Below are 69685 nucleotides of genomic sequence, written 5' to 3' on the forward strand. Positions count from 1 at the left end.
CTAAAATAAATGGTATCATGACTTTTTGGTTACCCTGTACATATAGCTTCTATGCTTATACTAATAAAGGTGAAATGTCTGTTTGTCTGTCTGCCAATCGATGTAGAGACATGATTTATATCTCATCAGGAAGGTCTTGCATGGGGGAAATGAGGGAATGTCATGGGCATATTTTTTTGGAGGGGGATCTCCTATCGTTGAGGAGCTATAGAGTCTGTATGTCTGTCTAACCAATTGACATAGAGACATAATTTATACCTCATCGGACAGGTCTTTTAATCTTTAGTCTTTTAATCTCTCCAGTTTTATTTTAGGACTAACTTTGTGATGGGGGGTATCACTGAACTAACTGTAAAAATAATAAGAATAATAACGCTTGCATTTGATATCGGGCCCTATCACATCATTGAGCGTCTCAAAGCACCTCAACGAATACACTGCAAAGTGGAGTGACTGTATATTTTGTGGCTGAACCTGGTTTTTAATCGATTGGCTGATCGCTTTCGCTTTCTGGGGGTAATAATCCCTCCAAAATAAACAAATTGGTCACTCAATCCATGACTATTTGTGGACACAATTTGCCGTGTCAAAATGGCTGCCATGTTTTGCCCACAAAATACACAGTCAATTGACTTTACAGTATATTCTGTGAAGCGCTTTGAGACGTCTTGAACACGTGATAGGGCGCTATGACAAATGCAAGGATTATTATGATTATTATTATTATTCAGGGATACGGGGTAATTGGACTTGAGGTACAGATCAGCCATGATCTTAGAGAATGGCGAAACATGCTCAAGGGGCTGAATGGCCCCCTCCTACTCCTATTCCTATGTTCCTTATGTCTCAATGCCAATTCTCTCCTTGTTACCAGTTTGGGTTAGCCCGACGGAGACCAAACTGAGCTTCCTCTTATCGAACGAAGGCAATGAGGGGTCTTTAACGGTAGTCCAGCAGGCGGAGCTGTGGGTCCACTTCAAATCCTTCCCCCCCGAACCGTACCCCGGCCCCAGCCCAGGGAGGGACCAGCAGACGATCTCCCTGAAGATCTTCCTGAAACGACAAGGCGGTGTGAGCCGCACGCTCATCTGTGACAGACGCTTCGAGGTGAACGCCAACGCCTGGCACGCCTTTCCCGTGACGGACGTGGTGCAGGATTTCCTGGAGAAGCGGGAATACCTTCTGGACTTCGAGCTGGAATGCCGGGTGCGGGGTAACAACGGGAGCGTCGGTCCATTCGGCCTCGACGTGGACGACCAAGCCAAGCAGCCCTTCCTGGCGTCCCGTCTCCGCGTCTCCCAGCGCATCTCCCGTCTGCGGAAGAGGGGCATTGAGTGCGCGGAGAAGCTGAACCTGTGTTGCCGGAGGGAGTTCTACGTGGATTTCCGCGCCATCGGCTGGGACGATTGGATCGTGGTGCCCAAGGGCTACCACGCCAACCACTGCCTGGGCACCTGCCTGCCACACATGGCCGGTGCCCCCAGCGTGGCCTCTTCATACCACGCCACCGTCACCAACCTGTACAAGATCAACAACCTTCATCCCGTCCTGACACTGAACTCGTGCTGCGTTCCCACCAGGAGGAGCGGTCTTCCCATGCTCTACTTTGACGAGCAGCGACGTATCATCCGGAGGGACATTCCCGATATGGTCATCGATGAATGTGGCTGCGCTTGACCCGTCTGATCCCCCCCACCCCCAATCAGCGGTCGGGCTTTCAGCTTCTCTGCCCCCACCCTTTGGAACTCCATCCCACAATCCCTTCGCCTCGCTCCCTCTCTTGCCTCCTTCAAGGCACGACTCAAGACCCTTCTTTTCGACTGTGCCTTCAGCCGCCCTCCTACACCCTCTACCCTCCCTCGTTCCAATCCTGCCCGCCCCACACCCCCCCACGCTCGGGTCCTGATCCCTGACTGTTCAGCGCCTTGTGACATCCTCCCGACGTGAAAGGCGCATTCCAGATGTAATTTTGTTGTTGTTGTTATCATGTCTTCGAGACGTCTCGAAGGGCTTCACAGAATATACTGTCAAGTGTAGTGACTGTGCATTTTGTGCGCGAACTAGTTATGGCCTCTGATCATGGGACTGGAAGGGAAGAAAGTTAGCTGGGGAAGGAGGGAGTGGAGGAGAGGACCATAGGGGCTTGGGTGTGGATGGATTTATGGTATGCAAACACCATTTAGGTGAGCGAATAGCGAACCTGTGGAATAGGCTTCCGAGGGAGACGGCTGAACAGGAAATGTTGATTCCTTCAAACACAGATTCTTTCAGGAAATAACATGATGAGACTGTGGGACAGAGGGCGTTCGGGACATGTGTGCCAACGGCCGCCAGGAAGGTGGAAGGTGAACTGGACGGGCCTTGGGTTATTTTTCGTCCACCATTTCCTAGGCTGTTATGCGTGAGGAGGAGGAGCTCGATGTTGATCTGCTGGGAGCCAGTGGATCCAAGCGAGGACCGTGGTGATATGGGTGCAGAGCTCGATGCTGCCAAAGATATGGACTGACCAGACACCCAGTTCTTGTCCAGTTAACCCTCTGTCTGTTCAAAAGTTAAAGGGCAAAAAATGGAACTGACCAATCGAGCAAATTATTTTACTTTCGATGTGTGTGTGTCTACTGTATCCTCTGCACGTTATTTCTGTGTTGAGTTACTAAATAAAAAACGATCCCCACGTCTGAGTTAGTGCCTCACTGTTTCGATATATTAATAAAACGTTATTATTTTATGTTTGCTTACAAAAAAACGCCAGCCTGACTCAATCAGAGGTTCAAGCCCCCCATGTCAGGACTCAAATAATAATAATATTAATGGCAATTTGATAGAGCGCCACATCACGCCTTCGAGACGTCTCAAAGGGCTTCGCGGGATGTATTGCAAAGTAGATTGACAGTATGTTTTATGGGCGAAAGCGGCAGCCGATTGCGCACAGCGACGTCCCACGAGCGGTGACCAAATTATTATTATTATTATTATTTTTCTTTTGGGAGGGATTATTACCCTTGGAAAGCGATCCGTCAATTAACTAGCAACCGGGTTCCTACTTACTGCTGGGTAAACAGTGCCGTACGTGAGCGTGTGTGTCTGTGTGTGTGTGGAGTAAGGAAATTTGCCTGAGGTTTTGCCCCAAACCTGACCCGGTCGGGAATCGAACCCGGATTCCTCTTGCTTGTGAGGCAAGGGCTCTAACCACTAGACCACAGGACTCCACACTGAGGAGTGAGTGAGTGAGTGGGTGAGTGGGTGGGTGGAGTGGAGTGAGTGAGTGGAGTGAGTGGGTGGGTGGAGTGGAGTGAGTGAGTGAGTGAGTGAGTGGGTGGGTGGGTGGAGTGGAGTGAGTGAGTGGAGTGGGTGGGTGGGTGGGTGGAGTGGAGTGGAGTGAGTGAGTGAGTGAGTGAGTGGGTGGGTGGGTGGGTGGAGTGGAGTGAGTGAGTGAGTGAGTGGGTGGGTGGGTGGAGTGGAGTGGAGTGAGTGAGTGAGTGAGTGAGTGAGTGGGTGAGTGGGTGGGTGGGTGGGTGGAGTGGAGTGAGTGAGTGAGTGAGTGGGTGGGTGGGTGGGTGGGTGGAGTGGAGTGAGTGAGTGAGTGGAGTGAGTGGGTGGGTGGGTGGGTGGAGTGGAGTGAGTGAGTGGGTGGGTGGGTGGAGTGGAGTGAGTGAGTGAGTGAGTGAGTGGGTGGGTGGGTGGAGTGAGTGAGTGGGTGGGTGGGTGGAGTGGAGTGAGTGAGTGGGTGGGTGGAGTGGAGTGAGTGGGTGGGTGGGTGGGTGGAGTGGAGTGAGTGAGTGGAGTGGAGTGGAGTGAGTGGAGTGAGTGGGTGGGTGGGTGGGTGGTGGGGTGGAGTGGAGTGAGTGGGTGGGTGAGTGAGTGAGTGGGTGGGTGGGTGGGTGGGTGGAGTGGAGTGAGTGAGTGAGTGAGTGGGTGGGTGGGGTGGAGTGGAGTGAGTGAGTGAGTGAGTGAGTGGGTGGGTGGGTGGAGTGGAGTGAGTGAGTGAGTGAGTGAGTGAGTGGGTGGGTGGGTGGAGTGGAGTGAGTGAGTGAGTGGGTGAGTGAGTGAGTGGGTGGGTGGAGTGGAGTGAGTGAGTGAGTGAGTGGGTGGGTGGAGTGGAGTGAGTGAGTGAGTGAGTGGGTGGGTGGGTGGAGTGGAGTGAGTGAGTGAGTGAGTGAGTGAGTGAGTGAGTGGGTGGGTGGAGTGGAGTGGAGTGGAGTGAGTGAGTGAGTGGGTGAGTGAGTGAGTGAGTGGGTGGAGTGGAGTGGAGTGAGTGAGTGAGTGCCAGCTCACTCACAGCCCTGGGCAAAACTCTTGTGTTCCAACTGCAGCCGCAGACGGTCAATATCGGAGCCAAATGGTAAAGGTTCTGTTTTCCGAGTGCGAGAGAACATGTCCTGTCTGCGTTTACAAAGTGTCGATTGATAACGACAGAGGTCTACAGCCGGCCGGCCGACAGGGGCCACCGAGAAAAGTCACACAATGATTTGCCATCGGAGCTATTGGCAACAGGAAACAGCTCATTATTGCTCAAAAGCCAGGCTTTCTCGGGATAATCTTCAACCCACATCTCACCCCCCGGCCGGTGTTCAGGGAAAGGTTGGTGCCCACCGCCACGCCTGGACACCAATAAGAATCCATCGTTGGGACTGAATCTCTTTGTATTTTCCAATCGATTCCCCTATCGGCCGCTTACTTCACCTCTTAGTAATCCGTACATTTGGTTTAGCTCCTTTCGTGTCAGAAGGCCATCAAAAAAGCGCTTCACGGGATACACTGTAAAGTGCAGTGACTGTGTGTTTTGTGGGTGAACGCAACAACAACTTGCACTTATATAGCGCCCTCCAGGCAGGATAGCATCTCAGAGCACTTAATAGCGGCAGAGCTGGCCCCAAGCATGGTCGAAAAGGAAGGTTTTCAGGCGAGGGAAAGGGGGTAAGGCAGAGGGGTTGAGGAAGAATGTTCCACACTTTTGGGGCGTAGTGGCTGAAAGCACAACATTTAATGGGTGTGAGGGATGCGCAGGAGGCCGGAGCGGGTCGAGCGGAGGCACCGGGTGGTGGATTGGGGAGTGAGGAGGTCGAAGAGGGAGGGAGGTGTATTTGAACACGAATGTTCTAAGTACTTTAATCCAACTTAGTTCTAAGTAAATCCAATTTAAGCCAATTGCGCACAGCGGCGTCCCACAAACAGTCGAGGAATGAGTGACCAAATTCTTCTTTTTTTTTGAACGGATTGTTACTCCCGGAAAAGCGATCAGCCAATCGATTAACTACCCGGTTCCTACTTACTGCTGGGGAAACAGAGGCGGGTGTGTATGCGTGTGTGGAGCAATGAAAATTGCCTAAGGTTTCGCCCTGCGCTGCCCGGGAATCGAACCTGGGTCTTCTCACTTGCGAAGCGAGGCTCTAACCGAGGAACCCACAGTTTTCTGACTCAAGAGGCGAGAGTGCTATCAACCACAAACAACTTGCACTTGTATAGCGCCCTCCACACAGGGATAGCATCTCAGAGCGCTTGCTATGGATGGGAATATGCCGATGGGAAGAACAAGTGCCCTGTGTTCTAAACCTTCAGTGAATCTCCACATGACTTTGGACCAATCTGTGAGACACTCAACTCATCCAACCTTCAGAGAAGGATTATTATTATTTGTTCTTGGATATATTGCCTGTGGTTGACCTCTCTCAAGAGGCGATGAAATAAGTTGGGTCAAGTTTACGATAGCCCAGACACATGTCGGCTAGTCACAATGTGGAGTCCTGTAGCTCAGTGGTTAGAGCACTCGCTTTGCGAGCGAGAGACCTGAGTTCAATTCCAGGCAGAGGGCGAAACCTTGGGCAAGTTTCCTTACTCCACACAGAGCCTAATAATAATCCCTCCAAAACCAAAATAATAATAAATTGGTTATTTTCAATCTACGACTGTTTGTGGGACATTGCTGTGCGCAATTGGCTGCCGTGTTCGCCCACAAATATACAGTCAATTCACTTTACAGTGTGTTCTGTGAAGCGCTTTGGGACGTCCTCCCGACGTGAACAGCGCTATATCAAATGCAAGGATTATTATTATTATTATTATTTATTATGATAATGTCCCACTCAAGGGAACAAACCTCAATTGGCTGGATGGGCTCCACACCTTCAAGAGTGCTGTCCGTTCTCGCTGACCATAAAGATCCGCGTGGAGTTTAGAGCTCAGTTGGAAGAGAGACAAATGACTGAATTGCTTACACCAGCTATTTTTTCTGCACAATTGAGAAACCTCGGAATCGGGCCAAGCCCTCAGTCCAGGTCAGCACCAAGGCTGACGAGGGTGGAAATGAGGACAAAATACTTTCGTAGCAGAGTCCTGTAGCTCAGTGGTCCTCGCAAGCAAGAGGACCTGGGTTTGATTCCCGGGCAGGGCGAAAGTTTCCTTACACCACACGCCTCTGTTTAACCAGCACTAAGTAGGAACCCGGGTTGCTAGTCGACTCAATCCACGACTGTTTGTGGGGACGCTGCTGTGCGCAATTGGCTGCCGCGTTTCACCCACAAATTCATTTGACGGTGTATTCGGTGAAGCGCTTTGAGACATCTCGAATAACAAGTTCAATTCAGTTCTTCTAGTCTGTAGTCTGAGATCTAGATGATCCAACAATGTGGAAAGAACTGAACCAAAGGATCCGCCTTTAATTAAAAATGCGCTATTGTAATCACAATAACTTGCTCAATCGTGCGGAATGAAGATTCCTTTGCGAACAATGAGCATATTGATAGTCTTCCTGTATTGCTTGTGATGAATTGTCATTCGTATATAGGATTTATTGTCCAGAAGCTTTGAACAGCTTTGCTGGGATCGATTACACCCAACATACTTATGAATTCTTGGCTTCTTCTTCAAGGTAGCGATCAACATGATTTACATTCCCTCTCCCCACCCACCCACCCCACCCCACCCCACCCCACCTCCCCATTGTATGTATGGTGATTTGAATTCAGTAAAGTGATACAGTTGGATCGCCCCGAATTACATGGGGAGGAATTCTGGTTCGCAATACAAATTGAGACTTGGATCGGAGAGGAAGAAAAACCCAATGCGTTCAGCAAAAAATTCTCATACGCGAATATTTGATATTCCCAATCCGAAATATTCTGATCAGAGTCTTTCTATTCGGACGTGTTTCGCCCGTAACATATACCGTCAAATCACTTTACACTTCATTAGAATAATAATAATAATATAGCGCTTTTCACGCCTTCTAGACATCCCAAAGCGCTTCACAGAATATACTGTAAAATAATCCTTGCATTGGATACAGGGCCTCATCGCGTCTTCGAGACTTCTCGAAGCGCTTCACAGGATACACTGTGAAGTGTAGTGACTGTATGTCTTGTGGGCGAAACGCGGCAGCAGCGTCCCCCACAAACAGCCGTGGACTGAGTGACCAATTTCCTATTGTTTTTTTTTCTTGAGGGTTTATTATCAAGCGTGTGGAGTAAGGAGGCAAGGGAGGGAGCGAGGGGAAGGGATTGTGGGATGGAATTCCAAAGGGTGGGGGCAGAGAGGCTGAAGGCCCGGCCGCTGATGGTGTGGCGGGTCGGGCAGGAGACCTAGAGGAGGCCGGAGCCTGCCGAGCAGAGGGAGTGGACAGGTTGATAGGGGGTCAGCGGGTCAGAGATGTAGGAGGGGGCAAAGCCGTGGAGGGCCTTGAAAGTGAGGACGAGGATTTTGAACTCTATCCTCTGGGGGATGGGGAGCCAGTGGAGCCGGGCGAGGGTGGGGGGTGATGGGGTCAGGGAGCCTTGTGCGGGAGAGTTCCGGATGATCCGCAGCTTGTGGAGGGAAGAGTCGGGGAGGCCGACAAGGAGGGAGTTTTCCGTGGTTGAGCCTTGAGGTGACACACTCGTGTCCAGTATAGACACATATGTATGCACACGACAAACTGGCTCACAGATGGTGTAATGGATATACCTTGTTCTGAAATTGGACCCACATTGTACGAACTCCTGCCAAGGTTTGCTGTCTATTCTGTCGTCTGTATCTTGTCCAGTCCACGTTCGTGACAATAGCTCTCTCCAGCTTAAGCCCTTTGGCGCGTGTGATAACTGATTGAATCACTTCTGCACATACTTTAACTGTCTTACTTTTCATACACCCCAAAGTGAACCTACACTTGTACTTTGGCTGTCAACACTGACGTTTTATTACAGTAGTGACCTCCAAGCCTGGGCTCATGTACAAAGTCTAGAACCACTCAGTCTATCCTCGTTTGACCCTTCTGTTATGTGTCTCGTGGCAACGGCCCCCTGGAAAATAACGCTGAACAGATCTGCTCTCACCAGCCTTCTGCTTGTCCCTCGTCCCCTCTGTTCCACCAACGGCGGCTGTGCCTTCAGCCACTACGCCCCAAAATTCTTGCCCCCTCCCACCCCCCACCTCTGCCTCAACTTCAATCCCTCCGCCTCGACCCCCACCCCCGCACCCTCTTTGACGGTCTTCTGATCGGACCTGAAGACATTCTTTTCTGAAGCGCTTTGAGACGTGATTAGGCGTAATATCATACACAAGGATTATTATTATTATTCTTCAATTGTGCCTATAGTCCTCCCGACTTGGAAGCCACTGTGTAAATGCCATGTGTTGTTGTTGTTAAGTGCTTTGAGATGCTCCCACCTGCCATGAAGGTTCTCTATGAACGCAAGGTGTTGTTGTTGTCGTCGTGGCTGAACGTGATACAGGAGGTGCGAGCAGCGAAAGTCTTTGTCCACTGGAATCCTGCTGAGCATGTTCACAGCCGCCCCACCCTTTTTTGGCACAACACACAAACAGACACCTTCCCCACCCAGGGATAGTCTTTCCTAGAAGAGACAGAGAGAGAGAGAGACAGTGCTAACCATTGTACAACCATACAGTGCAGAAGGAGGCCATTCGGGGTCACACTGGCTCTCAGATCAAGCCGTCCATTCAATCCCACAGCCCTGCCCTGTCCCCACACCCCTTCAAGCCTCTATCCTTCATATACTCGTCTGCTTCCCATTCGAACCCCACAATGGACTCTGCCTCGACCACCTTACCCGTCAGGGCGTTCTACATCCCAACAACTCATCCTCCTCCGCTCCAGTGAAAGGAGCCGACAAAAAAATACACAGTCACTCCACTTTACAGGTAACCTGCGAAGGGCTTTCAGACGTCTCAACGACGTGATAAGACGCTGTGTCAAATGCGAGTATTATTATTATTGAGGTGACCAAACTTCTCCAGTTGTTGTTGTTGTTGTTGTTGCCTCCTGCCTGACTGTCAACTTCCTCTTCCTCCTCGTCCTCACTTGCCTCTGAGAGCGACGAGTTATCAGGAGTTCACCGCGTGCGTAAATGTCAAAACCTACAAGTGGACACTCGCGAAGGTGTACACGTGGGCACCAATATCCCGACATGTACATCAGGTACTCAACTGGCTGTTAAACTATCCTTACACGTCTATAACAGATGCCAACAGTTCCCCACATGCGCTCGGTCACTCCCTCCGCGGCTGTTTGTGGGACCTCCCCGTGCGCAAACTGACTGCCGCTTTTCACCCCACAAACGCGCAGTCACTCCACTTCGCAGTGTATCCTGTGGAAGCGCTTTGAGACGTCCTCTCGACGTGATAAGGCGCAGGGTCAAAAACTCAAGGATAATTCTGAGTGCATTATATACCTGACTCCCCGCGGCCGATGTTATTGGAAACACACGCCCTTTAGCATCACATCTGCACAACAATAACAATAATATAATAATAATAATCCTGGCATTTGACGCAGCGCCTTATCACCTCGTCGAGACGTCTCAAAGCGCTGCACAGGTAAAGTGTGCATTCTGTGGGCAAAACGAGGCAGCCAATTGCCGCACAGCGACGGCTCACAAACCGGTGGTGGACTGAGTGACCAAATTATTTATTATTTGGGCAGGAGCTTTGTGAGGGCGGGGCGGGGCGGGGTGGGGGGGGGGGGAGATTATTACTCCCGGAAAGAAAGTGATCCACCAATCTTTTAATCTTGTCATAGAAATGTACTAAAGTATGCAGGTCTGCTTAGTCCAAAAGCCTCCGAGCTATTTTGGTTACGTCATTTCTCTCCACATTGCTGTGTGGTTGTGTGTGGGTTGTGTTCACACTCTCCGTCTCTTGTGTCTCTGTATTCTTTCTCTCTCTCTCTCTCTCTCTCTGCTGCCTCTCTCCCTATGTGTGTGTGTGAGGTGTTTGTGTGTAGACTGTCCCGCAATATGTTTGTGCAGAATTCAGGCAAAGTCCAAGTGGAAGTTGTGTTAAATTTCCAGGAGTGATAGTTGTCTGGACTCTCAGATTTCTTCTCAATTGGTGACATTTACTCTCGTTTGCCTCCGATTACTCCCAGGTGGGTGAGAGCACATTAACGTCAGAGTTTGGTCTGCTTGTCTGCGTGTGTGTCTGTTTACGTGTCTGTCTGCGTCTCTGTCTGTCACCTACGCCTGAAATGGACATCCAGAATCTCGTCCAGGATCAGAGACGAGGCGCTGGGCTCCAACAAACTTTCAAAACTTTTAGGAAAACTTTGCAAAAGAAATCCTTGCGGGAAACTTAACTCTGCTCTGTCTGCACGTCTGTCACCGGCTGTTCCCGGGTCCAATTTCACTCCAATTTTGCAGAGGGGTGGGGGGTTGGGGGCAGGGACGGGGAGGTGGGAGGGGAAGGGGAGAGTGAGAGATCCCAAAGCGATGGCTGTTCTTCCAGGCAAGTTGTGGGCTCTCAGTATCTGTTGTCTTCTCTTCTCCTCTGGGACTGGGACCCCAAGTAGCGAGGCCGCTGGTACAGATGGTGGTGGAGGTGGGATGGGACCTGCCCTGTGCAACACTTGCCCCACCACTGGCCTAGACTTAGACGTGGCGGGAGAGAACCACCGTCTGTTGCTGGAAGTGACGAAGAGACATATCCTCAGTCGGCTCCACATGAAGAACAGACCCAATGTCACCAGCCCCATCCCTCGGTCAGCTCTCATGACAGTCCTCAGGAAATTACATGCAGGCAGAGTGTCCCAAAACGGCTCGGTGGAGATTGTCCATCTACAACAGAGCTCCAGAGAGGATCAGAGCTTTCAAATCATCAGCTTCCCTGAAGCAGGTAAATATCCGGGGCTTTTTTTTTGTTGCTGTTGTTATTGTGGATTAATTAACCTTTTATTTTAATAATAATAATAGTAGTAATAATAATCCTTGTCTGGCTGTCCTGGTTAATATTCAGGTTCATTGATAATTACCTAATTCGTCCTGTAGCGTTTTGGTTAGCGCGCTCGAAAGCGAGAGGACCCGGGTTCAATTCCCGGGTCAGGACGAAACCTTAGGCAAGTTTCCTTACACACACACACACTCCTCTGTTTACCGCGCAGTAAGCAGCAACCCGGTTGCTAGTAGATCAACGGATCACTTTTCAGGGGAAATAATCCCTTAAAAGAAACTCTAGAAAAAATAATAAGTCACTCAACCCACGACTGTTTGTGGGACACATTGCCTCATTTCACCTACGAAATATATAGTCAATTATTCACTTTACAATATATTTTGTGAAGTGCTTTGAGACATCTCAACGAGGTGATAAGGTGCTTCTATAAAATGCAACGATTATTATACAACTGCCAATCGATTAACAACCACGTAACTCCATACTAGGTGAACAGAGACGTGTGTGGGTATGTGGAGTAATGAAATTTGCCTTAGGTTTCGTCCTGACCCGCCCGGGATTCGAACATCTCTCTCGCGAAGCGAGTGCTCTAACTTCATGGCTGTTTGTGGGATGTTTGCGGTTGGCAAATTGGCTGCCAGGTTCACCTACAAATGAATACACTTACACTTTATATGAAGCACTGTCACTGGGGGCAGGGAATCGTTCCCCTCAGCTCCTGTTAACCCCGCAGCCAAAGCCCTTACTAACTAACTAACCAACTAACTAACCAACTAACTAACTAACTAACTAACTAGTGGGGAGGGTCGTCCTCGCTGGACAAGCAGCGGGAAAGCTTGGCCAGACAGCGCTCCCTCTCTCTCTCTTTCTCTCTCAATGGCCGAGATCTGTGTGGGTTTAGCCGGTTAGACTCCAGCAGTTACCCCCCAACGCCCACTCTGGACTACCCCCCAAGCCTTGGCTCTCGCCAACCTGCGCCTAATACTCTCCGGAATTAGGTAAGCAGAGGGGCGTCCCTCCAGGGAGAAAGAGCGAGAGCGCGAGAAAGAGAGAGAGAGAGAGAGAGAGAGCGCATTCTATTCCAACAATCTGTCTCTGGGATTTCCGTGTGTAGGCGGGAGGTGGAGAATTCTCGGTTTGGTTTGGAGACTCTTAAGCAAAGGTTTCCACATACAGAAAGTTGCTGTATCAGACAAAAGGATAATTATTATTACCAATTTTTTAAAACGGCTTTATCCGGGGGTAATAATCCCTTCGAAATAAAAAAAAATTGAAATAAGAGTTTGGTCACTCAATCCACTGCTGTGCGCAATTGGCTGCCGAGTTTCGCCCACAAAGTCATTACACTTTACAGTATGTATCCCGTGAAGCGCTTTGAGGTGTCTCGAGGGCGTGATATCAAATGCGAGGATTATTAATATTATTATTATTAGTAGTATCATTATTCGCTTATGCTCTGGGTTCTGGTTTGGCTTTGCAGAAACTACAGGTCCGGGCAAAGCCAAACTGCGCTTCCAATTCCTACACGAAGCAGATCAGAACACGGTGACTCTGATTCACCAAGCCAACCTGTGGCTCTACGTCAAACTCTTCCCTCAAGCCCACTTCGACCGGAGGAGCCAGAGGAGGACGGTCAAGGTGTTTGTCAAGAGCCAAGGGGCTTCGAGTCTCGCCTTGGTCAACGGGGTCAGCATTTATCGGGGCGGTTGGCACATGTTTCCGGTGACGCAGGAAGTGCAGAATTCCTTCGACGGGAGAGTCAGGACTTTGACCTTTGACGTTGAGTGCGAGGGTTGTGGCAATCTGAGCGCCACTCCCGGGCTCCTCAATTTCCGAGACGATTCTCACCAGCCCTTCCTCGTGGCCCGGACCAGGGTCAGGGAGGGCAGGCACCGGATCCACAAGCGAGGCATCGAGTGCAACGCCAACACCAGCCTGTGTTGCCGCAAGGAATTCTACTTGGATTTCCGCGTCATCGGCTGGGACGACTGGATCATTGCGCCCGTGGGTTATTACGGCAATTACTGCGTGGGCTCCTGCCCCTCGCACATGGCAGGGGCTCCTGGCACTGCATCTTCCTTCCACACCGCCGTCTTCAACCTCTACAAGGTCAACGGAGACAGCTCGGTGTCCAACCTCCATTCCTGCTGCATCCCGACCCGCCTCAATGGCCTGTCCATGCTGTACTTTGACGGGAAGCAGAACATCGTGAAGAGAGACATTCCCGATATGGTGGTGGAGGAATGCGGGTGCACTTAACCCCCCCCCCCCCCACCCACCCATGGCTCTTGCTCATCAAACCCACCTCCCCGCCTCCCACACACGCGCACGCACAGACACACGCACCAACACACGCGCTCGCTCACAACACGCGCACACAGGCAAAAGCACATACGCTCGCACTCGTGAAACACACACACACGCTCGCACACACACACCCACACACAGGGCACCGAATGGGCAGCAGCTCCGATTGCCTGAGTGGCCAACTCGCGAGGAACGGCCCCGGGAATTTCTCCCCAAAGGACGGCGGGAAAAAGTAAGGCACAAAAATGCCGAGAAAAGAGGAAAGAGAAAAAAGAAACAAAGCGATGGATGGATCTTTCCACGACTCGACCTCACATTTTTTTTTCTCGGTGGATCTTGCGACTTGCACTTTGCCGATTGAACCCGTTGCCGAAGCCTGGCTCCCGGCACTCGGTTCGATTTTATTTGGTGAACGAATAGGGACGGATGCTACTTTTCCAGTGTGCGGAGGAGTTGGCCGGCTGTAAAGCGGTCGTAGTCTGTCTCTAGTATTGTTTCCACAACAACAACTTGCATTTTACACAGCGCCCCTTTTCACATGGGGTAGCTGGACGCTGGCGGAGTCTGACCCCGAGCCGAGGGGGAGCGGGAGGGAGGGAGAGGTGACCGTACGCACAATCCCAAAATAATGCAGACAGTGGGTGGTGGAGCGGAGGGTAAGCGAATCGGAGAGATAAGTAGAGTTTCCAAACTCTGCTTTGCTTCTCTTCAGTGTGGAGTGTTCCTTACATGGGGATCGATCCAAGGAATTCAGTAAACTCCTGATCACAGCAAAACGGCTGACTCCTGGGTGACTGGGAAACTCCACTGGGATACTTAGGAACGCAGGAGCAGGAGGAGGCCATTCAGTCCCTCAAGCCGGTTCCGCCATTCTATTAGATCGTGGCTGATCTGTACCTCAACTCCATTTACCCGCCTTTGCCCTATGTGCGAGAGCTGTGGTGATCTTCACTACCACCATAGGTCTTCTTCACAGGCAGTGGGAAAGCCGTTCAGACATCCCAAAGCACTTCACAGAATATACTGTAAAGCGTAGTGACTGTATATTTTGCGGGCGAAACGCGGCAGCCAATTTACACAGCAGCGGCCCCACAAACACTCGTGGATTGAGTGACCAAATTATTATTTATTTGTTAGGTTTTTTTTTTGAAGGGATTATTACCCGGCGGAAAGCGATCCGCCAATCGACTAACAACCGGGTTCCTACTTATTGCCGGGTAAACAGAGGCGCGCGCGCGTGTGCGTGTGTGTATGTGGGGTAAGGAAAACTTGCCTAAGGTTTCGCCCCGACCTGACCCGCCCGGGGAATTGAACCCGGTCCTCTCCTTGCGAGGCGAGGGCTCTCACCCACTACTCTACAGGACTCCACACCTTTTAAAGGGGTGTGTGTTTGTTCGAAGAGACTACTTTAGTCGATGCATATTTCCTGTTCGGTTCACATACAGAACGATCTTAAATTACTTTTGCCGGTTCAGTCCTGATCAGGACGAATCTTGTTCAAGGTCAATGACGTCAGTGTTTATTCAGGGTTTGTTTGGCTTTGGGAAAATGATTAGAAAGCGAGAGAGAGAGAGAGAGAGAGAGAGACAGAGCTCTAGACAGAAAGAGAGAGAAATAAAGATAATCCAAAGCATATTCGTGTTTGTTGTCCATCCACTACTGTTGTCTTTGGAACTCCACCATGTGAGGCAAAAAGTCTCGCTCGCTTAATATTTCACTCGTGATGTTGGAGACTTAAAAGTCGCCAGTTTATGGCATCGGGAACCGTAGAAATTCGTAGCGCAGAAGGAGGCAGTTCGACCTCCTTTCTTTCAGAGCAATCCTTTCAGTCCCATTTCCCTGGCATTTGACCCGGCGCCTTATCACGACGTCGAGACGCCTCAAAGCGCTTCACGGGATGCGCTGCAAAGTGAATCGACTGTTTATTTTGTGGGCGAAACGCTCACAGCGGCGTCCGCACAAACAGCCGTGGATTGAATGACCAAATCATTAGTTATTGGTGCGGGGGTGGGGGGGGGTATCATTACCCCCTGGAAAACGATCCGCCGATCGACTAACCAACCAAGTTCCGACTTACTGCTGGGCAAACTTGCTTGGACTGAAGGGATTGTTCTTAAAGGAGCCGAATGGCCTCCGTCTGTGCTGTAAATTTCCACGTAGCGAGCACTCTAACCACTACCCTACGGGACTCCACATACGACCCTCTTGACCAGACAGGACTTCCGATCAACCCTTAACCTGCTCTGTTCCTGTAGAACAGGTCCTAGTTCCTCAAGACCCCTCTCACGTTCAAGGCGAGACTTGAGTTAGTGTTGCAAGATCCCCTCGAATAAAGAGTTTGACCTGTGCTTATTTTTTTTAAAAAGAACGTGTGTTTTTTTTCCCTGTAATATTTAAGAAAAAACATATCAGTGGGGAGGAGGGAAAAAAATGTGCCAAATCTATACTGTATATTATGAGCTTGGAATCAGCGTCCATTTGTCTTGGTAGTGTAAATAAATAAGCAATGTCGTCAAATGTTGACGACCTCCCTCTTGTTTTCTGACGTCCTTCATTAAAACGTACCTATTAAAAACCAGAAGTGTACGGCAGAGGTTTAAGTGCTCTCTCTTTCTTTGCTTTCTTCGCTAATGTTAAATTGGGTGGATGTTAAAGATCCTGTAGCGCTATTTGAAGAGAGAAGGGAACTCTTCACTCTCTCTCTCTCTCTCGGTGTCCTGACTGACCATCCCCCCAAAATAAAATCGCGGTGTGCAAATTGGCTGCCCTGTTCGCCTACACAATACACAGTCACTACATTGCACAGTAAACCTTGCGAGCCCAAGTCCTGATAGGGTGGTCTGGGGTATCTGCAGTACTCCAGGGCACTGCTGATGACAGCACAGCCCAACCCTAGGGTGGTCCTAGCTGGTCAAGCAGCGGCAAAGCTTGCCAGACGGCGCTCTCCATGGCAAGGTACGTGGTTTTAGCCGGTCGGACTCCAGCCGGGTGGTCTGACACACGCGGAAACCCATCAGAGTATAGCAGCCTCATTATAAGGCAGGTTAGAACTTTATGGGTCCCCAATCACCCCGTTATAAAAGGGCATCGCTATGTTTTGTGCGGACGCTTTAAAAAACACACACAGCGACAGCGACCTTCAGTCTTGCCCTTTACTCGTTTGGCTTCCAAGATGGGTATTAATAATAATAATAATAATCCTTGCATTTGATACAGCGCCTCATCACGTCGTCGAGACGGATCGAAGTGCTTCGCGGGGTATACTGTAAAGTGTAGTGACTGTATACTTTGTGGGGGAAATCGCAAACAGCCGTGGGTCGAAGTGACCACAAAACAGAGGGGAGACAGAGGAGAAGGAGAGACAGCCTCGGAGACGTCTCAAAGCGCTTCGCAGGATCAGTTGTAAGCTGCCAGTCAATCGCACGCAATCAGCAGCGTCCCACAAACAGTCGTGGATTGGGAGATTATGAGCCCCAGAAAGCGATCCGCCAATTGACTAACGTGGGGGCTCCTACTTCCTGCTGGTAAACAGAGGCTTGTGTGTGTGTGTGTGTGTGTGTGCGCGCGGAGTAAGGAAACTTGTCTCAGGTTTCGCCCCGACCCGCCCGGGAATTGAATCCAGGTCCTTTTGCCTGGGAGGCGAGCACTCCTGATGCTAAAATCCCACGGCGCTATTCAAAACGACGCTATCCCCTCTCTCTCTCTCTCTCTCCCTCCCTCCCTCTCTCTCTCTCTGTGTCTGGACCGGCCGATCCCCCGGATAAAATCTGCCGCTCACTCGACGGCTGTTCGTGACAGCTCGCTGCAGTGCAAATTGGCCGCCCCCGTGTTTCCGCCCACGAAACGCACAGTCACCTCTCGACCCGGTGATCGGATGCTGTGTCGGTGTCGAACGGGTCTTTTGTTTTTGACCTGTCCCGTCCGTCCTGGGTGGGAACCCGTCCCAGCGCGCAGAACGGCCACGAGATGGCGTCGCTTACGTTGGTGTTCCAGGGATGGTGCCCTGGAAGTCGCAGCGCTGCATCCCGGCCCCTCGGAGACGTCTCAAAGCGCTTCGCAGGACGCGCTGTGTCGCGTTGTGTAGCGTAGTGTAGTGGTAGCGGGAGCGTATCCCGGGCAGCCCGATTGCGCCCAGCGACGTCCCCGCAAACGGAACGCCGATTGACTGGACACTGTGCCCTCGCAGCCTATCCCCCCGAGGCGCTTTGAGACGCTTCGAAGGCGCTGCGTCAAGTGCGAGGATTATCAGCGCTGTAAAGTGCAGTGACTGTTAATATTTTGCGGGTGAAACGGGACAGAAAATTGCGCACAACTGATACGACTTGTCCCGTGGCTCCCGCTCACACACAAAAAAAAACCTCTAAAATGCTTTGGAATATTTGAGTCGATGTGCGCTCTCTCTCTCGCTCTCTCTCTCTCTCTCTCTCACACACCACGCATCGTCCCTGAGATGGATTGGACCTCTCTGGGCTTCGTTGGCAAGAAGCTCGTGATCACGAGAATGAGACTTTAGATAAAGGTTTAGATAAAGTGGACCCTTCGGGTCATTTGATTGTATCTTCCCCTGAATACGAAGGTCAATTGTCTTCTCATCAGCCACAACAACACAATGACATCTGTATCGCGCCTTTCGCATCTCGAGGACGTCCCGAGGCACTGACCGTCAACTTCTTTCTCAGAAATCCGACCTCTATCATCTCTTTGTGGAGTACCCCGTGGCTCAGGGGGTTAGACCCCTCGCCTCACACCCCACAGCCCCTGTAGCTCAGGGGTTAGACCCCTCGCCTCACACCCCACAGCCCCTGTAGCTCAGGGGTTAGACCCCTCGCCTCACACACACACAGCCCCTGTAGCTCAGGGTTAGACCCCTCGCCTCACACCCCACAGCCCCTGTAGCTCAGGGGTTAGACCCCTCGCCTCACACCCCACAGCCCCTGTAGCTCAGGGGTTAGACTCCTCCACTCGCAACCCACACCCCCTGTAGCTCAGGGGTTAGACCCCTCACCCCGCAAGCCACAGCCCCTGTAGCTCAGGGGTTAGACCCCTCGCCTCACAACCCACAGCCCCTGTAGCTCAGGGGTTAGACCCCTCGCCTCGCAAGCCAGAGGATCCGGGTTCGATTCCCGGGAGGATCAGGTCAGGGCGAAACCTTAGGCAAGTTTCCTTACTCCACACAGAGCCTAATAATAATCCCTCCAAAACCCAAAACAATAATAAAGTGGTCATTTTCAATCCCCGACTGTTTGTGGGACATTGCTGTGCGCAATTCGCCCACAAATATACAGTCAATTCACTTTACAGTGTGTTCTGTGAAGCGCTTTGGGACGTCCTCCCGACGTGAAAAGCGCTATATCAAATGCAAGGATTATTATTATTATTGTTGTTGTTGTTGTTGTGCCCCTCTTTAACGGGGACGGTGAACAGCTTTGAGGCTCGAGGGCCCAAAGTCAACCGCGCAAAAGGGGGACGTTTGCTTGTGTTTCAGGATAGAGGGATGGAATTCCAGGCCAGGATTTGGGAGTAACTGAGCGCATTGAGAAGCGGTCGGGTCTCTCTTGGGCTTTCCTACATCACAGCTCAAGGGATGAGACCACAGATGGAGATTGGCTTCAATCAAAAACTAAATTGCTCTCCCAACTATTTGAGAACTTTGCTGTAACTTTTTTTTTCTCGAGAGAGAGAGAGAGAGAGAGAAAGAAGAGAGAGAAAGCCCCCCAAAAAAATATTCTTCAGCAGAAGACAACTTTTTTTTTCTGGGAGGAGGGGAGGTAAAAAAAAAAGTTTTTTTTTGGCGGTGGTGGGGTGGGGTGGGGGGTGGGTGGCGGCTGGTGGCGGAGGAGGTGGGGGGGGGGGGATTTAAAAGCGAGAAGCAGCCAAAAGTTTTGGGGGAAAGTATGCAGCAAATCAAACCCTTTAACTTCCGACTTCAGGGTGGTCTGAACTCCCAGACTGAGAATGGAATATGTATAGCAGGAGGAATTAATGACTTGCTCTGAACACGACTTTTTTTACATAGAGATATATATATATACATAGACGTATATAATCCACATATATATAATGCGTCTTGGGGTTTTCTCTGGGAAGAAAAGGTGGTGGGGGGGAAAAAAAGAACTTTCGTTTCGTCAAATAAAAGGGAAGAGTGTGGGTTGTGCGTTGCGGATGGGAGCAAAGAAGAACGACTTTTGACCAACTTTCAATGAAGATTTTTTCCCCCCCCTCTTTCTTGAGGGAAGGGTGGATTTTTTTCTAATCTCTGGTCAAGACGAGACCTTTTTTTTTCCCCTCGGGGTGTCTGGATTTTGCTTTCATGTGCCTCCAAGTCATATTTTGAGAGAGAGAATTCAAATTGGGATTTTATTGCTTCAATCAACTGAGTCTTAATTGCATCTTCCCCCTCCCCCAGGTATTTATTTATTGATTAATTTATTTTTCTCTCCCTCTTCTCTTCCCCATTGCCTTTAAATTTGTGTTCCTTCAAACTCAATCGCCGCAACGTTACATAGATATATGTTTTACTTTGTAATGTAAATGTTTTTCTTTAAAAAGAAGTTAAACATAAACGATCGACTCTCATCTCTTAACAGTTTCTGAAGCTTTTTAAAAAAGTTACAAAGTCTTTTTTTTAAAAATTGCACCCAGTGTTTTTCATGCTATGATTTAATTTATTCTCTAATACAAATGCTCGGTTTCTTAACAGAGATGTACTCAAAAGCAAGTTATTATTTATTTTTAAAAAAATACAAAATAATGGTGTTTTTTTAATGTGTGGATTAAGTGCAACACCACAAATTTTGTTGGAAAGTGTGTGGGTTCGGGTGGGAGGGAATATTTGGGTTCCAAATCTTTATTTTTTTAAACAAAAAATGCCCCTATTTTGTGTTAAAATATTTTGCAAGCGGAATGCCAAGACTAGTCGTGTTTCAGACCGTTCACTCAATTCTCTCTCGGGGCTTGATTTTTTTGGTTCCAAGTCGGGGATCAGAGAGAAAGAAAGATTCTCTGTGTGAAATAAGAAAGGCTTTCAAAGGCTGGAGAGGGAAGAATTTAATTAATGATACTAATAAAAATAATCCTTGCACTTAATATAGCGCCTTATTGAGACGTCTCAAAGGGCCGCACAGAATACACTGTAAAGTGGATTCTGTGTCGTCTGTAAAGTGCTTCGAGACGTCTCGAAGACGTGATAAGGCGCTACATCAAATGCAAGGATTATTGTTATAATTGACTGCATATTTTGTGGGTGAAATTTGTTGGGATTACTGTCGGTGTGCGTTAGGATTTATCCTTTTTTAAGATTGCTGTAATGTGTGTCTTTCGAAGGTTGGGCGATTTGGTTTGTGGTTTGTGCTGCTGCGTTTGCATTGCATTGTGAAGTTTAATTTTACGGTGACTTTGAGGGAGAGAGCGCGCGCGAGAGAGAGAGAGAGAGAGAGAGAGAGAGAGAGCGAGAGAGACCAAGATGGAGAAGGGAGACTGAAAGCAGAGGAAAATCTTATTTATGTTTTTTGTTGGGGCTCCGAAATTGAAGAGGTTTTAAAACTGATTCCCCGACGAGAACATAAGAATTCTCCAGACATAAGAAGACCAAAGTCCATCCAATTGGCCTTCCATCCTCCGGACAAACACTTGACATCTCCTGTCCCTAAACTATACGCTATATCCCCCAGATATTATTATATTATTACACACACACACACACATACGCACACCATTTGATTTTTTTTTTGGGGGGGGGAGAGTTTGGGTTTTAAAAAGTAACTTTTGCAACTTTTTTTTCTATATTATATATATATTATATATATTTTAAAAATTTCAAAGTTCTTTTCCGCGGCTTCTTGGTTTGCGGTGAAGTTAACGGAAAGTAAGGGGAGAGAGAGAGAGAGTGGGGTGGGGTGGGGCGGGGGGGGGAGTGGGGGGGCGGTGGGGGGGTGAGGACGGTGGGGTTGGGTTAGGGAGAGTGTGGGTGGGGGGGAGAGGGGGACAGGGAGGGTTGGATTTTTTTTAACTGCGTATTAATTCTGATTATTCGCCAATTTTGCACGTTCACTTCAAGGGGTGGGTGGTGTGGGGGTGTGGGGGGGGGGGTGTGGGGGGAGGGATTAGGACATGAAATAAATGGAAATAGCGCTGAATTATAAATTCTACCTCTTCCCCCCCATGAGAACATAAGAATTTGTTATGCAAAATCTGTTTGCCTTCCACCAACCCGGCAGACACTTGACATTTCTTGTCCCAAACAATATATTTTTTCCCCTCCTCTCCCACCAACCTCACCCCCACCCCAGAGAGATTTTTTTCCCTCTCCTGTCCCTCTCTCTCTCACTCCCAACCCTCGCCCAACCCCACCCCACCCCACCCCCCCCTCCCGCCCACCCACACACACACACACACGTCTACACCTACCTACACACCCACACAGTTGCGGGGGGGGGGGGGGGGGAGAGAGAGAGAGAGAGAGAGAGAGATCCGCCAAATGACTGATAATCAATTAGATTTCTTTGAAAAAGAACCTTGTGGTTTGGTTGGGAATCAACTGTTTGGGTGGTAGGAAAGGCGGGACTGTGTGTGTGTGTGTGTCGAGTGTAGAGGAGGAGAGGTTGAATTATTGCTCACCATTTAAAGCAAATATATATATATATATATAATATATATATATGTATTTAGCCAAATGTTATGCCTGGGTATGCCTGACTGACATTAACTGGCTCTCGTGTTTGGCCCACACGACACACGCTCGATTCACTTTTGAGATGTCGCGAGTCCCTGATAAGATGCCGTGTCAAAAGCAAGGATTATTATTATTATTATTATTATTATTATTACATTAAGGGGAAAAAATGTCGTAGCCCCAAGGAAATATTTTATTTGGGACATTGTTTGCACGTCGCCAAGGCCTCCGGGCAACAACAACAAAAAAATGAAATGCTAAATCTTTACATCATATACTGTATATACGAACAATAAATAATATTTTTGGTAAATGTTAACAATTTGCATTTGATATAGCGCCTTATCATGGAACTGTGTGACGGGCGCAGCGTAAATGCGAGTTGTTGTTGTCGTCGTAATCACCTCAGGCTTCAGAGGATTCACTGCCGAGTGTAGTGACTTGCGTGTGTGTTTTGTGCTGCATTGAATTATTCGGTCAAATTAAATCCCCTTTGAAACACCTCCGTTAAGACAGCCCGTAGCGGACTGGAAAGAGGAGAGGGTCAATATACACAGGCTACGCTAACCATTCCCTGGTAATATGGCTGTACTCTCCTCTCCCGTCAACCTCAGGAATGATGTTAAACTTTATTCCCCCCTCCGCCCCGTCTCCGCCTCCGCATAATGTCAGGCACACTCACTCTAAGGTCAACAGTCACCACAATGCAGAATGTTAAGTGTCGATCAGTACTTTTGTGATGTGGTTTGGTTTCAAAGCTCTTACCTCCCACCGTCTCCTCCTCCACAACCCCCCCCCACTGACAGTGATGTGCCATCTCTAAACGAGTGCTTTCTTACGTAACTCACTGTCTCGAACGGTTCTTCCCAGTGTGTGTTATTCTGCGCCTGTGTGTGTTATTCTCCAACCGCGTGTGTTATTCTGTGTCTGTGAGTGTTTTTCTGTGTGTGTGTTCCTCTGTATATGTGACTGTTTGTGTGCGACTGAGCGTGTGTGTGTGTGTGTGTGTTATCACATGTGTGTTATTCTCTGGATGTATGACTGTGTGTGTGTGTATAAAAAATCTGGAAATAAATAACAAAAATTGTAACTGATTTAGACCTTTGGCTGCTAATAATTAATCATCCTTATTAATGTTATTACTAATAACAACAACAATAATAGTAATAGTAATAATAATATTAATCCCAGGCAGACATTTGACATAGCGCCTTTCACATCATGGAAGCCGTCTCAATACAAAATCCAATGTAAACGTTACAGTTGTATAGTGCCTTTCGCGTCAAGAGAGCGTCTCAAAGTCTCGAAGCGCTTCGCAGGTAAGGGGCAGTGACTGTGTGTTCTGCAGGTGAACGCGGCAGGCGATTTGCGCCCCCCCCCCCACCCCCCCCTCCCCGCACAAAACCGGGTTAATTCCACGTCAGTTTCTAAGCCCTCTGTGTTATTGCGAGGAACACCCGACTTGTACACACATGTCAGAAACGCTTCATCACGTTCCTCTACAGGGAAACTATTTCCTCTAGAGGGTGGGTGGGGGGGGGTGGGGGGTGTGGGGTGCGGGGGCATCGTCTTAAAATTAGAGCTCTCTGGGACGTTCAGGAGTGAAATCAGGAACCATTGGTTTTCACACTCCCCCCCCCCCCCCCCCCGAGAGGCTGGGGATTATGTCTGGATCCACTCATATTTCCAAGACCGAGGTGGAATAATAATAATAATAATAATAATAACTTCACATTTGATACAGCGCCTCATCACGTCGTCGAGACGTCTCAAAACGCCTCACAGGTTACACCGTAAAGTGGAGTGACTGGAGTGAATTTGTGGGCACTGTGTGGGGTAGACGTTTGTCAGTCGGGGGGGAGCCGAGGGATACGGGGCAAAGGCGGGTAATTGGAGATGCGGTACAGCTCAGCCGTGATCTAATAGAATGGCGGAACAGGCTCGAGGGGCTGAATGGCCTCCTCCTGTTCCTAGGTTCCTACAATCGCAAGACACAACACACACACACACACACAGACCCAACGAAAACTCCCGAAATTGCCGAAAAGTGTATATTTTCTCGTTCTATTTTCAGCCCCCCCCCCCCCGTCTCCGACTTCCTTATAACTTGACACTGGAATGTTCTTGTTACTAAATACGCTCTCCCGACAGTCTGCCTGCCGGCCTCTGGGAAAAGTCTGGGAGCACTTTTGCTGGGAGAGTTTACATATAACTTTGCAGATCATCTGTGTCTCGGTCTGGCTCAGTCTCGGTCGCCCTCTCGTCTCTCGAGCCAGAAGATTGTGAATTCAAGCTGCGTTGTCACAGGCACCGTTCTTCGGATGAGACGTTAAGTTAATCCTCACTCCTCCACACCCCCCACACCCCTCCCCGTCTGTGCCCTCTCTCTCTCTCTCTCCCTCCTGTCCGATAAAATTCAACCCCTCGAGCCTGTTCGGCCATTCTATCAGACCACGGCTGATCTGTACCTCGACTCCAATTACCCCCCCCCCCCCCGTATCTCCACGATCCCCCGACCTGACAAACATCTCTCCACCTCAGTCTGGACAATGTGAATGGATCCACAGCCGTAATCCACAGCCTTTTGGGGGAGAGAGAGAGAGAGAGAGAGAGAGAGTTCTTCTAGTCTTTGTGGTTCAAAAACTACCTCCTGATTTCACTCCTAAATGGCCGGCTCTAATTTTAAGACCATAAACAATAATAACCCTCGCACGACTTCCAGCCGCCTCCAAGCGCTTCACGGTGTTTACTGCAAGGCGAGTCGACCGTGTGTTTCGTGGGCGAAACGCGACGGCCAATTGCGCACGGCAGCGTTCCGCCCCCCCCCCCCCACAAACAGCCGCGGGTTGGAGCGACCAAATTTTAAGATGACGGCTGTTTGATTGCCGGGGCTCAGTCCATGACAAAGTTTCAGCGCGTCGCACCCGATTGATCACAGCTTCGATGCTAATGTGCCGCCAATCCCATTGTCCGCGCACACACGTAGCGCAAGGAATTCACAGCCTCTATCTAATGACACCCGGACAAGGGCGATGCCTATTCTCGCCGACGTTCAAGGGTCTGATTCACACTGATACCCTAACAGCCTCGTCCTGTGGGTGAGAACAAGGCCCTCTGATTCTTCAGCTCATTGTCTCTCTCTGTCTTATAATTAATAATAATAATAATAATAATCCTTGCCATTTGATCCTATCGTACAAGTGAGGGGGGGGGGGGGAGGGAGAGAGGGTGGGGGGAGAGAAAGGAGAGGTGGTGGGGTGGGGGGTGGTGGGCAGGGGTTCAGGTCTCGCCCTTTTTAGCTTCAGGTCGCTGTGTGACAAGGAAATGCAAATTTTGTTCTCGCCTCAAAACAAAGTGTGTGTGGCCCGGTGTGATGGACGGAAGTCAAGGAATAGTGATAGCAATCAGAGCCACTAACAGTGAGCATCAATGTTTGTCGGCTCATTGATTCAGAGGGAGGGAGGGGGCTGTGTCTCACACACACATTAGCATCACTGAAAGAAAAGGGCAGATTGCCCCAGCTCTCTTCATCACCCCCCAACCCCCCACCTCCCCCTCCACCACCACCCGCCGTATGTGGTGGAGATGCTTTGTGTGGCTCCAGGAAGGTTATTGAGGGTGCAATGGAGATGGCTTTCTTATTCGGGTGTGTGACATTGAAGGAAGACATTATAGGAGATGTGTGACCCACTTTCTCTGAAACCAAAGGAGGGGAAGGGCAGGAGAGGACAGGACAACAATTATCCTTGCCTTTGACACAGCGCCTTATCACGTCTTGGGAGACACGTCTCAAACCGCTTCACGGGATACACTGTCAAGGTGTAGTGACTGTGCACTTTGTGGGCGAAACGCGGCAGCCAATTTGCGCCCGGCGGCGTCCCCACAAACGTTGCGCTGCGTGAAGCGCTTTGAGACGCGGCGAAGACGTGACGAGGCGCTGGGTCGCATGCAATGATCATTGCTAGCATTGCTGCCGTCCTTGTGCGTGAACGGGAGCTGAGCAGGTTTGGAAAACAAAGCGATTTTCTCGGAAGGAGAGAGAAAGCGAGCGCCTGTGTGAGCGAGCTGTGCCTGTGCTGAATACCCCAGATTGTCGGTTGCCCGGGCCAGCCAGACTGACTACTCCAGTGTTTATAAATAAGGGCCGTGGAGTAAGCGCTATTTAACTGCCGTTCCGAATGTAATTGGCATTTGTGAAATGTTGATGGAAGCCTCACTGAGTCATCGGACAGTCAGGAATGTCTTCGGGTTTTGCTAGAGAGAGAGAGGGGGGGGGGGGGGGGAGAGGGGGAGAGCGCGAAAGAGAGAGCGAGAGCAAGAGCGCCTGACCCACGCACCCTCACCCGCAGCCCACCCCAACCCCCAGCCCTAGGTTCCTTCAATCCCTCATCACATCCCCTTTACTCGTGAAGTCCCCGTAGCTCAAGGGGTCAGAGCCCTCGCCTCGCAAGCGAGAGGACCCGGGTTCGATCCCCGGGACTGTCAAGCGCTCTGGGACGCTACCCTGTGTGAGAGGCAAGTTGTTGTTGTTGTTTCTTGCTCACCCTGATTAATAGCCTTGCCATCTCAGCAGGAGAGAGAGAGAGAGAGAGAAAGAACCCCATTCCTTGGTGAGGGAAGGGGCTGAAGGAGGTCGCACGGGACTTAGCCCGGCCCCTGCCCCCTTTCCCTCCCCCATCTCCACACCTCCCCCCCCCACCACCCCACCCAGCGACCAGCTGTGTGAGAGCCAGCCCCTGCTCCCGGCTCACCCTGGCCAGATCAGGGATAGAGTTCAGGTCTTTTCAGACCTCGTCAAGCAGAAAGACTAAGCTCAGGCCCACAGCTGTCTGTCTGACAATGAGAGATTAGCTCCTCCGCTCAGTCAGAAGCAGCGAGAGAGATTCTCCCCATCAAACTCCAGGCCCGCGTCAGTAATCTGCTCTCCCATAGCCCAGAGAGTGAGTGATTGAGTGAATGAATCAATAATAATAATAATAATAATCCTTGCATTTGGTACAGCGCCTGATCACTCCAAAGTGAACTGTGCATTGTGTGGGTGAAACGCGGCCGCCAATTGCGCACAGATAGATGGTGTTTTGGGTCTCTGTTGGGTTGTGGGAGGGGTGGGGGGCTTGGGGGAATAAAATTGTTAAAATAAACCCCTCTCCCCCCCAAAACATTAGTCGCTCAATCCACAACTGTTTGTGGGGACACTGCTGTGCGCAATTGGGCTCCCCCCCCCTACCCCGACCCCCCAAAAAATACACAGCCACTCCACTTTACAGCACACCCTGCGAAGCGCAAATTTTTTTTTTTGGGGGGGGGAGAGGGGTTTATTTTAACAAATTTATCTCCCCACATCTCAACGACTGCAAGGATTATTATTGTTTTTATCATCATTATTGTTGAAGCAAACACGAGGATGATAATAATTAGTGGTAGTATCGCAAAATAGCTTTACCGTAAACATTATCACGCACGTTCGGGGGGCGGGGGGGGCGGGGGGGCGGGGGATGGCTTGAGGAGGAAATTATGTCAGTGCCGTTTTTCTGCCCCCTCTAAATAAACCTTTTTATTCCGCGTCTCTGTCCCAACGCAGAACCATACAGAAGCAGCCTGTTATAACACACAGTGAGTCAATCAGGGCTGGAGCGGAGCCAGCGCAGCAAGCAGCCCATATCCAGAAACATGTTCCCTTCCTACCCCCCACCCCCATCTCCCAGGCCCCACACATAGCTAACGAGCGCACAGCCTGCAGATGCATTGTGATACACCAGTTACCCTCAATCACCGTAAAACCCTATGTAGCAGAACCCCCCCCCACCCCACCGCCACACGCACGCGCGCACACACACATACACACACGCACACCCCTCCTCTCTATGCCGGTATATGCCGTAAATCAAGTTAAGACAGGGGTCCCAGCTGGGGGTACCATAAAACCCCGTGAGGCAGAACCCCCGTTGATAATAAAACAAATAACAGCCCTCAAGCGTTTGACACGGCGCCTCATCACGTCGCCTGAGACGTCTCACAAAAGCGCTTCGCGGGATACGCTGTAGCGTGGGGTTGACTGCGCGTTCGCTCGCAACTTGCACAGTCACTACACTTTTGCAGTCTCTACCTTGAGACGTCTCGACGACGCGATAAGGCGCTGCATCAAACGCAAGGGGCGCCTTGCGATGCCTCGACTCGCGTTGATCCACTGGCTGCCCGCAGTGGGAAATCGTTCTGAGAATTATAGCAGCAGCAACAACAACAACAGCAGCTTGCATTTATAAATAGCGCCCTCCACGCCGGGCGGCATCCGGCAGCGCTTATAATAATAATAATAATAATAATAGTAATCTTTGCATTTATCGCGTCTTCTAGACGTCTCAAAGCGCTTCACAGAATATACCGTAAAGTGTAGCGACTGTGTGTTTTGTGGGCGAAACAGTCGTGGATCGAGCGACCAAATTATTATTCTTTTGAAGGGATTATTACCCCTCCACCCCCCGGAAAAGCGATCTACTGACTGCTGGGGAAACAGAGGCGTGCGCGCGCGTGTGTGTGTGGATGAAGGAAACTCGCCCAATGTTTCGCCCTGACCCACCCGGCTGGGAATCGGACCCGGGTCCTCTCGCTTGACGTCCCTGAGCTACACAGGCGTGTGGGTGTGTGTGTGTGTGTGTGTGTGTGTGTGCGTGTGCGTGTGTCTCTCTCTCTCTCTCCAATGGGTTAATTCCCCCAATCCCCTGCGGAATGTGACTTCACGCTTGGCTCACTCTGCGGATTGTGCGTGGCCGGTGGGTTGACGCTGAGCGCACTGTTTGTGTTATGATCACAAGCTGTGTGGTACAGTGGGTAATCTCAGACCTACAGGGAACAGCTCGCTGCCCGCCTCTGCCTGCACTGTGGTGGGGCGCCACAGAGTTTGGCTACAGCTGCTAAACTGTGCGCGCGATTGGTTCAAACACAGCGCAGGGAAAGGGAGAGCGCGGGAGCGAGGGAGACTGACCGTATATTTCCCCCCCCCCAAAATACCCACTTGACGGTATATTCTGTGAAGCGCTTTGTGGAGACGTCTCGAGGCGCTGTTTCAAATGCAACCGACACAGCGAGAGAGACAGAGAGAGAGAGAGAGAGAGAGAGACAGAGGGAGAGAGAAAGACACAGGGAGACTGAAAGCGCCTTGGGACGTTCTCCCGACGTGAACGGCGCTGCATCAACTGCAACCGACACAGCGAGAGACAGAAAGAGACAGCGAGAGAGACAGAGAGAGAGAGAGATGGAGATTGAAAGCGCCTTGGGACGTCCTCCCGCCGTGAAAGGCGCTGTGAAAATGTAACTTGTTGTCGTTGTTGAAAGAGCGAGAGGAATCGTGAGATGGAGACGGAGAGAGATTGTAAATCGAGAGAGGGGAGAGACACTGAGACAGACAAGAGTGAAAGAGGGGGAGAGGGGGGTAGTGGCAGAGAGAGGAAGAGTTGAGAGGGAGACAGAGGGAGATTGATATAGAGACAAGCGGAGAGACAGTGAGAGAGAGAGAAAGAGAGGTAGGTGTGTGTGGGGGAGGGAGAGATAGTAAAAGAGAGAAATATCTTGAGAGAGAGATAGTGAGTGAGAAAGAGAGATATTGAGAGGGATTACGAGAGAGAAAGAGAGAGATATAGGGACAAGTGTACATTTATATTTTGGTTTATGTTTGTTCCAGGTTTTCAAGCTCTCTCACCTGTCAGATACCTGAGATACAGATAACTATCAACTTTGCACCAGTTCCCCCATCTCTCTCTCTCTCTCTCTCTCTCGAATAGATTGAGCAACACACTTTTCCTGGAGTCCCTGTAGCTCAGCGGTTAGAGCCCTCGCCTCGCGAGCCACAGGACCCGGGTTTGATTCCCGGGCAGGTCAGGTCGGGGCGAAACCTTGGGCAAGTTTCTTTACTCTCCACACACACACGCACACACACACTCACCCACGCGCGCCTCTGTTGACCCAGCCGTAAGTAGGAACCCGCTTGTTAGTCGATTGGTGGATCGCTTTCGGGGGGTGATAATCCCTCCAAAAAAATAAATAATTGGGTCACTCAATCCAGGACGGTTTGTGGGGGACGCTGCTGTGCGCAATTGGCTGCCGCATTACCGCCCACAGCACCTTATCGTGTCGTCGAGACGTCTCAAAGCGCTTCATACAAGTTAATTGACTGTGTCTTTTGTGGGCGAAACGCGGAAGCCAATTGCGCCCAGCAGCGTCCCCCACAAACAGTCGTGGATTGAGTGACCCAATTTTTTTTGAGGGATTATTATCCCCAGGAAAGCGATCCGCTAATCGAGTAACAACTGGGTTCCTACTTACTGCCTGGTCAACAGAGGCGCGCGTGTGTGAGTGTATGTGTGTGTGTGTGTGTGTGTGTGTGTGTGGAGTAAGAAAACTTGCCTAAGGCTTCGCCCCGACCTGATCCGCCCGGGGATCGAGCCCGTGTCCTCTCTCTTGCGAGGAGAGCGCTCTGGAGAGCGGTAGAGAATATCGACAGCTGCGCTGGTTAATGCTGAGCAGATGTTTACTTGACGTCCACGATGTAACAATTAATAAACAGTTAGCTGTTTCCGGAGTTTAATTGCTCGATTCCCCAGATTCCAAAGACCCCCACCGTGGGCTGAATGGATCGAGCGTTCCCAGCTTCCTCGGAGTGGGAGCAGCTGGGAAAGTATGGAGTCCTGTAACGTGGTGGTTAGAGCCCTCGCCTCGCAAGCGAGAGGATGCGGGTTCGATTCCCGGGTGGGACAGGACAGGGCGAAACCTTGGGCAAGTTTCCTCACTCCCCACACACACAGACACACACAGGCGCCTCTGTTTACCAGCAGTAAGTAGGAACACGGTTGTTAATCGATTAGCGGATCGCTTTCCGGGGGGTAATAATCCTTCCTTTGGTGGGGACGATGCTGTGCTTAATTGTCTGCCGCGTTTCGCCCACACAATATACGGTCACTACACGTTGCAATATACCCGCGAAACACTTTGAGACGTCTCAACACAGTGATAAGACTCGATATCAAACAGCCGGGTATTCTATTCACAACGACAAATGCCATTTCCACGGAGCCTTTCACATCAGGAGGACGTCCCAAGGAACTGGACAGTCAGGGTTCCCCACCCGAGCTGCTGGGGGGGGGAGGGGGTGGACGGGGGGGGAGTTGGGATCAGGAGGGGTTGGTGGAGGGCAGGGAAAGGAGGGAAGGGGTTGGGAGGGCGAACGAAGGCGTGGTCAAAGTGGAGGGTCTTGAGACGGGTCTTGAAGGAGGCGAGGGATGGGGGTGGGTGGGGGGTGGGGGGTGGGCTAGGGGGGTTGGAACTGTGGGATGGAGTCCCAAACGGTGCAAAGTGAGTGACGTTGCTTGGGGAGGTGAGGGAGGGGAGGTTGCAAAGAGATAAAACATAACAAAAGGAAAGTCTAGCAAACTCCAGCTGAAGACCACACATGTGATAAGGACCGCAGTTGAGTTCTGCGCGGGTTGATGTGTCTCTTACCAGAGTATGGGACTGATTAGGGCTGGCCCGCAGCCAATGTAAACTGCAGGAAAAATACCGTCAGTGAAACAGCCAGGCAAAAATCATTAGCAGCCCCCTTTTGTTTCCTTTGAACCTGGGAATCGTCTCAGATTTATAGCACAAAGCCACGGGGAGTGTGGGCGATCGAGTGCTGGAAGCTTTACAGATCTTTTCCCTGCTCGGCAATAAACATGATAGCTGGTTGTGTGTGTGTGCGTGTGGGTCGGTGTCTCTGTGTGTGTATGTGCGTGTGTGTGGGTCGGTGTGTATGTGTGTGTGTCGGTGCCTATTGTGTGTGTGTGTCGGCATCTGAGTGTGTGTGTGTTGATGTCTGTGTATGTGTCGGTGTCTGTGTGTGTGTGTGTCGGTGTCCGTGTGTGTGGGTGTCTGTGTGTCTCTGTATCGGCATCTGTGTGTGTGTCGGTGTCTGTGTGTGTGTCGGTGTCTGTGTGTGTCGATGTCTGTGTGTGTGTGTGTTGGTGTCCGTGTGTGTGGGTGTCTGTGTGTCTCTGTATCGGCATCTGTGTGTGTGTCGGTGTCTGTGTGTGTGGGTGTCCGTGTGTGTATGTGTGTGTGCGTGTTGGTGTCCGTGTGTGTGTCAGTGTCTGTGTGTCGGTGCGTGTGTTAGCCTGGCACTCTCGTCTCTCAGCCCCAAGTTCGAGCCCACATATCGAGTCTCGGAATCATATAATCTGAGGTGACTCTCCAGTGCAGTGTTGGGGTGGTTTGGGGGGGGGGTGGGGGGGGGCGGTGCGTGGGGGGATTTCTTTGTTGGAGACGTCGGCCATCGATTGAGATGTGAAACCTCACTCCTGGCCAACAATCCTCCCCGGATAAAATTGGCCACTCAATCCACGGCTATTTGTGGAACACAACTGTGCGCTATTTGGGGCTGCCACGTTTCTCCCACAAAATACACCGAACAGTCGCCCCACTTTACAGCGTATCCTGGAAGCCCTTTTGAGACGTCTCGATGACGTAATAAGGCGCTGTGTCAAATGCGAGGGTCACTGTTGCTCACTGGGCCAGGCTGACGGACTCCTTAAGCACTATATCAAATGCAAGGATTATTATCATTATAATAATATTTACGTGAGATCGAGATGGAATTAGACCTGTGTATGTTAACGCACTGCGCGTTAAGCACGCGCAAACGCCCGTGTGGACAGAACCGTGTGTTATCTGCGCACACCAGTACCGTCTCTCTCATACACACAGCCCGACCCATTCCTCAGGACTGTCTCTGAACCCTTCACAAGGAGCCATTATACAGTAACTCAAACAACATGAGGTCTGTCGTGTCACCTTCCCACACGCTCGGAGCAAGCGTGTGAGCGGGGTGGGGGGGCAGTGAGGTGAGAAGAGAGAGAGAGAGGGGGAGGGAGAGAGGGTGAAGAGAAAGCCTGGGGGAGATGCTATCATACTTAATAGCCACCGTTAATGGTTTTAATACCTTTTCAAGCTGCTTCTTGTGTTTAACAACCGCCAAATGAGGACAGCAGGGCCCACATCTGTTATTGACACAAGAGACATTTGGAGATGGGTCTTCAAACAGCGACCCCCACCCCCACCATCACCTGTCCCTGACGAGACGCCGGGGGGAAGGGGGTTGCGGAGTTGGACGAAGGCTTGTTTGTTTTCGTTCCTCTGCTTTTGGATGAGTTTGTGGAATGTGGGAGGGAGGGAGGGAGGGAGGGAGGCGGTGGAGAGGAGGGGGCGAGGTGGGGGTTGAGTTAGAGATGTACAAAACCTTAGGCAAGGATAGTCGATAGGCGGATCGCTTTCTGAGTGTAATAATTCCCCTCCCCACCCCCTCCCCGCACACGCAAAAAAACATGTGGTCACTCACTCAGTCCACGGCTGTTTGTGTAGGACGCTGCCATGGGCAATTGGCTGCCGCGTTTCGCCTGCAACATATACAGTCACTTCACTCTACAGTGTATTCTGTGAAGCGCTTTGAGATGTCTGGGAGACGTGATGAGGCGCTGGGTCAAATGCAAGGATGCAACCAAGAGGGAGGGGTGTGTAAGAGAGAGAGAGACAAATAGCGGAGGTATTAAGAGGTGAGATGCGATGGAGAGACTGGACTGGAATGTTTATAGGCTGCCCTTAGCATCTGTTTAACCTGAGCAAAACAATGGAAGCTTTTCAGTAGAGATGGACACTTGGCCAAGTGGGAGAGGTGACGTTTGAGGCGGGGTGTGGTGTTTGGGTGGGGGGGGCTTGGGGAGGTCGGAGAGAGGGTTTGCGAGGAAGAGGGGGGGTGTGTGGGTTGGAGAGTTGACTTGACGTCTTAGGACAGACTCCATTGAAAGATCGTTTTCAAATGGCAGGGTTTAATGAGGGGGTTAGTGGAAATCTGGAACTCTCGCCCTTCCCCCCCAAAAAAAGCTGTGGATTATGGCTGATCCATTCACATTGTCAAGACTGAGGTGGAGAGATGTTTGTTAGGTCGGGGGCTCGAGGGACACGGAGCACAGGATAACACAGTGACTCCTGACCTCTCCGTTTGCCACCCCACAGGTCTTGACAGCGTTGGACTATGAGCGTGTGTGATGGAAGCCCGTCTCTACCCTGTGACCATCTCTGAGGGCAGAACACGAGAGGAGCAGGGCAACAAGGGAGACCCACTGACCAACAACCCCCTTCGCGGTAAGCTGACCTTCCTCAGACTCCCTAAGTCGACTGTCGGATCATTTTCCGTGAGTCAATAATACCTCCCCTCCTCCCCGCGGATTTTTCACGGAAAGGCTTTCACGGAACCCCCTCTCTCTCTCTTTCTCCCCCAAAAGGCTGTGGATTATGGCTGGACCCATTCACATTCTCAAGACTGAGGTGGAGAGATAATAATAATAATAATAATATTCCTTGCATTTGGCATAGCGCCTTATCACGTATTCAAGACGTCTCAAAGCGCTTCACGGGATTACGCTGTAAAGTGAAACGACCGTATGTGTTGTGGGCGAAACTCGGCAGCCAACTGCTCACAGCAGAGTCCCCACAAACAGCCGTGGATTGAGCGACCACATTATTATTATTATTATTTTTCGAAGGAGGGATTATTACTCCCCCGGGAAAGCGATCCACCAATCGACTAACAAATGGGCTCCTACTTACTGCTGGGTAAACAGAGGCCTGTGTGTGTAAGGAAACTTGCCTAACGTTTCGCCCTGTCTTGTCCCGGCTGGGAATCGAACCCTCGAATGCGAAGCGAGTGTTCCAACCGCGGAGCGACAGGGACTCCGCTAATCTGTTGAGATCACTGGCTATGAGACCACCCACCCACCTGCTGCCTCCGACCTCCAGACATTCAGGCCTGTCGGCCGGTGTCAAGGTCTCAATCCCTTCCCTCGGTACCTCCCCGATCAGGCCTGACATTCCTGAGCAGCCTGACCTCTTGGTTTCTCCTCTCCTCCCCGGGGAACCGTCGTGTTTAACAGGTTTGGTGGCTTCACAAGGCCCCAGGTCTCTGTTTTGCAACCGCAGAACAGCCCGAGTGCGGCTGACATGGCCTCAAATCGAGGCTTATGTCCCATCGTCACAGTAATAATCCTCGCATTTCGTACGGCGCATTATCATGTCGTTGAGATGTCCCAAAGCGCTTCACAGCCTAGACTGTTAAGGGTAGTGACTGTGCATCTTGTTGGCAAAATGCGACAGCCGATGGTTCACAGCAGGGTTCCCCCCCACACACAGTCGTGGATTAAGTGACCAAATGATTATAATAAAAAAAATTTTTGGAAGGGATTATTGTCCCCCGGAAAGCGATACCCCAATCGACTAACAACCGGGTTCCTACTTACTGCCCGGTGTGTGTGTGTGTGTGTGGAGGAAGGAAACTTGCCTAAGGTTTCGTCCCACTTTCTGGAGTTAATAATCCCTTAAAATAATCCCTCAGTCGATGCACATGTGTTGGCGGGACGTCGCCGGGCGCAATTGGCTGCTGTGTTTCGCCCACAAAACACACAGTCACTGCACTTTACGGTGTGTCCTGCGAAGCGCTTTGGGACGTGTCGACGATGTGATGAGGCGCTGTATCGAATGCGAATGCCAGGATTATTATAAGTAGCCGCAAAGCTGCTGTAATGGAGTCCCACTTGTTCCTTATCCACTGTCTGTCGGGACCCTCTCCCCCAGTAATACGCTGTTTGCTCGGAGCTCTCTTGTACACACACAAACACACACTGATGAGAGTTTATTTACACCCAAAGTTACACAGTGGCTGCTGCAGTCTTGTGGCGGACTGGTGCCCACACTCTGGGTTAATCACACGCCATTACTTCTGTAAACATTTAGTCTCCAACGCTCTCATCTTAACAGAGCCCTTTGCAAACCAACCTAACCCTCTGCTCCCACCCCATCCCCTCACACACACACACACACACCACACACTCTCTCACACGCACACACACACACACACCACACACTCTCTCACACGCACACACACACACTGCTGTTCTCTGCCTCCGACGCACACAGACCCCGGCAGCAGATCGGGCTTTGTAGCGCAGGAGATCACTGCTCGAGTGGCTGGGGTCTGGCCTCTGTACAATGGGTTCCTTTTAACTCAAGGGCACAGACGGCAGAAACCACAAGTTTCTCTTCTCGATGGCCCTTCTCGCAGGAAAGCTCTACTGCTTTGCCAAAGAGAAAAGCGTTACAAAAGGGCCAGAGATTCCTGGGTTAAACATCGCCAGGATCTCAAGAGCGGCAGAGGATGATGATATGATAATAAGAATAATAAGAAGCCTTGGGTTTGATGTAGCGCCTTATCGTGTCATCGGAACGTCTCTCAGCGATTTTACTGTCAAGTGTTCTAACAATTTAGTCACTCTGTCCGCGGCTGTTTGTGGGGACGCTGCTGTGCGCAATTGGCTGTCGCGTTTCGCCCACGAAATACACAGTCGCACCACTTGCTAATGTATTCCGCAAAGCGCTTTGAGACACCTCAACGACGTGATGAGGAGCTCTTATCAGATGCAATGATTTATTATTATTATGATTATTATTGTTATTATGGTTATTATTAACTCGCCGGCTCCTCTCTCTCCAGTCTTTACAGTAAGCAGGAGGTAGGTGGTCTGAGCGAATTAGCGGTGGCTTTATCTGAGAAACACTGGCGGCAATTAAAGGATGAGAGAGAGAGAGAGAGAGAGCGAGGCAGAGAGAGAGTATCGCTCTGGGAGATGTGTCCTCGTTGACTGTCTTTAATGTTAGTCTCAATTACACTCGGACACTTGCGGCTGACTGTGTTGATACAAGACTATATGTATTGGCCCCAGAACGCGAGCCCCAAAAAAGTAAAGCAACAGGTGTGCGTGTGCGTGCGTGCGGTACATGCGCGCCTGTGTATGCGTGCGTGGGTGGGTGCGTTTGCGATACAAGGGGGTGGGGGGGGGGGGGGTCAGGAGAGGATACTTGAAATAACAACCACCACAACAACAACAACTTGCATTTACACGGCGCCAGTCACGTGGGCAGCATCTCGGAGCCTGACACCGCCCACAACATTTTACAGCCCGTCTCGATGACGTGATGAGGCGTTGGGTCAAACGTTATTATTATTGTTGTTATTATTATTGTTATTATTATTATTGATATCAATAGTATACCTTCTTACTTCAACCCCAGTCTCGCCCCCCCCCCCCTCTCTCTCTCTCTCTCTCTCTCTCTCTGTATGTGAAAGAGTTCCTCCTGAACAACAGACAGCCGTTTACCGCAGCGTCGGGAGGACACCCCGAGGCGTTGGACAGTCGGGGGGTGGGGGGGTTTGAACTCCCTGTTAGATCGGCTATAGTAGCCATTTGGTTGTGTGGTCTGTGCATCCAGACTAAAGCTTTCCTGCGAGAAGGGCCATCGAGAAGAGAAACTTGTGGTTTCTGCCGTCTGTGCCCTTGAGTTAAAAGGAACCCATTGTACAGAGGCCAGACCCCAGCCACTCGAGCAGTGATCTCCTGCGCTACAAAGCCCGATCTGCTGCCGGGGTCTGTGTGCGTCGGAGGCAGAGAACAGCAATGTGTGTGTGTGTGCGTGTGAGAGAGTGTGTGGTGTGTGTGTGTGCGTGTGAGAGAGTGTGTGGTGTGTGTGTGTGTGTGTGTGAGGGGATGGGGTGGGAGCAGAGGGTTAGGTTGGTTTGCAAAGGGCTCTGTTAAGATGAGAGCGTTGGAGACTAAATGTTTACAGAAGTAATGGCGTGTGATTAACCCAGAGTGTGGGCACCAGTCCGCCACAAGACTGCAGCAGCCACTGTGTAACTTTGGGTGTAAATAAACTCTCATCTGTGTGTGTGTTTGTGTGTGTACAAGAGAGCTCCGAGCAAACAGGGTATTACTGGGGGAGAGGGTCCCGACAGACAGTGGATAAGGAACAAGTGGGACTCCATTACAGCAGCTTTGCGGCTACTTATAATAATCCTGGCATTCGCATTCGGTACAGCGCCTCATCACATCGTCGAGACGTCCCAAAGCGCTTCGCAGGACACACCGTAAAGTGCAGTGACTGTGTGTTTTGTGGGCGAAACGCGGCCGCCAATTGCGCCCGGCGACGTCCCGCCAACAGCCGTGGATTGAAGGGACCAAATTATTTTTAAAGGAATTTTTTTCCCCCGTAAACTTGACTGTGGGCGGGGAGTGGCTGAACGCAGTGATCGAGTGAACAGCACTATCTGATGTACAGGAGGATCGCCCCCACCCCGCACTCATCTTCCCCCCCCCCTCCCCCCACACAGCCTGAGTCATTCCAAATTCTGGAAGTCCTCTAGTGTAGAGGTTAGCAGACTCGCCTCGCAAGTCAGAGGGACCTGGGTTCGATTCCTTCACCCTCCATGACCCCACCCTCTGGAACTCCATCCAACCTCGCCCTCCGCCTCGCCCCCACCCCCCCCCTTTCCTCCGTCCCTCGCCTCCTCCAATGCCCGTCTCAAGACCGTTCTCCCTCAACCGTGCCTTCGGTCGCCCTCCTTAACCCCACCCTCTCCGCCCTCCACCCCCTCCCTCCTGATCCCAAATCCCTGACTGTCCAGCCCCCCCGCGCCTTGGGACGTCCTCCCGATGCGAGAGGGGCGTAAATGTCATCTGCCGTTGTTGCTGTAGGGATCTGAGCTTCCCACCACCCCACCAACCCCCCCCCCACCCCTGCACAACCTCCCCCCACCCCCACACCAGCCCCAGAAAAGGGGAGGGGGTGGTGGGGGGAGGGGGGAGATGGAATCAGCGGCGAGTTTGATGACGTTTTAATGGGGACCACCCAACCACACCATTTTTTTTAACAAGGGTTTTTGTTACAAGTTACAGATGGAAAGGTTCACGGCAGCTCTTACAGGCAGCGGGTTTTATTTTTTTCTCGGCGGTGGTGGGAGGGGGAGAGAGGGAGGGAGGGAGGAGGGGGAAGTGTGGTGGTGGGGGGGGGGGGGGTGGAGAGAAGAAGCACAACACAATGCCCCATTCACCAACTTCCGTGGGGTCGCTGTAGGTAGGGGGGAGGGAGGGGGGAGGGCACACGAGAGGGGTTTTACTCCACTTGAATTAGTACTAAATTACAGCGGTCTCTTTGTTAATCTCCATAGGAGTCCGTTCCTTCTCCAATCTTTCCCGAGCAAAAAAAAAACACACGCTGCTTTCTGTTTTCGACCCTCCCTCCTTCTTCCCCCTCTCGCTCTCTCTCTCTCTCCTTCCCCTTTCCCATCCCCACCCCCCTCCTCTCTCCCAAAACACACAGTCACTCCACTTTACAGCGTATCCTGCGAAGGGCTCTGAGACGTCTCGACGACTTGGATCAGGCGCTGTGTCGAATGCCGGGATTATTATTGTTATTATTAGTGCCTTTCACGTCGGGAGGACATCCCAAAGCGCATCATACGATACACTGTGAAGTGCAGCGACTGTTTATTTTATTTATTATCAAAGGGAGGGGGAAAATGACGGATGGAAAAAATATTCCCCCCCCACCGCGATTTGCTGCACAGACGGGGAGAGAGAGAGAGAGAGAGAGAGAGCATTGAGAGATCTTGTTCCGTGACATTCCTGGAGACAAATTTTGGTGCTTGAAACGGGATTGAGGGACAGTGAACTGGGTCCTCATTACACGATCGCCTGTCAAGTGGTGCCGTCTGGCTCTGGCTTAGCTGTTGACTGCGTCCCATCACCAGTCTCCCCTCTCAGCGAGTGAGCTAACAACAACAACAACAACAATTTGCATTTACGCAGCTGGGTAGAGTCCCGGTGCTGGGGGACGGGACGGGAGGGAAGGCGGGAAGTGTCCGTAGAAAAGGTCTTCAGGCTCTTATACCGAATGCAAGGATTATTAATATAAGGCGCTGTAGCAAATGCAAGAATTATTATTATTATTATTATTATTATTATTTGGTGCTTTATCTCTCCCCCCTGCGCCCCCTAACTCAGAGCGGAGAGCGCGAGTCTTGTCTGTGTGTACAAGCACGGAGTGTGTATATACACACACACACACACACAACAGGCAGGCAATTCACTGAGCTTGGGGCAAACATTGCAGTTTAGTTAACGGATTCAGTGGGATTTAGCGACACAATGAGAGAGGAAATGATTGCGATGAGGCTGGGCTGGATTGGGTGATGTGTGCGCGACCGGCTGCCCGGGTTCGCCCACAATACGCAACACAGTCACTCCACTTTACGGCGTGTCCCGCGAAGCGCTTTGAGACACCGCGTCGACCTGGCGAGGCGCTGGGTCAGATGCAAGGATTATTATCATTATTATTATTGATTATTACCATTTATTGCTTGCAAACAACTGAGCCAGTACCTGTTCCCTTGTCATTGTAAGTAGGGCTGCCCCGATGGGCAAGGCAAATGCTGGTCACAAGGCAAGTCCGCTACCAGCCCCCACCTCCCACCCCCTCCACCCCCCCACCCTCTCTCTGCAGGGATAAGAGATGTCTAGATGCATGGCTGCTTCCATTGAGAGCTGGGCTGTGGCTTATTGTGTGGCTTTTGGGGGAGGGTGGGTGGATTGTGTGTGTGTGGGTTGGGGGGGTGGACGAGAAAGGAAAGACACATATACACACACACACACAGGTTTTAGAATAGCCCCTTTGGGTGAGCAGAGAGGAAGAAAAGAGGGAGGAGAGGGAGCGAGAGAGTGTGCGAGAGGCACAGTGAAAGAAAAGAGTGAGGGTAGTCAGCCAGAGTGAGAGAGAGAGAGAGAGTGAGAAAGGTTTGAAGAAGGTAGCATCAGCAATGGGAGAGAGAAAGAGATAGAGAGCTTTGCGGTGCTCTCTCTCTCTCTCTCTCTCGCTCTCTCTCTCCCGGGGATGGCTTTGTAATCGAGTCAGCCGATGGCTGACCCTGTGTGTAAAGCTATTTATTCTGCGTAAACTGTAATAATAAAAGGCACTTTGGGAGCGGGGGACGCGGTTGTCAAGCTGCGGACGTCGGCCTATTTGATGAAACCCTTTTTAACGCTCTGACCTGCCTTCCTACCCATGAAGGGGCTTGTGTCCTTTTCAACTGAATGAGTCGCTCCTTAGCTTTGCTTTGAGGTCTGAGATGAATGCTGATGATTTGGGCAAACTTCAGCCTCCTGTGTCTGTGTGTGTGTGTGGGGGGGACGGGGGGGGGGGGAGAGGGCTTCTTTGTGAATGCTTCCGACACTGGTGAGAGTAAGAGAGAGAGAGAGAGAGGACCACCCTTTCCCCCCTATCCCCCCCCCCCCCCCCACACACACGCAGCTTCTCCCTCCACCCGCCACATTACTGTTTGTTTAAAGATCTGCGCGTGTGTATGTCTCTGTGTGTATGTGTCTGTCTGAGTGTGTCTGTGTGTGTGTGTGTGTGTGTGTGTGTGTGTCAGTCTGTGTGTGTATCAGTGTCAGACTCCTTTTCATAGTTGATTCCCTTCAAATTAAAACCAAATTTGAGCAGAGGGCTCTTCTGTTTACCTACAGCGAGCATTTAATCGGGGGGGTGGTGGGGGGTAGGGGTCACACAGTGGAGGGGGGGGGGGGGGGAGAGAAAAATCACTTTGGAACTTGAACTCACATAGTCTGAGGCGATGCTCCAAAGCAGTGCTGTGGGGGGGGGGTGGGGGGTGTTGCATTGTCGGGAGTCACAGTCCTTCGGATGAGACGTTAAGATAAAACCCACTCCCCGTCTGTGCCTGGTTCAGGCAGACGGTAAAGGATCTCTCCCGCCACCCTGTTGGAAAAGAGAAGGGAGTTTATCTCTCGCTCTCTCTCCCGGTGTCCTGGCCGACAATTCCCCCCCTCGCCCCCCCCACCCCCCCTCCCCCGCCACCGCCAGATAAAATCGGCCGTTTGCTTCAAGGCTGTGACGACTCCGTCTGTGCCACACACCGCCGGCATCAGCCCGGACTGTGTCCTGACGTGGGGTGGCTTGAACCCACGAGGGCGGGAGGGAGGGAGGGAGGGAGCGCGACCACTGAGCCGGGCTGAGCCCCTGGGATCGGGGAATCCGGAGGGAAGATAATCCCGGGATAACTCAGATGGGAGCCTTTTGTGGAGCATCTCTTGTGTGTGTGTGTGTGTGTGGCTGTGCCTCAGGTGTGTGATGCTGGAGCCCTCTGGTGGAGAGGTGCGGGACCTGCATCGCCTTCAGGAGCCAAGCTTGAGGTTTCGTTGAGGGAGGGAGTGAGGGAGCGAGAGAGGGAAGGAGGGAGGGAGGGAGGGAGAGAGAGACAGTCGATGCCCCTTCGTAACAACCATTCTGCTGCCTGAGACTGGAGAGAGAGACAGCAAATCCCAGAGATGGATTGATGGGATGGAATGCTCTCTCTCTCTCTCTCCCTGGAGGGACGCCCCCCCCCCCCCCCGCTTACCTAATTCCAGAGAGTATTAGGCACAGGTTGGCCAGAGCCAAGGCTTTGGTGGGGTGGGGATGGGGGAGAGGGGGAACCCAGAGGGTGCGTTGGGGTGATTGCTGGAGTCTAAAACCCCTTCATAGAGGGGGCGGGGGGGGGGGGGGGGGGTGCTGGATTATTACCCACCGTTTTGAGGGTAATAATCCCTCCCCGCCTCCCCCACCACCCAAAAAAAAATGGTCACTCAATCCACGACTGTTCGTGCGACGCTGTTGTGCGCAATTGGCTGCCGCTGCGTTTTGCCCGGGAAGGCGCACAACCACTGCACTCACTTCGCGGCATATTCCGCGGAGCGCTGTCGACGCGCCTCGAAGACGCGAATGAGGCGCCGTATCGAGCGCGGAGGATTATTTATTGGCCCTGATATAAACGGGTTAAAAGCCGGATGCGCCCACGAGAGGCGGCGCGGAGGCGTTCAGATCAGCTCGGGTGGACGTCAACCCACTTGGGGAGAGTCACTCGGGGGGGAAAAGAACACCGTCAGGAGGCCTTCGCGATGGGACGATAAACCCCCGCGAGGTGTGTCCCCCCGACGGGAGAGTCGCACGACCCGACGTCCGCAATCGAACCAGAGAGCGACGAGAGCTTAGTTTCACCTTTTGGTCTGTCTGACGGATCGCTTTCCCTGGTGGTGAGGATCCCTTCCGAGAGATAAATTTGGTCACTTCAATTGGTGGGGGGGGTGGGGGCGGTGGTTTGTGGGGACGTCGGGTCCTTCGCCCGCAGAATACACGGTCACTGCTCCTGACAGTATCTTCCGATGAAGCGCTTTGAGACGTCTCGAAGCCCTGACACAGCGCGATATCAAAACGCGAGGATTATTATTATTATCGTCTCCCCTCCACCCCCACCCCCGCCACCCACCGCCCACCCCTGGCTACCCCCTTAGCTCGGGCGCAGACCCTGAACCGTCCAGCGCCTCAGGACGTCCGCCCGGCGTGAAAAGGTTCCCGTTTGGCGTTCGCCGCTGTTCGGTCCCTGTTGAGCCTCGGCCTCGCCTGCGCTCCGCAGCTCCCGTCGGCTCTGCACAGCTTTGCTTTGCTAACGGAGTCAGCGAGAGGCCAGGCCGCCATTTGCGACGATATTAGACATAAACAAGAGAGTTAACGAGCGAGGAAATCCAATGTAAATATTTATGCGCTCGGAGAGCCTGGCTTGCCCTGGTGATGCTGTGTTATGGCTGGGCTTTACGACACAGCCTGGGGAAGAAGACTGATTTTTTTCTGGTGGGCGTTGGGAGAAAGTTGGCTTGTTGACAGCGTCTCCAAACATGGCTCCTCTCTCTCTCTCTCTCTCTCTCTCCCTCTCTCTCTTCACTGGCATCTGTCTCACTGTTCGGTCCCTTTTCCACACCTCGGTCCGCCACTGCGCTCATCATCATCATCATCATCATCAGCGTAATAATAATCCTTGCATTTCATACAGCGCCACATCAGATGTTGTCGTTGTCTGCTGTCGATTTAGTTACCTGTGTGGCCTTGTCCTAACTCTTTCTCTCTCTCTCTCTCTCTCTCTCTCTTCCCCCTTCTCCCCCCTTTATCAGGCACCTGCCCAGGTTTCTCCGCCTTTCCCGCTCCGATGCCGGTGGAGACTCTGTACCATGAGGGACATTATTCGTACGACTCCAACCCTCACCACACCATCCGCGGGTAAGTCAGGGGGAGTGGGAGGTTTTTTGGGGGGAGGGTGGGAGGGTGGTACGTGCTTCCGTTCGTGGCTAAACATTCCCTGGATATCAAGACATTTCACCACTTCACCACACTTTACTGTGTATCCTGTGAAGCGCTTTGAGACGTCTCAACCACGTGATGTATCGAATGCCAGGATTATTATTATTATTATTACTAATAATACTATTAACTCTGGCTCTGTGCCCTTTAATGGATGCCTTCAGCGTCGCTTCCTCGGGGAACCTCGCTTACTCGGATCGACTTCTCCCAAGAATGTCTCCACATCAACACCAGCCCAGCGACGTACAGTCAGTGTTCAACAGCCCCCAACCCCCGCACAGCCACTGCATGGAGCCACATCTCAGGCCAGGACATGACCAGTGCCTCTCCTTCATAACCGCACCCAGGACAACAACAGAAGGTGAGTGACAAGCCTCACTCTTCTTCTTCTCCTTCTTCCTCCCTCACTCCCTCCTCTTTCCCCACCTGTGATGGTGTCAGGGAGACCGAGAGTGTTAAGAGGGAGTGTGAGAGAGGGGGCGCGTGAGAGAGTGTGTGAGAGTGCGTGAATGTGAGCAGAGGACACAGGTTTAAGATAATCGGCAAAAGAACCAGAGGGGAGACCAGACGAGGAGACATTTTGTTTTGCCCAGAGAGTTGCTACGGTCTGGAACGCACGGCCTGAAAGGCTGGTGGGAGCAGATCCGATGGTAGGTTTCAAAAGGGAATTGGATAGCGACTTGGAAAGGAAAGGAGAATTGTGCAGGGCTTTGGGGGTGAGAGCCGGAGGAGCGAGTGGGACGAGTTGGTGGCTCTTCCAAAGAGCCGGTCACAGGCCCGATGGGCTGAATAAAAAATAATAAAATCTCGGGACACAGGACTGCCAGGATTGGTGGAAGGCGAACTGGATGGACCTTGGTCTTCTTTCACCTTCCAGCAAATTTGTATGTTCTTATGAACAACAACAACTTGGGTTTATATAGCGCCCTCCACTCGGGACGGCGTCTCAGAGCGCTTCACGGTAACGGATCCCGGGGCTGAGCCCAGGGGGAGGGGGGGAGAAGAAGGTGACCAAAGGCGCGGTCGAAAAGAAAGGTCTTCAGCAGGGACCGGACAATAGGAAGAGAGGGAAGTGAGGTGAAGGGAGTGAGGAAGGCAGTTCCAGAGCCTCGGGGCGTAGTGGCTGAAGGCACGGCCGCCAAGGGTGGAGCGGAGGACTCGGGGGGCGAGGAGGAGGCCAGACCCGGAGGAACAAAGAACGTCCTCCTTCTGTGCTGCAAGAGTCTCGGGTATAGTGAATGAGCAATCGTTGGCCGTTATTCCCTTCTCTCTTGTCGAACAGTCCCACATTTCATTCTCTGACCGGTCAGTGTATGGTACGCATTTCCTCCCCCCCCATCTCTCCCCTCTCTCCCCCACCCAGTCCTGGGCTGCAGGTTCTCTACGCCCAGGAACGTGCTGAAGGTCAGTAAGAAGCGGGCGCTGTCTATCTCCCCGCTGTCAGACAGCAGCATCGACCTCCAGACCGTCATCAGGACGTCACCCAACTCCCTGGTCGCCTTCATCAACAACTCGCGCTGCAGCTCGGCAGCCAGTGGTTCCTACGGACACTTGTCTGTCTCGGCCATCAGGTCAGTGCCTCTATCTCTCTCTCTCCACCCCCCACCCGCCACCCCCGAGATTGAAATGTTCCCCTTTTATTTCTTCTCCTTGCCTCGACGACAACAAACACTGAGCACTTAACGTAGTCTCGTTCGGCGGTAAACAGGCGCTCGAACGCGTGTGTGCGCGTACGTGGAGTAAGGAAACTTGTCTTAAGGTTTTGCCCTGTCCTGTCCCGCCCGGGAATCGAAGCTGGGTCCCCTTCTTTTCGAGGGGAGGGCTCTAACCCCTGAGCTGCAGGAACTACGCGCACACGCACGCGCACTCACACACAGTGACACAGTGATTTGGTTGCTTGCAGCCCGGCCTGCGGATTTGCTCACACCATGTCGAACCCCGTCTCAAAACACCAGCCGTTCCTGATTCAGCAGCCGGGCGTGACATCCAGCATCGGGCACACGCAGCCACTCAGCCACCCCTCGCTGCTGTGTAGTACCCGGCAGCACCAGTTCGGCGGACCTGAGATGTTGGCATCTCCTCACCTCCACAGGACGCCCAAGCCTTGCCAGGTAAACCCAATGTCCACAGCCAGACGCCCTGGTCTCCCACATGCGCAAACTGAAGCCAACGGGATGGACACGAGCCTCAGCCAAGTCACGAGATGCCCTGTGAGTTTTGGGATCATAGGAACAGGAGGAGGCCATTTAGCCCCTCGAGCCTGTTCTGCCCTTCCATTAGATCACGGCTGATCTGTACCTCAACTCCAAATGAAAGAGGCGTAAAGCAAAGAACAACTTATATATATATATATTTATAGATATGTTGTGTTTTTGGGGTGTTCGACACGAGGAAACCCATCACCGTGGCTTAAGAGTATCCGAAACCAAACTGAGCGTTCCAGGCCTCCCACCTACACACACATGGAAATCCCAGAGAAATTGTTCGGATTGTCGGGATGGAATCCGCACTCTTCCAAAACTCCCCCACCCGACCACTGCGAATACCTTTTCGGGCTCATAAGGGATTTGATACAGATGAGTGTGAGGACCCTGCAAGCCTCGCGTGGAGCACAAACACCGCCACGGACCCAGAGATCGGACTGGTTTCCGTGCTGTTCATTCTAATGAAGCTGGTCTTGTCTCGACCCCCCCCCCCCCCCCCCACTCCCCAACACCACAGATGAAAGTGGAAGCGTCCGTCACCAGCACAATGGATCTATTGAACAACGGCAAGTGCCTCGAGGAGGGAGATGTGTCTAGTCCTGCCTCGACAGGAACGCAGGTAAACAGCCCCCACACCCTGGCCGCATCAGCCAAATAATATTAATAACCGTCGCTCCCATTTGACCCAGCGCCTCACCACGCCTCCGAGACGTCTCAAAGCGCTTCGCGGGGATACGCCGTAGAGTGCGGCGACTTGTGCATTTGGCGGGCGGAACGGGGCAGACGATTGCACCCGGCGCCGCCACCCCCTCTCCCCCAACCCCACAAACCGCTGCTGAGGATCGACTTGTTCATTCCCCGTCTGGAGCAGGATCATTTATTGGGGGCGATGGACGGAAGAGACGACCCGGACAAGGATGACGGAAAGCAGGAGCCGGAGATCGTCTACGAGACGAACTGTCACTGGGAGGGCTGCGCCAAGGAGTTCGACACTCAGGACCAACTTGTGCACGTAGGTCACAGTGTGGCACTGCCTCCCAAACTATTATTAATAATAACCCTCGCATTTGACGCAGCGCCCGATCACATTTTCGAGACGTCTCAAAGCGCCTCGCAGGACATACTGCAGAGTTAATTGACTGCATTTTGTGGGCGAAACGCGACAGCCAATTAATTAAACAGTCGTGGGATTGAGCGCCCAAATTATCATTATTATTATTATCATTTGAGTTTATTACCCCCGGAAAGCGATCTGGGTAAACACTTCCTCCTGGGTAAACAGAGGCGTGTGTGTGTGTTTGCGTGTGTGTGTGTGTGTGGGGGGGGGGGGGGGGTAAGGGGGTGGGAGTGGGGAGCAAGGAAACTTGAGTAAGGTATTGACTGACCCGCCGGGGAATCGAACTCGGGTCCTCTCGCTCGCTCGGCGAGTGCTCTAACCGCTACCCTGCAGGACTCCTCCACTCGTGGTAGCTCCGTGTCGACCGCAACTCCAACCTCAACTTTCCCTCCGACCCCCACCCCCCCACCCCCGGCCCCCGCAGCACATCAACAACGAGCACATCCACGGCGAGAAGAAGGAGTTCGTTTGCCACTGGAGGGACTGCTCGAGAGAGCAGAGGCCGTTCAAGGCCCAGTACATGTTGGTTGTCCACATGAGAAGACACACGGGGGAGAAGCCGCACAAGTGCACCGTGAGTCTCGAGGCCCGGATCGACCCTTCCCGCCCGCCCGTCACCTTCTTTCACTCGTGTGGCCACCCGAATCCACGCGCTTCTACTCTGCCCTTTCGGGTCACCCACTCACTCACAAAGCGCTTCGCAGGATTCGGTGTAAAGCCCTCGCATTTAATATTAATATTAATAATTATCGCCTCGTTGAGAGATCTCCCACAGCGTTTCACAGGCTACGTTATTGCCAAGTGGATTGACAGGGTTAAGAGCGGGGTGGGAGCGGGGGTGAGGCGGGGGCGATAGTGGGCGGCTCTTTCGAGGAGCCCGCACAGGCACGATGGGCCGAATGGCCTCCCTTTTTTTCCCCGCGCTCGTCAAGATCCTGCGATCCCACTGAAACAGCCGACCCCGTTGTTCCCAGTTTGAAGGCTGTAACAAGGCTTACTCCAGGCTGGAAAACCTGAAGACGCACCTGAGGTCCCACACGGGGGAGAAGCCGTACGTTTGCGAGCACGAGGGCTGCAACAAAGCCTTCTCGAACGCCTCCGACCGAGCCAAGCATCAGAACAGGACCCATTCCAACGAGGTAACAGCCTGGGGCCCGGCCACGGTGACTTGGTAAATTGACGCAACAGCAACAGTAGTGATAATATTAATGCTGATAATAATCCTCGCGCCGAGATGTCTCTGGGCGCTGCGCGAGCTACTAGCGGGCGGATTGGCTGCGCGGGTTTTTGCGGGCGAAACTGCGGCGGGGGTTTGCGAGCGAGAGAGAGAAACTCCCTTTCTCTTTTCGAGTAGTGCCGCCAGATCCTCCAAGTCCGTTCCAGCCAACGGAGGGGAGCGGCGTCGAGCCCGATAACCCCGAACCAAACCCAGCCGTCTTCTTCCCGCTTTCCCCCAACAGAAGCCCTACGTGTGCAAGATTCCGGGCTGCACCAAACGCTACACGGACCCCAGCTCGCTGCGGAAACACGTCAAGACCGTGCACGGGCCCGAGGCGCACGTCACCAAAAAGCACCGCGGAGACACGAGCACCCGGCTACACCCGGGGCAGGACGGCCCGAGGCCGCTTCCTGGCCTGGGCGCTGACCTGGCAGCCGACGGCACAGCCCACGCCAAGCTGCCGGACTGCATGCAGGGCACACTGATGGTGCCCAACCCTGCCATGGTGAGGCGGCAGAGACGAAGCAGACCGCGACGGCAGTACAGTAGTAGTAATCCTCGCGTGCGACCCGGCGCCTCGTCGGGTCGTCCCGACACGTCTCAAAGCGCTTCACGGGATACGGCGGCATAACGGAGTGACTGTGTGTTTTGCGGGCGGAACTCAGCAGCCAATTTGCGCCCAGCGACGTCCCCACAAACAGCCGTGCGATTGAGTGACCAAACATATATATTTTGTGAAGGGATTATTACCCTCAGGAAAGCGATCCGCCAATCGACTAACAACCGGGTTCCTACTGACTGCCGGTAAACACAGGCGTGTGCGTGTGTGTGGGGAGTAAGGAAACTTGCCTAAGGTTTTGCCCTGTCCTGACCCGCCCGGGAATCGAACCCGGGTCCTCTCTCTCGCGTGCGAGGCGGATAAGGCTGTGATTTTGACTCTGTCGTGTTTCTCCGCTCCGATCGTTTTTTTTTTTTTTGCCAGAAGTCCCAGCCCAGTCCCGGAGGCAGGTCGTCGAGCAGCAGTGAGCGGTCGCCCCAGGGCAGCGCCAACAACAACGACAGCGGGGTGGAGATGAACGCCAATGGCGGGGGAAGCTACGAGGACCTGACCAACATCGACGAGGTGCTGTCCTGCGCGGTCGAGCCCCCCGCCCGCCCGGGGCTGCTGGAGCTGGGGCTGAGGAGGAACGGCAGCGCGCTCCAGCGCCTGGAGAACCTCAAGATCGGCAAGCTGAAACAACTCCGCAAATCCACACCCCCCTCCTCCTCGCGGGGAGTCAAGCTGCCCTCCGTGCAGGGGAACGGTGAGTCAATCGCACGATAACTCTGTGACGGTCTCGAGCCCCCGGTTCCTGAGCCTGGAGGGGCCGCGGTGTCCCAGGGCACTCGCTGCTGATGGCAGCTCAGCCCGGCCCGGCTCAGCCATCGGCAGGACCTGGAAGGTCCGACCGGTCACTGGGGGCAGAGAATCCTCCCCCTCAGCTCCTGTTAACCCCACAACCAAAGCACTAACCAACTAACGGGGAGGGGTCCTGGCCGGACAAGCAGCGGGAAAGCTTGGCCAGACAGCGCTCTCGCTCTCTCTCGATGGCCGAGCCATGTGTGGGTTTAGTTGGTTAGACTCCAGCAGTTACCCCAACACACACTCTGGGCTCCAACCCACCCCCAAGCCTTGGCTCTCGCCAACCTGCCCCTAAATACTCTCCGGAATTAGTAACCAGGGAGAGCGAGAGAGCACATTCAATCCGAACAATCTCTCTCTGGGGTGTCCATGTGTAGACGGGAGGCCTGGAATTCTCAGTTTGGTTTGGAGACTCTTAAGCGACAGTGACGGGTTTCCGTGTGTGCCAGCCCCCCCCCGGCTGAACTACCCCCAAAATAAAATGCTGAAGAGCTTTACCCTTCCCTCTCTTTCAACCCCACTCTCTTTGCCTGGCCCTCAGGTTCTCACGGAGACACATCAAGCACGTACGGAGGTTCTCTCCCTCCCTCTCATCGGATGGCGGACTTTTCGGCCAAAGATCTGACCGCGAGGAGCCAGCTGAGCGAGCGACGCGGGAGCCTGGCCAGTACCTTCAGCTCGGCTTACACGGTCAGCCGGAGGTCCTCGGCCATCTCCCCCTACCTGTCCAGCCGGCGTTCCAGCGAGGCCTCCCAGGCCAATGCCAACCCTTTCGCCTGCGCCGATCCATGCGAAGACCCCTCGCCCTCCCCCGACCCCGTCCAGAGACCCCCCGAGGCGGGGCAGTGCGTCAGGCTCCCGGCCTTGTCCCACTTCTCCCCGCAGCAGCAATACTGGCTCAAAGCCAAGTACGCCGTGGCCACGGGAGGCCCACCACCGACTCCCCTGGTGACCGGCAGCACGGAGGAGGCGGCCGGGCCCTCCTTCCCCAGGGACGGGCACAGCTCCGGGTTCCCCCCGCCCGCCCAGCCGCGACGGAGCAGTGAGGGGGGGTTCGGGGGTTACCCGCACGGCCTCCCGCGGCCTCACAACATCCCTGGGATCAGCTCGAGGCGAGCCAGCGAGCCGGTGTGCGCCGCCATGGCCTCGGACCCGCTTCTCTCCCTGCCCAAAGTCCAGAGGTTCAACAGCCTCAACAACATCCACCCCGACCGGCGGAGGAACAACAACAGCAGCAGCAGCAACAACAACCATCACCACCCTCTGCAGCACTTGGCCGGTTCGGAGCCCAACGTCCACAGGCACTTGTACTCGCCCCGTCCTCCGAGCATCGCCGAGGACGTCTTGATGGAGACCCTGGCTATGGACGCCTCATGCCAAGCCGACTCTCTCCCGCCCGATGACGTCATGGGCGGCTACCAGTACCCGAGCTACCGAGAGGCCAGCGCCCCGCCCTTCGGTGGCCCCCTCGCCTGCCCCCACCAGGCACGAGGGTTTCCGGGGCGCTTGGATCAGATCCTCTACGACAGCCCCGTTCGGAACCTGGCGGACGGGCACCCTGACCCGGGCCAGCGCGGGCTGGCGGACGCCCGACCAGGCTACGAGGGGAACCCATGCCAAATCAGCCAACCGGGCCACCCTTTCCCGAGCCCGTGCCGGGCGGAGAGCCTACCCGTTCAGTGGAACGAGATCAGTTCGGGCAGCTTGGACATCGGCGCCTCCCAGATCCCGAGCCGGCTCCAGTGCCTGAAGCGCTCACAACAAAGTCCGCACTCCTCCCACCAGCCCCTCTCCTTCCCCCAGCACAACGTCGGCCTGCCTCCCACTTCCCTGAGCCCCCAGAGCGCCTTCTGCGCCAACCACCCTCCCCGAGCCAACGCCAACCCCAACCTCCTCCACCCGCAGCAGGTGAAACCCGAGCAGCGGTTCCACCAGTCGTCCTTCACGTCGCTCGATGACCCGCGCCGAAACCTGAAGCCATCGGGTTCGCTCCGGCCCGGGTTCCCCCAAGCCAAGCAGGGGCAGCTCAGCCCCGGGGGGTTGAGCTGCGGTTATCAGGAGCAGCTCGGCAGCCCACCCCGTTCCTGCTTCGATGCGGCCCCTCCGATCGCGGGGTGCCCGTTGCGAGACCCCAGGCGGACCGGAGCCCACACGCCGCTGATGCAAGTGAAGGAGATGATGGTGAGAAATTACGTTCAGTCACAACAGGCCCTCCTATGGGGGCAGCAGCCAAAGAACTGTAGCCTTGAAGCCCAGATGCCAATCAACATGGACGCCTCACACATCGGTCCCTCCCAAGCCCTGCTCAGCCCGTCCCCGCACACTTACAGAGTTCAAAATCAGCCTTACACTGGGACAACTTACATGAACTGTCAGAGTCAACCAACTCAGTCCAATCTATCAAGCCCAGTTTCTCAGGAAGGTCCAAGCCAAGGTAGGGTTTTGATGAGCTCGTGCGGTCATTGCTTCGGTCCTGAAATGTTGCCCCAGCCTCCTCCCCCAGCTCACAAGCCGGTCGGCCGGCAAAACAGCCTGACTCACCAGCAAGGCTACTTGATAAGCCCCGGCCTTAGCTCGGTGGAAGCCAGCCCGAAACGACTGACTCACCTTCCGCTCGTACGGCCCCCGGAACCTCCCGAAGACGACGGGACGATGTTCTACTCGGACCGGATGCTCACGAGGCAAGGACCGCCCATCTCGCTAAAGCAGGTGCCAAACCCAATGCAGATGAATTTACCTCAAGCGAACTGTTCGATTCAACAGCAGCAGCATCAGATGATGCCAAGCCTGGATCTGACCAAACTTCCCTCCGCTGTTTATCCAGAGCCCGCTCAGATATCTAACGCCATCGACACCTTGGACCTGGAGCAAACGCAGATTGATTTTGGAGCCATTATGGATGATGACGCAGACCAACCTTCCTTGATATCGGACGCTTTAATGAGTCCGAGTATTCTTCAGAACACCTCGCAAACGTCCTCTCGTCTCACCACGCCCCATAACCCCCTCAGTCTGCAGGCCGGCATGTCCAACATGGCGATAGGAGACATGAGTTCCATGCTGACCTCACTGGCAGGAGAGAGCAAGTTTCTCAACACCATGTCTTAATCTGTCGTTCCACAGAGCGATGGTCCGAGAGAATTTACGCACCTAGCCTTTGGCTGATGGGAAAACGTAGGAAAGCTGACCACCGCAAGACATGTGGAGGTGTTTGGATTGCCAGCAACTCTCGACTCTCTCTCACGCCTCAACGCACATACCATTCACACTTTGTAACTCGCTCCCCTCACTTATAGCTGATAGGAAATGAAATGGTCTGTCTAAATCTGGGAGCACAGTGCATGGAGCACAGGAACAGGAGTACAACGTCACTCGGCCCCTGGAGCCTGTTCCGCCATTCTATTAGATCACGGCTGATCTGTACCTCAACTCCAATTACCCGGCTTTGCCCAATATCCCTTGATACCCTTATACCATTCAGTGTTGACTGAATGGCCAACAACACACACACCTCTACAGCTAACTCACTCTCCAAAGTCCATAAATCAATTCTCTGTGCAGTGAGATGGTTGGGGAGGGGGTCTGGAACCTAGGTTGTAAGCTGACCCCCGTGTTAGGTATTACAGATGTAGTCCACACAGTGTTGCACCAGTAAGTGCGTTCACTGACCGTTCACTTCTGGGACAAATTGAATTGAATGCAGTGCAGATTGATGGGATGAAAGTCTCTACCTTTCTGAAGGCTGCAAGGTTCACACATGAAGCACTTTTCAATCCCATTCTTGCTGGCTACCAACGAGACCTGTCCCTGGGAGGGTCCGGGCAAAACCTTAGGCAAGTTTCCTTACTCCACACTCATGCCTGTTGTTTACCGAGCAGTAAGTCGGAACCCGTTTGCTAAGACGATTGGCGGATCACGTTTTTTCTCCGGGTGCCTTTGAAAATCCCTTTCAAAAAATGATATATTTTTTAAAAAATACTTATTTGATCCCTCAATCCACTGCAATGTGCAATTACCTGCCTCACCGACAACAACGTCAACTGTCATTTACACAGCTCCTTTCATGTGGGGAGGACGTCTCAAAGCGCTGGACAGTTACGGATTTGGACCCGAGCTGGGGGTTGGGATCAGGAGTGGTGGAGGGTAGGGAGGGTGACCGAAGGCGTGATCGAATTAATTGCATTAAACTTCAGCGAGTGCCAAACAGTACGAATGGAATATTCAAAAAGTGTCCCGCCCGCGCGCGTGTGTGTGTGTGTGTGTGTGTGTGTGTCTCTCTCTCTCCCTCACATGGAGAATGAGGAAGGAATTAGTGGCTTGTAAGAAGAGGCTTAATCGCTCATGAATAACATTGCACCAGTTAAACACGGGATAGGACAAGCTAATACGATTCAAACACGACGGGCTGTCAACTAAAGTGACGGATCGCGACTCCTTCTGGGTTCGTTTTAGCTTGAAATGAGGACATTTGTTTCAAGTACAAAAGACTCTTATTAAACCAAGATAATATACTCGCTGCCATTGCCACAGCCAGAAAGTTTCTCTGTTATTTTTTGTATTAACCTAAAACTACACATGCCTTTTGCTCTGCACAGCCCTGAGCTAGTTTAATGTATTGTATAATCCTAAAGCAGTGTGCGGGGTGTAATGGAGCCTTCAGCCAACAGGGTGGGGTTGAAATACGAGTGAGATCTGGGTCAAACAAACCCAGTGACCAGGAAACAATGGATGAGGGAGGATCTCATTTTAAACATAATGGAAAAACACAGCGAAGCATCGGAACACCGGAGGCCATTCAGCCCCTCGAGCCCGTTTCGCCACTCTATAAGATTGCGGATGATCTGTACCCCAACTCCAATTACCCGCCTTTGCCCCGTAGCCCTTGGTACCCCGACCTGTCAAACATCTCTCCAGCTCAGTCCTGAAAATTTGAAGTTTCTCGGAAGCTGCGCTATCGAATCCCTTTACTATTTTGAACACCTCAATCGGCTCACCTACCCCTCAACCTTCTAAGCTCAAGGTATACAGACCAGGTTTATGCAACCGCTCCACATGATTTAACCCTTTGACACGTTTTGAAGCATTTATCCTTCGTAGGAGGACTGAACGTTTAAGAGTCGACATGACACACTTTTTCAGAGAAAAGGCGTTTTTACGTCGTTGAAAGAAGCTTTGCAATAGGAACAGAACTGACATGTATCACTATAGAAATGAATGTTTTCTGCTTGTTTTTTTGTATGTAATGCAAACTTTGTATAAAAAGAGACATTTTTGAATTCCCCTCACTGTAAATTTGTTTTTTTTATATATATATTATATATATATCTACCAAACTAGATCTTTTGTACGTACTTGTGGCCCAGTCAGGAGATCAGCAGTTGATAGGACACTGGGACAAAATGATGTCGAGTATTTTTGTACATTTGCAAATAAAACGAAAAGAAATGAAATAACTGGCGACTTCGGTGTCCTAGCTCTTGTATTATTCCTCCGTGTGCTCCACAGGTATTAACACCAACCATCCTTGCAGGGCCTTGGAATCATCGAAACATACAGTACGGAAGGAGGCCATTCGGCCCATCGTGTCTGTGTCGGCTCTTTGAAAAGAGCTTCCAATTCAAACCCACTCTCCTGCTCTCGCCCCGTAGCCCTGATCCACCCCACTCTCCCGCTCTCGCCCCGTAGCCCTGCAAACTTGTCCTCCCCAAATATTGATCCAATTATTTGCCTTATCACGTCTCAAAAGGGCTTCACAGAACATATTGTAATGCGGAACGACTGTGTATTTTGCGGGGGCGAAGCGCGGCAGCCGACTGCAGAGAGACAATGAGCACATCATTCCAACAACAGCAAAATGACATTTATGGAGCGCCTTTCACGTCGAGAGGACGTCCCAAGGTGCTGGACAATTAAGGGTCAGGACTCGAGTATGTGAGGGGGGGGGGTAGGATAGAGGGTGAGGGAACAACTTGCGTTCAGTACCCGTCTCACACGTACCCAAGCAGAACAATTTGTAATACAGCTCCTATATAATTAGTAACACTAACCTGCCCTAACCAGCAGACGGTCTCCTCCCACGCAGGAGTTGAGTACGCAATGCATTCCTAAATCCACCTCGACCTCGCCGGTGCTCAAGGTGTTGCATGGGGGACAAACGTGCTTTGGTCCACTGATTGATGCGCTGGAAGTCGCTCTTCCCATGTTATCGCGCTGGCTTTAAAGAAGAGTTCAGTCGCGTGTACGAACGGGCAGGGCTTTCACTGCGGACACTTAACACGCAATCCGCAGTTGCAGGAAACAATCAACAAGCGGTAATGGATACTGGTCTTTAGAACAAGGAGCCTGGAATAAATAAAAAGCAAGGAAGTTATATCAATCAATCAATCATATTATTCTGATAATAATCAGGGGTAATAATCCCTCCAAAAAATCCCTCCGGTTAATAAATAATAGTTATATCAATCAATCAATCAATCAATCAATCAATCAATCAATCAATCAATCAATCAATCAATAATATTATTCTTTTAAGTATCAGGGGTAATAATCCCTCCAAAAATAATAATTTGATCACTCAATCCACGACGGTTTGTTGCTGTGCGCAATTGGCTGCCGCGTTTCGCCCTCAAAATGCACCCTCGATTCACTTGACAATATATCCTGTGAAGCGCTTTGAGACATCTCGAGGACGTGATGAGGCGCGATAGCGGATGCAAGGACGGTTATTACATTATCACCTTGGTCACTCGAACGGTTGCTGCATTTGCCTGTGAAAAAAAAACACGTAAATAAAGTGCTGGATATATAAAAATAATCTCCAAACAACGAGCTCTAACCAATGCCCCGGTTTAGCCTTCCCTCTTTCCCACATCTCCTTCAAGAGCAAACGAAAACCGAAAGCTTTTCAGAAGTCAAATAAAAAGGATATTCTTCAATTTTATTATCACGGGAATTCCACAGGGCACAGATTACACAGAGAGAATTTTACACTGAGCCCCTCCCTCCCAACTCCCCAACCCCTCACCACCCCAAGGTGCATTAATTGTGGTACAAATAATAAAAAACACAGCAAGTGAAAGGAATCAGCATTGCCCTCATTGACTCGATTTCCACACCGAAACTGACCGCCGACCATTGGAGGAAAGAGCAGACGAGGAAAGGACGATCAAGAAATCACAATCAGAAATTTGCCCGATCATTAAAACTCAACATTATTTTCTGAATGGTGTGGAGTATACGCGAATAGAAAAAAAAAAGACACGATAGACGGACAATATAAGGACGTAAGAATTAGGAGCAGGAGTCGGCCATTCGGCCCCTCGAGACCGTGCCCCGCCATTCGATAAGATCACGGCTGATCTTCAGACCTCACTCTAATTACCTGCCCTCTCCCCGTATCCTCTAAACCCTGTGTTTTTAAAAATCTATCTGCATGTGGCTGGTACGTCGGTTCCCTCCCCCACATCGTGTTACGTTGTTCCATCCATCGACCGGCTCTCCCCTCCCTCCCTCCCTCATTCTCCGCTTTGCTTGTTACTCCTCGTTGTACTTATTTCGCATTTTTTTTTGCACAATAGGGGGGAAAAAAAAGCCTCATTTATATTGCGATGGGAGACGCAGTCACGTAAAATGCCGCATTGGCTAAAAATAAGAATAAACTCTAGCGTGTCTTTGCCGGCTTCTTCTCCCAGCGCAGCTCTGTGAGTGACGGACGCCCGACTTTATAAAGTAATCCTGTGTTTCCACCTTTAGGAGTTTCAAAACTCACTGCCTGGCCTGCAGTAAGAGACTCGATTTTCCTCTCTCCTTTGCCTGACGGAGATCCACTCAGGACTGCTGTCACTTGCACGGGCACTGACCAGCTCCAGCAGCTTGTCAACGTGGTCGGTTGCCTTCAGCAGTTCGTCAACGCGGTCTCGCTTCACGGAACAACACGAGCGACATAAAACACTCAGCACCATTAGGTTGGCTGCAGAGCGAGCGAGCGAGGGGACGCACCCACACACGCGCACAAGTCCGATCACTGTCTTCGAACGACACCCACAACAACAACTTGCACTTTTATAGCGGCCCCCACGGAGGGTAGCGTCTCAGAGCGCTTAACAAGTGCTCCTTTCGCCACCAAGGGGCACCAAGGCCAAATACAGCGCCTCCTTCCCCACTGAGCTCAGCTACGCCACCGAAACCCCAAGATCTTCCCGCGTCTCACTTGACATCGAACAAAACATTGGGGGCAAAGGCGTGAACCGCAACAATCAACCAGGCTTTAAATCAATCAGTTTTTCTTTAATACGTATATATATATAAAAAAAAATCAAATTCCATCACCCGCATGAACTCAAAACTCCTGACAGAATTCCAACGCGCAAACCGTGGGGGGAAATCAGCCCCGGACACTTCAGACACCATCTGACCTCACTATCCTGCTGGGATACACTCCATTGCTTCCACGCTACTGTAGGATTCGCTGGTCCAACAGTGGAGGCTGAAGGAGGAACTCGGCTTAATTGTTCCACGAGAATTTCAGGTCTCCCCCGGTATCTGCTGTTCCCCCTTCGGATCCATCTGCGAATGGCTTCAAATGCCCGGCAGCTGAGTGGCTGCACTGACGCATCGACTCGTTGGTGAAGGCGATTACCCTTTAACCACTGGCAGGGGAGGTTAGTGAGCCAAGCAGTCGGGACAAAAGTCCCCCCAAATAGTGACATCTCCCCAAGGCCTGAGGGCTGGTATTGGCAAGAGACATCCTGAGCGTAAAAGGATGATGGCTCCTGGTGTTCATACTTGATTCTCTCTGCCAGACTGTACGCATCCTGCACATGGCACTGTTGCGTGTACGCTTAAAGGTGGGTTGGAGATGGACAAGGGGCAACGTACTTTTAAATATAAAGCTATCTTCTCAACGTTGGGGGGGGGGGGGGGAGGGGGGAGAAAGGGAAGCTGAAAACAGTCAACGATATCTAATTGGTTACGGACGTCTAGCCTCCTAGTAATTTCTTTCTATCTACCACCAAAAGGTAAAACTCCTTGGTAATTACTTCCCATCTCCACGTCTGCAGGGAGTCAATCCACCTTGATGGCTCAGGTGAGAGCCTTTAGCAATATGCACTCAAGATATAATAAGAATAATCCTTGCATTTGATACAGCGCCTGATCACTTCTTCCGAGACGTCTCAAAGCGCTTCACAGCATATACTGTAAGGTGAATTGACTGTATATTTTGCAGACGAAACTATTGCACAGTACATCAGCTGGCTGGCTGGAAATCAGTCTAGGACATCAGTGGATTGTTTCCTAAACTTGTGGGGGGTGGTTGGGGAAGGAGGATGGTGGTGGTGGTGGGGGGGGGCAAAGGTCAAGTCTTTATAGGGACAGAAAGCTACAGAAAGTTTCTCCCCTTCCTAACATGAGTTACACCTCATTTTAAGAGGACCTCGTCACACGGAGTCACAAATGTAAGCAATCATATATTCTTTTCTGGGGGGTTGCAAATACTGCAATGGCCAGTCATTTGCAAACAGCAAAGCGTCCCAACTTGTATCATGGGACGTAGGACCACATGCAGGGCACTGGATCATTCCCGAAGGCTTCGAGTTTTCACACCGTCTACCCACTTGTGTTCGTAGTTAAAGGTGCGCGTCCGTAGAAAGAATCGTGGGATGGGTGGATGGATGGATGGAATGACGAGCAGATTCACTCTCGTCAGGGATGTTAGGACATTAATAATGTTGCACCAGCATTTTTTTTTTAAATCTCTCTAAACGCTCTTCGATAAGGAACTGTAGTCATTCACCTCTCGGCTGCTTCTCTCCACTTAGGGCACTATTCAGGGTCCGTTCGGCCTAGAGACAGACTCGTTCTTTGAGCTCGTTCTCAAAGAGATGTCAGTCGCTATCGATGCTGCTTTGTCCACACAGCCACTGCTTCGAGCAGGCCAATGCTAGCCCCGGCTTGGCTTGGCTTGGCTAGAGCGCGTGCCCATACAGAACCATCAAGACCCCCTTCAAACACAGCGACCTGCGGTTTCTGAATGGCATTCAGTGCGAGAATCTCCAGCATTCAGCCTCAACACCTTTAGACACAACACTCACTGCCTCGAGACAAAACCCTGTTCCAAACGCTGGCTAGAAAATACTCACCACCCACATCCTTTCCCCTCCTCAAACAAGCAGATAACAGATGCCAGAGTCGTGACCTTGTGTATATGTATGTGTATATATATGTATATATATATTAAAAAAATCAAATGGTAAAATGCTGATTTTTTAAGATGTTTGGTGCTGGACTTGGGGAGATTATTCCTGATCTCATTGCTAGCTCATCTAACTTGTTCTACAGGAAAGGAGAGAGAAAGAGAGCGAGAGAGAATTTAAAAATGTAACAAGTACAATCCTAGTAAATAAATAAGTTATGAGCCCGACGTTCCACTCAAGCAATAATATAACCCAAATGAGGCAAGAATGTATTTCAATCATTCCGGTTATATAAAAGCCCCCAGAATAGGTTGTGACAGGCCACCCCGCCCAGGGTCTGGAGTACACTGCGAGGCTTACTATTTGGATGATCATAAATCAATGCCACAAGTTCCGAACGAACGACGGAAAGATTTTGACAGAACTCCGTACTTGATTGTGGAGTGGATTGAGCTGAACTGAGCCGAAGTGAACAGCGTGTTTTTTCTGAGGGTCCTTTCCATACACGACCCTGCACAAGAGGTCGAGGAGGAGAGCCAGAGGGTTGGGGGGGGGGGGGGAAGAGAGGTACACTCCGGGCAGGCTGTGCCGCCTTGTCTCTTCGGCCGGGAACGGCAGTGATTAACGAATACGCCCACTGTCACCAAGTTTCTATCATGGCCCAAAATGGTGGTCGTTATATTTCTTACAGAAACGCATGCCAAGATGCCTTAACCACCCCCACCCCCCACCCCCAATGGTCAGCCAGCTTCTTATCCTTTAGCTTCTGATCAAGCAGACTCGGTCACTTGTGCAAGGAGCACATTTACAACCCCGGGTTACTGAGAGAGGCAGTCGTGTCCTTTGAATTCCTTTGTCGGCGAGCTGCAAATATCGTTCCTCTTTCCGAGCTGCAAGTGAAGGCTGAAGGCGTTTACTCAAGTCTCTGCGTCTGTCGGAGATCGCTCACTTGAGGATTATGTGATAACTGTCGCTACTCTCAGCTGCCAAGAGAAAGGAATGAAAAAGGTGCTTAGACGGGCGACACAGCAAACAGCAATAGATTTACAAGGATACTCCTTGCATTTGATATAGCGCCTTATCATGCCTTTCCAGACGTCTCAAACCGCTTCACAGAATATTCTGTGAAGTAGCGACTGTGTATTTTGTGGGCGGAACGCGGCAGCCAATTGCACACAGCAGCGTCCCCACAAACAGCCGTGGATTGAGTGACCAAATCGTTATTATTGTGTTTAATTTTTAAGGGGTCAGCTTGGCATGGCCTAGTTGGTACACATTATAGTAAATTCCGTGAAGTGCTGTGAGACATTTTGACGATGGGATATGGCGTTGTATCAAAGGCAATGAATATTATAATTATTATCTTTTAGTATGCAGCATGTCCCAATTAGAATCAGAGCCAGCAACTGATATAAAATGCCGACCAGGCTGAATAATCTTCGCCAAAATACTTGTTGTACGTCCCAAAAGATAGTGCGGTTACCTTTCAAAGTGTCCAGCACAAAACAGGATTCATCTTGGAAATTTTGGATCATCTGGAAAGAGGCGAAGCAGAATGAGTACCAACAGCATTACCGCATGTCGGGAAAAACACTGCTGATTAAAAAAAACATTTAAGAACATTGCTATCAGAAGTCCGTCAGTCGGATGTCACAATCTTTCCCTCAAAGTTGACATGCAGCAGCAAACTTGCCAGACCGCGCTTTCAACAGCAAGCTGTTTGGTTTTATCTGGTTAAGCGCCAGTAATACTCCAACCATGGCAATATTCTATTGAATTCAACTAATCTGCACTTGTTAATTTAGTAACTACTGAGGAACAGAACATTTTCCCTTCAGGCCCTCAGGCTCGTTGCTGAGCACTTTGGGTCAGATTAGCTGCCGAGTAAATTTTTACTCCAATTATGCCCTAAAACATACAATTACCCTGGAATAACTTTCTCCGTTGACCTTGCTCGCTGTTCTGTGATCGTCATGGAGTGATTACAAATTGAACGTCAAACCAGAGCTATTCTTCAAAGTAAATAAAAATCGGTCACTCAATCCACGACTGTTTGTGGGACACCGCTGTGCGCAATTGGCTCCAGAAGGGCCTTACCTCATCGCTGACCAGCACGTGGATGCCCGTGGGTCCCTGCTTGTAAATCTGATTGATCTGACGAGGTGAGATGTTGAAAAGTTGAGCGATCTTCTCAGTCAATTCGACCGCCGTCAACTCTTCCAAATAAATGGCGTGGTACACTGCAACACAGAGAGAGGGGCGCAAGCCTTCAATAGCCCATCTTGGCATTTTTAAAACCTACCCAAGTGAGAGGACCCGGGTTCGATTCCCGGACGGGTCGAAGCGTTGGGTGAGTTTTGTGTGTAAAACGTGGAGGGGTAACCCTCGACATGTAGCGCGGACTGGACTGAAGGACCCACCGTAAAAAGAACTGTTGACTGAATCCCCGTTTTCGTGTTTCTGCGGAGGCTGTTCCCGCACTTGCTGGGACTCCTGACAAACGTAAACCGTTAGCCTCGGTCTCACCATCCTAGATAAGCACGATAGGGAAAACAACGGGTTTGACTGCAAGATAATAATCTTAAATATAAAAGCGACATTGGCCAAGGACACATCTTACTGCGGTTCCCAGGGTTATATATTTTTTTCCCCCACAGGATCCTTTTTAACCCCACAACTTTTTTTCCTTTTAAGACCGTGAGCTAAATAATAGTGTCGAAACTAGGAGCAAAGCTGCGCGTCAATCACGTCGGGAGGGCATCCCAAGGTGCTGGACGCTCAAGGATTTGGACCCGAGTCGGGGGTTGCTGCAAGACTTACTTTCCTTTGAGAGCGTTGAAGAGTCGAATTCCATCTGCGGGTCCGCAGATCTGGATAACATCATCCCGGGTCAGCTTTAACAGATCGCTGCCTGTAGAGGGGAGCCATTAGATAAGATAATCCACAGCGTCTCGGAGCGCTTCCGTTTAATCAAACAACTTGATTTGAATTTTTTTTTTGTACGTGTTCTGCACTCAGGGAGTTTCGGCTGGTTAACCTTGCAGGATGATTTATTATTATACACAGACAAGCACACACATAGATATTACTTCTCCTACATGACCCGGGCCCACATGACTCAGCAAGATTGACCGCAGTGAATTAAAAGAAAATTGGCGGTCACTCAATCCACGACTGTTTGTGGGGACGCTGCTGTGCACAATTGGCTGCCGCGTTTCGCCCACAAATTGCAGTCGATTCACTTTATAGTATATCCTGTGAAGCGCTTTGAGACGTCTCCACGACGTGATAAGGCGCTGTATCAAATGCAAGGATTATTGTTAGTATTAAGGTAGTAAATTAGGTACCAGAGAAGTTTGCGAAGAGCCTGCAGTAAGGAGAGAAGCGGTTTCTGTGCAGCCACTGCTGTGCGTCCTGAGGTGTGGCTGTTGGCAACAGGTTCTGCGACAACATAAGGTAAGAAAGTCAATCAGACCCCAGCCGGGAAACGTACATGCAGATACAACGAGAACATAAGAAATGCTGGGGCCAAATAAAAAGACCAAGGTCCATCTAGTTCACCTTCTACCTTCCTGGCGGTAGCACACGCCCCGAAAGGTCAAACATTCCTCAGGAGATTAACCCACACGATTACAGTTTCTGAAACTCTGGAACACTCTCCCTCAAAACCCTCCTCTTTGCCCCCTCTCCCCTCTTTCAAGTGGTGCCTGAAAAACCTTCCTTTTCGACCGTGCTTACGCGGTCACCTCCCTCTCCCTTCCCTCGCGGCTTGGAGTCAGGCTCCGCCACTGTTCAGCGCTCTGAGACTCTGCCCCGCGTGGAGGGCGCTATTGAAGTGCAAGTTGTCGCTGTCTGTGTTTCAGCAAAGCTTTACCTGGTTTTCTGAGACGGGCGACACGGACAACTCTCGACAAACCCACTTCCGAAAGGAACCCAATGCCTGAGGAGAGAAAAGCTTATGAACGAGAGGCCATCGACCTGAAATGTTAACTCCACTGTTCCCACCCGCTTCTGTGTTTAAATGTTTGTTGAAATCTGTCCCACCGCACCACACAAACACCACCAATAAATTGAATTTACACAGCGCCTTTCACGTCGAATGGACATTCGAGGGTTTGCTTTCGTTTAAACCAACAACTCTGCAAGTGCACACTTTGGAAAGAAACGTCCTCCCACCCCCTCAAAAAAAAAGTAATAAGCTGTCTCTACTTTAATGAATGCAACGCAAATCCAATGACTACGTTGTTATTGCAAATTGGGAAAAAAAAACATGACAAGTTTCAAAAAGAATCAATCTCCACTGAGCGGAAAGCCGTTTCAAGACGTCTCAAAAGCGCTTCACAGGATTTTACTGTAAAGTGTTGCGACTGTGGATTTGCGGGTGAACTGCACAAGCACACTTGAACCAGATAAACACAAGAAAAAGGCACTTTCACTTACACTTACATCAGTGTTTGGAGGGCCTGGCTCAGGCTGGTGATTTGGGGATCCATTTCTAAAATTAGATGGGATTTTTTTTGAATCAAAAACATCCAAATTTAAATCAAATCAGTTGACATCAGGACACAGCAGTGACTTAAGACTTACCCTTCAGAGATGGTGAAACTGCTGTGTGAGCTGCTGAATCCGGGAGATGCTGTGTTGTTAACATAGGAGATGTCAGGCCAAGGAGAGCACTGGAGAGAGAGTGGGGGAAGAGGAAGAGAAAATACTTGTACCACAAATGTTTAAACAGTAAAAAGATTCCTCTGTCCACACGTTTTTAACATACACCCCACCCCCACCCGTGTAATGCATTACTGTGTCTCTTCGCGGAATATACCGTGAAGTGAATCGACTTTGCGGGCAAAACGCGGAGCCAATTGCACACAACAGTGCCCCACAAGTGGATTGAGTGATCAAATTACTATTATCATTTTTTTTTAATCAAGGGATTATTACCCCCTGGAAAAGCAACGTGGAAACTTGTCTAAGGTTTTGCCCTGAACGGGAACCGGGAACCAAACCTGGGTCCTCTCGCTCGCCAGGCAAGCTCTCCAACCACTACACCACAGGGCTCCCCACTCTACTCCTCAGGTATGTACTGCCCAATGCAACACTGCCCAACGCCCGAGCTCCAGCTATCTGTCAGGCTGATGGAGGCTGCAGTCCTACCTCTGTGAGTATCGTCGTCTCGTAAGAGGGCTGATATTTTTCCTTCTCTTGCGGAGTCCGTTTCTCCATCTTCTCTCTGTCCGTTTTCTGTTTTCGATCAGCTCCTTTCGGCTGCAAGTGAATCAGACACACGTTCTTATAATGGAAACAGACAAACAAACAACCAAAAAACACAGGAAATTTACAGCACAGGAGAAGACCGTTCAGTCTCAAAGTGCTTCACAGAATATACTGTAAAGTGTAGTGACGAAATAGGCCAGAGAGCAATGAGAAACGGGAGCACAGGGCACTGTCTGCACGTTAAACATATTGTTTAATGTTACACTGCCTAAGGCAGCTTTGTGTGACAAAAACACTTGATATATACTTCAAGTCACTCCAACGAACAAACCAGTTAAGTGTAGTGTAGCCTTATAGTTCTGGCTGCCCCGCTATGCAACACAGGGTGAAGAGAGATTGAGAGCATCTCTGATCAGTTCTTCTCCCTGCCTCCCCTGACAGCCAGCTAAAAGTTGGGCCAGATTACGTCAATTTGAGCCCAGTGAGAAAGTCTGCAAAACTAGGATTCCGAATCAAGCTTAAACACAGAGCCAGCACAGGCCCCATGGGTCAAACCAGGTCCTTTGCGCTATTAAAGTCAATGACTCGATTCTCCACCAAACCCAGTTCACCGTGTGAAAGAAATGCAGGCTTAATATTGGAATAAAAAACCTTAAAGCAAAACCTTGAGGCATTTATTGCTAAGCAGCAACTCTGGAGTGGTGTTAGAGTACTGTCTAACCACGTGACAGAACCTGACCCAATTTCAAGGCCCATTACAGTGTGTAGATATAACTGATGTGATTTCAAGCTATAAAGCCAGTCTGGCTTGACAATCTGTGGTCTCAGCTCGCCGTGGCAAAGGTTTATTGATGGCTTCGGTGCTAATGTCTTTGGAAACCTGCCACGTATGCGCAGGAAGACGTAAATACCAATTAAAACTGCTGGTTGAGGAGATTTTACTGAAGGTCAATAAAAAAAAACGCAGAGGCAGCACGGCAGCTGCAATCTCCTGCCTCACAGTCCTCTCGGAAGCCTAGGTCGGAAAAATATTCCCATAAGTTAAGTGTTCCTTCATTGCTCACCTCCTTTCCGCAGAGCGAGGCACAGCATCACAGTCTCCGATGACAAATGTGGCAAGAAGTCTAGCAATTTAAGCTGGGCTTTGGTGGGGGAGGGGAAGAGAATGAGACAAAAGAGGTATATAGCAAAGGGAGAGGAGGAGATTGCTGGGTCCTCTTGCTTGCGAGGCGAGCGCTCAAACCACTACACTACAGGACTATATAAAATAGGTCCCATTAACCCTTTACGCACACAATCCATCGAATTTGTAGCAGTGCGTCCAGTTGAGGTCACCCTCCAAGTGCCAGCAGAGCATTGCAAGATCAGCAATAAGATGTTGACAGTTCTAGTTTTACAGGCGGAACAGGTACTTGGAGGACAGCTTTGGGATCGTTAGTGTCTGGTATCCATGCTGGTGGCATGAGATATCTGGTATATGCAGGAACTGACTGAATGGGAAGAGATTAGTAAGATTAGCTTTGTTTTGATGCACTGTGTAACAATAGAGAAATTGTAAACTTTCCAACAAGTGCCCACATGTATTGTACAGTTTGGGGAAGGTGTGTGTGTGTTGGGGGGGAAAGCTAAGAAGTACAATGTAATCAGTTGAACCACCAAATTGATTATATACTGTAATATACTTTATATTTATATAGGCTGTGCACAATTGACTGCCATTTTCCGCACAATATCGTCAATCCACTTTACAGTATATCGGGTGAAGCGCATTGAGACGACTCGAAGACCTGATAAGGTGCGATATCAAATGTAAGGATTATTATTATTATTAATAATATATTTCTATTTAATATACTTTACAGTATATTCTGTGAAGAGCTTTGAGATGCCTGAACAACTTGATGAGGCACGCTATCAAATGCAAGGATTATTATTATTATTAGATTCAGACACTGAGGAGCTGAGGTAAAGATGTCACGCAGGGTAGGTTCAGGCCTAGGTTGCCGTACCTTGAACACTTTGATTTGGCAGCTGGCTGAGTGTAGATGTTCAGTGTACTCGCCATTTTCCATCTCCTTGAAGGTATCGATCTGGATTCGGAAAGGAACCCCTTTCTCCCCTCCATGCTTTCTGGTGGTGAACTCGGTGCTGATACAATGAACCTAAAGGAAACAGGCAGACGGACAACGTGACAGAGGGAAGAGCTAACGCCGTCAGAAAGCACGCCATTTAGAACCATAGAAACATATAGCACAGGAGGAGGACATCTGACATTTGATCCCAACCCCCAGCTCAGGTCTAAATCCCTGAAAGTCCAGCGCCTTAGGACGTCCTCCCGCTGTGAAAGGCACTGTGTAAATGTCAGTTGTTGTGCCCGTGCTGGCTCTTTTAAGATCAATCCTTTCAAGTCTCATTTACCTGCCCTGTAGTTGACTCCTTTTTCATTATTCATCCAGTTCCCTTTTGAAAGCTGATAAGTAGCTGATACTTAGTAGATTATGCCCCAGTATTCTAATAATTAGTCGGAATTAAGATTTCTCGACTTCCCTCCTATATTAAAAATGAAGTTCAGATGTTTCTTCTGTATGGCTATTTTGTAAGACCACCTGCCCCATCTTCCTGTTGGGCCTGAAGACCTTTTCTTTTTGAAGACCTCTTCAACCGTTCTCACGGTCAGCTCGCCCCTTCCCCCCAGCTCAGCATCGTGCTCTGCCACTGTCAAGCGCTCTGGGACACTACCCTGCCTGAGAGGCACTGTGTAAATGCAAGTTGCTGTTGACCAATTCATATATAGAGCAACTCTCCAAACACTGCACGGAACGAGGTAACCAACGGAAGTAATTGTCCTACCTGGATAAATACAGAGGTTCTCTTTGAAGGGTCCCAAAGGAATTCGACTGTGTTTAGCTGAGTTGGGTTAGCTCTGGGGTCAACAATCCCGACCGACAAAGGAATATCTAAAGCCAACACAGACAGTCGTTACAGTGTGCCTTTCTTTAAAATTCAAATCTAACAATGCTGACATTGCTGTACGCAAACTGGCTGCCGCGCTTCGCCCACAAAACACGCAGTCACTCCATTTCACAGTATATCCTGCTTGAGACGTCTCGATGACGTGATAAGGCGCTGTGTCAAATGCGAGGATTGTTATTCCCCGGTTGAGTGGGTGACAAGTCACCTGCTCCCAGATCATTGCCAGGACAGATTTATAACCAAACGTTGGGATCCCACTCTGTGCAAAGCCGTTTTATCACACTGACGTGCGTGATGGGAGGTTGCAGGACTGTGATTTCTGATCAGGTGTGCTGAAATTGGGAGCTCGTCGGGTCATAAAAATATAAGAACGAACCGGTCAAGTCACTGAAAGCAATTGAAATGAAAACAGAAATCGCGGGGAAGACTCAGCAGGTCAGGCAGCACCTATGGAGAGCATCTGATTGCACGTGCAACACGGCAAACAATGGCAGACACGTTACCTAAATCCAGGATTCTATCTCCAGGCCGGTTCCACCTCCATCCCTCCAACTGCTGGTGCTCTGTGTACTGCAATCGCCGGTCATGAAACACCACCCGGATAATGCTCTGCATGTAACACACGTGAAGTTGGGAACCAGACGTTTAATATGACCCATTTAACATCAATTTCAAGATCCTCACACTCGTTTTCAAATCCCTTCATACCCTGGCACCTCCCTACCTCTCCGACCTACTTACTCCTTCAACCCACTACTCGCTGCCTCCGGTCTCCTGCTTGTCCCCTGTGCCCTCCGTTCCACCATTAGTGGTTGCACTTTTAGCCACTACGCCCCGAAACTCTGGAACTCTTCCTCAATCCCGCCGCCTCGCCCCTTCCTTCCCCATCTTCAGGGCGTGCCTATTCGACCCTGCTTACGGTCACCTCTCCCTCCGCCACTGTTAAGCGCTCTGGGACGCAAGTTGCTGTTGAGCGATGCAAAGTATGAGTTACGCAAAACTTATTAATAATAGGAAATTCCCGACTTAGGCGATTACATATTATATGACTATATTTTATCCAGGCCACACATTCCAGCTGATAGATCTCCACTCAAGACGAAGATGGACCAGAAGCAGCCTCACTGTATTTGCCA

General features: G+C 51.1%; 5 protein-coding genes across 11 annotated transcripts in view; 4 read left to right on the forward strand and 1 right to left on the reverse strand.

The window, feature by feature from the left end:
- Window positions 1-1733, forward strand: part of LOC103190602 (inhibin beta B chain) — a 3647-nt gene extending 1914 nt beyond the window's left edge. For all 6 annotated transcript variants that reach the window (XM_007911444.2, XM_007911446.2, XM_042344308.1 and 3 more), the window contains one exon: window positions 875-1733. In XM_007911444.2, the coding sequence (XP_007909635.2) occupies window positions 875-1677 (803 nt within the window). In that variant the 3' untranslated portion in view covers window positions 1678-1733. The remainder of the gene's footprint in view (window positions 1-874) is intronic.
- An 8914-nt stretch (window positions 1734-10647) lies between these two features.
- On the forward strand, window positions 10648-13418 carry LOC103173522 (inhibin beta B chain-like). Its single transcript, XM_042344401.1, has 2 exons — window positions 10648-11100; window positions 12638-13418. Exons 1-2 carry the CDS (start codon window positions 10698-10700, stop codon window positions 13414-13416), a joined length of 1182 nt encoding a protein of 393 aa, XP_042200335.1. The 5' UTR covers window positions 10648-10697; the 3' UTR covers window positions 13417-13418.
- A 5881-nt stretch (window positions 13419-19299) lies between these two features.
- Window positions 19300-44599, forward strand: LOC121850973 (zinc finger protein GLI2-like). Its single transcript, XM_042344384.1, has 4 exons — window positions 19300-19870; window positions 34172-34300; window positions 44041-44146; window positions 44392-44599. Exons 2-4 carry the CDS (start codon window positions 34204-34206, stop codon window positions 44594-44596), a joined length of 408 nt encoding a protein of 135 aa, XP_042200318.1. The 5' UTR covers window positions 19300-19870; window positions 34172-34203; the 3' UTR covers window positions 44597-44599.
- Window positions 44600-44658: 59 nt separating this feature from the next.
- LOC103190112 (zinc finger protein GLI1-like) lies at window positions 44659-53567 on the forward strand. Its single transcript, XM_042344163.1, has 10 exons — window positions 44659-44663; window positions 45538-45798; window positions 46131-46338; window positions 46949-47050; window positions 47303-47443; window positions 47973-48122; window positions 48523-48687; window positions 49009-49272; window positions 49750-50071; window positions 50711-53567. The coding sequence occupies exons 1-10, from the start codon at window positions 44659-44661 to the stop codon at window positions 53275-53277; spliced, it is 4185 nt and encodes a 1394-aa protein (XP_042200097.1). The 3' UTR covers window positions 53278-53567.
- A 7052-nt stretch (window positions 53568-60619) lies between these two features.
- tfcp2 (transcription factor CP2) overlaps window positions 60620-69685 on the reverse strand; it is a 16619-nt gene continuing 7553 nt past the window's right edge. Inside the window, exons 4-16 of one of the 2 annotated variants that reach the window (XM_042344265.1) lie at window positions 69053-69158; window positions 68427-68533; window positions 67586-67738; window positions 65517-65627; window positions 64950-65038; window positions 64809-64857; window positions 64237-64302; window positions 63710-63803; window positions 63183-63273; window positions 62783-62892; window positions 62460-62602; window positions 61846-61897; window positions 60620-61345 (exon numbers count right to left, since the gene is read on the reverse strand). In XM_042344265.1, the coding sequence (XP_042200199.1) occupies window positions 61308-61345; window positions 61846-61897; window positions 62460-62602; window positions 62783-62892; window positions 63183-63273; window positions 63710-63803; window positions 64237-64302; window positions 64809-64857; window positions 64950-65038; window positions 65517-65627; window positions 67586-67738; window positions 68427-68533; window positions 69053-69158 (1209 nt within the window). In that variant the 3' untranslated portion in view covers window positions 60620-61307. Of the gene's footprint in view, window positions 61346-61845; window positions 61898-62459; window positions 62603-62782; window positions 62893-63182; window positions 63274-63709; window positions 63804-64236; window positions 64303-64802; window positions 64858-64949; window positions 65039-65516; window positions 65628-67585; window positions 67739-68426; window positions 68534-69052; window positions 69159-69685 lie in introns of both variants that reach the window. The other variant, XM_042344264.1, reaches the window with a different exon arrangement.

Source organism: Callorhinchus milii, unplaced genomic scaffold (assembly GCF_018977255.1).
Source record: "Callorhinchus milii isolate IMCB2004 unplaced genomic scaffold, IMCB_Cmil_1.0 Scaffold27, whole genome shotgun sequence".
Lineage (NCBI taxonomy): Eukaryota > Metazoa > Chordata > Chondrichthyes > Chimaeriformes > Callorhinchidae > Callorhinchus > Callorhinchus milii.

Coding starts and splice junctions, on each gene's coding strand:
- LOC103190112 (XM_042344163.1), top strand. Junction 47,444..47,972: donor CTCAGGACCAACTTGTGCAC/GTAGGTCACAGT, acceptor CGGCCCCCGCAG/CACATCAACAACGAGCACAT. Junction 49,273..49,749: donor TGGTGCCCAACCCTGCCATG/GTGAGGCGGCAG, acceptor TTTTTTTGCCAG/AAGTCCCAGCCCAGTCCCGG.
- LOC103173522 (XM_042344401.1), top strand. CDS start 10,698: ATGGCTGTTCTTCCAGGCAAGTTGTGGGCTCTCAGTATCTGTTGTCTT. Junction 11,101..12,637: donor CATCAGCTTCCCTGAAGCAG/GTAAATATCCGG, acceptor TTGGCTTTGCAG/AAACTACAGGTCCGGGCAAA.
- LOC121850973 (XM_042344384.1), top strand. CDS start 34,204: ATGGAAGCCCGTCTCTACCCTGTGACCATCTCTGAGGGCAGAACACGA. Junction 34,301..44,040: donor GACCAACAACCCCCTTCGCG/GTAAGCTGACCT, acceptor CCCCTTTATCAG/GCACCTGCCCAGGTTTCTCC. Junction 44,147..44,391: donor CCTCACCACACCATCCGCGG/GTAAGTCAGGGG, acceptor GGATGCCTTCAG/CGTCGCTTCCTCGGGGAACC.